The sequence below is a fragment of the Schistosoma haematobium genome, chromosome ZW, assembly GCF_000699445.3.
Source record: "Schistosoma haematobium chromosome ZW, whole genome shotgun sequence".
Taxonomy (NCBI): domain Eukaryota; kingdom Metazoa; phylum Platyhelminthes; class Trematoda; order Strigeidida; family Schistosomatidae; genus Schistosoma; species Schistosoma haematobium.
Window position 1 is genome coordinate 66,406,184 of NC_067195.1, and position 60,948 is coordinate 66,467,131.

General features: G+C 31.2%; 1 protein-coding gene across 1 annotated transcript; it reads right to left on the bottom strand.

Moving 5' to 3' along the window:
• Nucleotides 1-14,278: 14,278 nt before the first annotated feature.
• Nucleotides 14,279-60,447, bottom strand: MS3_00004193 (uncharacterized protein). Its single transcript, XM_012942217.2, has 2 exons — nucleotides 59,505-60,447; nucleotides 14,279-15,306 (listed from the first exon to the last, which is right to left on the bottom strand). The coding sequence occupies exons 1-2, from the start codon at nucleotides 60,209-60,211 to the stop codon at nucleotides 14,706-14,708; spliced, it is 1,308 nt and encodes a 435-aa protein (XP_012797671.2). The 5' UTR covers nucleotides 60,212-60,447; the 3' UTR covers nucleotides 14,279-14,705.
• Nucleotides 60,448-60,948: the final 501 nt, after the last annotated feature.

The following is a 60,948-nucleotide window of genomic DNA, read 5'->3' on the forward strand; positions in this document are numbered from 1 at the left end:
TAAATTAGATAGATGTGTTTCTACAGGTAAGGTTATTAATTTATATTTATGAAGTGGATAGGGTTATCTTGAATTCTCGCGTCAACTTGTAAGTAATATGAAGTTATGAGATTATATAACTCTATGATGGATGTCGAAATTCTATTGATACGTTTATGAACCATGTGGAACAATATTCCTTGACACTTTTTCTTTCACGAAATTAGTCATCAATGGATATAATTTCGAAACAAGATCACTTATAAACTAGATTCACAGTCGATTTCTAAATAAACTGAACTTGTGTTCAGTTCTAATTTTATTAGGCAATTATTTTAAACTTTTTCTGAACCAATAGAATCTATTCTTCTATCGGTTTTTTCATATTTCAAACATTTATCACTAATTATAAAAGATCCAAGAAACACGAATGTCTCCTCATTATAGTAATTCTATAAGCATTTTCCCTATAATTTACCGAAGAAAAAATTTTTCACTTCAAAAATTCTCCATTGTATGGTTGTTGATAGTCTAAATTTCATAAAAAGGTTACACTAGAAGTGATAATTGAGAATAAGAACTTTTGGCGAGACTCTAATTTATGGACGAGCCAATCAGATGCGTTTGAAGGATTTCAAGGTTACGGCGCCAATTTCAATGCTCAATGCTAACGTACGAAGGGTTCACAAGGAATTTTGTGCAAAACGCGATAATTGAGCGGCTATAACGAATAAAACGGCGAGACTTATTTATAGACGAATCAATCAGGTATAAGATAACAGATCTCGGATTTGAGCCCGAAAGCCTTTCATCCATGTGACTAGATTTCTGGCATTATAGCTGATGTCAGTTCGTGATGAAAACCCCATATATAATTCCTGAGACAAATTATGACAATTATCGAGAACTGGATTGGTTATGTGCATCGTGTCGTTATCCACAAGTAGCATTTTGTGTACTCAACAACCGAAGTGCACATAAACAATATTGAAACTATGTGGTCGAGGCTGAAAGAGTTTTTGGGACTTTACCATGGCTCCGGAGGCCGACTATTCTGTATTCGTATGGGTGATTTCCCCTACTCCATGCATCATGATTTTAGAGCCTCTGAACCTCTTTCTAACCTTGATAAGCTTTTGAACCACTTATAAGAAGTGTATCCACTATATTTCCTTGGTTTTGTATAATATATTTTTACTCTATGCTTACTGTTCACTGATTGGCTAATATTCTCAAGGGCATTTGAGATTCGTTCAAAGGTCGTCCATAAATTAGAGTCTCGCCGAACATTTTTGTGTAATAATTGGGATTTAAATGTCTGCAGTTTTAGCTAGGTGAAATTCACTTCAAATTTGTTAATGCACATCGATCAAGTCTATGACTTTGTTTAGATGTATATGACTACATAAATAATAACATCAATGTTGTTCAAAAAACTACTGGCTATTTGTCATAATATAATGTATTTTAGGTTGAAAGGGTTTAAGATCATAAAGTAAAACTTTAGAAATATCATCTCATTCACCAGTGTTTAAGAACAATTTTTATGGCTTACTGATATCTAACAGAGATTTATTTATATTATTTATTTCAACACATAAATATTAGTACAAGAGGGCACCGAATATATATGCGCCACACCATATTTGTGTGTGTGGGCTGTGATACTGCCCAGGTGCCCAGACCGAAGCAGGTGGTTATCTTAGGGGGCCACACCCGGAGCCTTTGACCTAAAGGTCTGATCCACAAGGCAGTGGGGCATCGTGAGGAGATGCAGTCCCATGGTAGCCGGTGATCAACAATTGGTTCATACGCTATTTGTTCCCACAGGATATTGGAGCCCATGTACACCATTGGTTTGGAATCCAATTAAAGCACCGGACATTCGCTTTTCGTTCTCTCATTTTCGTAAACAACAGTAGTGCCACGAGAATGCAGTGAGTAGGACTTCCCTGGCAGAGGCTGTATACGCGTGGCCATGTGAGAGAATTTCGAGAGGGAGGGCGGACCCACCACACTCTCGACCATACCAAGGCATTTGGGGGCATTTAACAGAGAACTCGAAGAGGACTAGGTGGATATTTTGTCTTGATTTCAAATTCTTCAGCAATTTACATACCTGAAGTTAAATGGTGTTGGAGTTAATACAGATCCGTAGATAAAGATAAATATGAAAATACTTCACATTTATCAATTTCATTACCATTATTATCATGTACTATTGGAAGAAAAAGACTACTTCTTTAGTCAGCAATTCATATAGGGTAATCCTAAAGCAGCTGGCTAAGATAACTAGCACAATCAAATAAGTAATGGGTACTGTAGGCTAATGAGTAATGAATCACCGGTAATTATTTGAATGTGAGTGTTACGTGTGACTTCAGAAAAATATTCACAGAAGATATACTTGGAACTTAGCATTTGATTACTGTTAAGTCTATTTAGAATTCTCAGAATACTTATAGACAGCGTCGGCTGTATTGCCATCGTGATAATCATTTATTGAAATCTGTACTGAATAATTTCGTAACTGAAAGTTCAACTATTTTAATTGTGGATATTAAAAACTATCTCTCAAATTCTTAGTCACTTATTATTACTTAAGATACACGTATAAGAAAAATATAACTTCAGCATTTCACTGTTGGAAGTAGTGGTTTGTTATGTGATTATAATAGGGATAAATGTACAAAAACAAGCAAATAGCTAAGATTTAACCCACTTATTACTTAACTTCATTCTTCATGAAATGATCACAGTACTTTTTATAATAGAAAAACGAATAGAAAATTCCTCATTGAAACCAAATATTATGGTGTGCATGGATTTGACAGGAGGAATATTTTTTTTTAAAAAGAATACCGGATGGAATTTTCTTAGAGATCTTTTTGATACTTAAATTTATCTCATGACAATTACATAACTGAACTCAGTAAAACTATAAAAATGGAAAGAAAATGTGGCGAGAAAAATTGATAACGCTATCAAATATCAAAATGATTTATTTTCATCAATATAAAGATGTTAAAACATTATCCGTTCAAATAATTAGATGTTTACACTATACAGGATGAATTATCATATACGAAAGATAATATCATGCTTTAGTCATATTACTGTTCCATAAAACATTTGAATTCTAACACAGATTAAAGAAACTAACTGATCACTAACTGATATCACCACAACCAAGACGAATGATAAGCATTTTGGTGTTCAAAGTAGAAGAAAGACGTTTGGGAAAAATTGATTAAAATGGTTAAGTGAACACACAGAGAATTTATATAATTATCAACATTATATAATCTCAGATGGGTTTTGTGGAGATTGTAGTAAGTTCAGTGGTTAAGATCATGAGTCAGTTGAGGATGTGCACTGCTGAGGAGTCTCACAATAGGACGAAACGGCCATCCAGTGCTTCCAGGTTTTCCTTGGTGGTCTAGCTTCAAATGACTCATTATCTTAACCACTGAAATTATATAATCTGTATAGTTGATTAGTAATTTGATATTTAGAATCATCGATGTAGCTAAAAATAAGTTTTTCACTTTAAAGACAACTAAGGTCACAGATTTAGTTTGTAGTCATTTGTAACTATGTAAGGTCATTCATCCAAAACATACTACAAGGATTAAATTGTCTATAAAATATAAAACAAATATCTAACTTAAAATTTAAGATATTAATACTTCTAAAAACTGACGTTATGTTTGTTTTGTAACCATTTGTTTGTTATTTATTAGTCTGAATTTTATTCAAATGAGCTTAAAACGTTACCTACCGACTCTCATTGATTTATAATCGGAATTCAATGTTTAGCTAAGATTTGAAAATCAAATAATAATAGAAATGCAATGTTATTTACTAACAGAGATTAATCAGTAAAAATTTTAAAACTAGGCGGTACTTGTCGAGTAAATTTCTAGACATTTTCGACTCATATACAGTGAGCACGCATAACCTTTTATAAATCCCTGAAATTAAGCCATATAAAGATGAGTGCATATAAGGAAGTTTAATTACTAGATGTTAAAACGACTTGTGTTTTCAGTGCGAATTCGGTTAGAAATTAGTACGGTTTAGTGTGGGGTTTTGGAGATTTTTTAAATAAAATCATGAATCGATCATTGTTACACCACCATTAGAAACCTGGAAACACTGGACGACCATTTCATCTTAGTCTGCGACTCCTCATTAGCGCGCACACACGCTATCTTCCACAACCCTGTACTGAAAGTCATCACGTGCTCACTGGTGACTAGCTTTGAGAAGTAATTCTCAGAAATTTAGTGAGAAATAGTTACCAGTGGAGTTTAGCTGTGTCGGATGTGAGGCAGTTACTCTCCGTAGACAGTGGAAAATGGTCGCTGAAAATCGTAGATTGGATGAAGCTAAGCATTAACGTCGTCGGATACTGGCTCAGTGGTCTAGATATTAAGGTTTCGAGCGAGACCGAGGGTCCTGGGTTCGAGTCCTATGTGCAGGGTCGTGGATAATCATTACTGAGGAGTCACAGACTAAGACGAAATGGTCGTCTAGTGCTTACAATTTTTCAACGGTAAGGTAACATTTGTTGGTTCAGGCTTTCAATAAAAGTTAACAATGTCATATTGAAAATTACTATGGTTATTTTAAGATCTTATTTTGCTCAGCTGAAGATTTCTAAACCTACGTCCTATAAAAACTAGAATTCTTGTCTAATAATTTTAAGCGCTTAGAAATCTTCGAAAACTTCCTACTCATTGATACTTGATAAACCTGAATGAGGATGAACGATTAGACGACATGAGTTTAATTGCTACTTAGTGATAACTATATTAAGTACTCACCAAACTATATCACTGAATATGCCTCCATACTATGGTCATTATTTATTACTGTACAGTGAAACGTTATCAACTATCAGACGAGTATTATGACTGAATTTATCTTAACTGACTGGTCATCTAACATCAGAAATAAAATGATTTGATAAAACATTAAGAAATAATACACCATCACGTTATTCATATTCATGTACATGATATATCAGAAGAAAACTGGACTTTTCTTCTTAAAAAATAATGTACTTTACTGAAAAAAATTTTACCTTTACATAATCCTATAGTTTTAATTCATTTTTGAGAACATATGGTAAAAAATTCAAGCATTTCACTTGCACTAATTTCCTCATGAAATTGTGCATTGCAATTTTAGTAAAGCAGTTTTTATAGCGATAGGTTATTTATATTAACGTCTATCTGTATTAATTATTATAACATATCAAACTAGTGAGTAATATGTTTGAATATACCCCTTTGTACCTGTGCTTTCTGAAAGACAACTTCCGAAATTGTCATGGGAACAGTTTGTCTACTTATATTGTGATGAATGAGAACATAAGCGGAGACAATAAAATGTATTTGAATACAAAATTACATAATCTCTTAATAAAATCTGGGAGTTATACAGTAAACACTTCATTTGCGAGATGCCAATCATTTGTCTCAGACTTGTTTGCTCCTTAATTTCCACACCAATCACTATCTGTTCTCGTTCTCTTTTCTTCGATCTTCTTAACCTTCTAACTCCAGGCAATTCCCTTTCTACTGATGATACATACTACTTGTATCTGTAGATATCAGTAGCACATACCACAGTATTTGTAAAAACGTTTAGAAATGGTATGTGGACAAAACAGTAGAACTAAGTGAAGATACTGAGATTTTATTCAGATTAAGAAATATTCATTCAGAAAGCTAAACAGAATAATCAAATCTATACAGAATAAAGCAATATACATCTTGTTTACCATATCATTTTTTGACTTAAACGATGTCAACTATGAGAAAAATACATATATCCATTTAAAACTTAAAATGTCACCTATTGTTTATGTAGGTCTACTGAACGTGAAGATTGTTTCGTGTTTACACTATATCTTACATCGCACAGTATTTATAGTGTAGTGTAAAAGTTAAATTTCCAATTGAACTGACTTATTTAATTAATTGAACGACCAAGATATATTTGTTATGTAAAACAACTACTCTGAATTTATTCGTACTTGGAATATTCAGTCAGTTTTTTAATGAGGAATAATAGAACTCGGTAAATTACTTACTTACTTACGCCTGTTATCCCTTATGGAGGGCATAGGCCGACACCAGCATTTTCCAAAGAACACTATCCTGAGAACGCGGTAAATTACTAAAAATATGTTTCATTCTGTTAAGAGGTTATGAATTATTGCAAATATTCAATGTTTTTTAATTTCTTCAGGTTCTGAAACCAATTTTATAGCTACTAATTTTCATGACATTTCTATAGTTGAAGATACTATCCTGAATACGAACGAGCTTACTATTTGAGTGTCAATTTATAACTAATAGCTTATATATGTGACACATTGAGAACTCATCATTGAGTGAAATGAATTTGATCTCGAAACCACATGCAGATATTTGAACAAAATCATTACTAAAATGTTATTCACAACAGGTCAGTTTTTAATTAGTAAGTTTCTATTGGCATTTTGCTTTGAATGATTAGAATACAAATGTGGATGATTGAAAATCTTTGTAGATAGTGTTATTTTGAGGACATATTTTTGCATATACTTTCTTCAGACTATCTCTTAACTATGAGGAAAGATCATTCAAGTTTTTGTAAAATTCTAAACGTTGGTCATTATCTTTTGCATTCTGCAGTATTGCCATAAACCAACTCTATACTGGTTACTTCAAAATCAGATTTCTCACTTTTTAATTTTCAGTTGTAAACGTTTAGTCGCTTGAATGGGTCACTACTGACTAGTAATACTAATTTAAAACCATATTACCTATATTTGAGTATAGTCAGACGGATTTTTCCGTTATGTAAAATTTAAGCTGAATGAAATCTACGAATTTCTCATGCAGTGAGCAATCGAAACAGCTCAAAGTGAAACATTATGATATATGCATGAATTATAAATCTGATTGTTTTAAGCTAGGTTAACGTGTATTATATGTACGTTTATTGACTAAATGGAGTTAGCTTAAAAGCACAGTCCAAATGCACGCCAGTTGGGCAATCGTTTACTACCTGAAACGGGTTTCCTTCAAGTTTCGTTTTGTGCAAATGTGAACAATAGGACAACAGGAACTTGAAACATCTTGTTTAGTTAGCTTGTAAGCTAAAGAATGCAGATTAAGACCTAAAAGATGAAAAAACGAAGGCGAAAAATTCAACGTTTAACAACAACTTCTCTAACAAAATAGCTACCTTAATGTAGTCTTTCATAAATTCTTAAGCCTTTGCCAGTTAATTAGGTATACATTAGATTAGATTTAAACCAATATTTTCATCTCTTTGATGTGTTTCTTTAAAGAAGTTCATGTGGTTTCCCACAAAGAATTATTATGAATAGAATTTGGTTTGGATAATACGTTTGTTTTCCAATCTTTATCTTATTTTCCAGAAAGATCAACCAAATAGTGTTTCTATTCTCAAGGATCAGACAAATGTGAATCGATGACACTGTTGTTTTAAAATCTAGCATATAACTGTCAGAAATAGATGCCATTCAAAGTTCACCAACAAAAGCTTTAAATATGAACTTCCTCTTAGAGGATTTCTGCAGTACCAAGAGAAACATCTCATCATAAACATTGGATCTAAAAGAAAAAATTCAAATAGAAATTTTGGGAGATTAACTTTTGAAATTTTTGAAAAAATGTTTGTCGACTTCATTATATCTTTTTCAATCTACCTTTAATTTATGGTTATGTTAAAAATAAATGTACATGTTGGGTCAAGTGGTTATGTAACTATAAGGCTAATCATTCTTTTGAACCAAGTTAGATCGGTCGCAAAATGTAACGGTTCTCTGAAGTCATTTGGAACCATTATTTAGAAGAGATCTCTGTGAATGTAGAACAACCAACAGCATAATATTGGAATATCTCGTCATTTTTGGTCATTCTACTTAATCAGGTTACATATAGATATTTAAATTGAAATGAACATAAATTGTAACATTGTAGGCTGTAGAGAGTTTAGTATTTCAGCGATTCAAGACTGAACTATGCGTGCCAAAGCCCAACAACCAATTACTCACATTTTTTTAATTTTCTCGGTCCTTTATCACAATCATACTCATCAAGTGAACATATAATGGATAAATTATTTTCATTTTGCTATTTACCTTTAATATTTAGATCATAATGTGATGCTTGAAATTTTCGAGCACAATGACGTAATCAACTCCTGTTTTTCATTAGGCTACTATATCAGTTAAACTATAATGATTATGAATGATGTGCTTCAGTAAACAAAACAAATTTTAAGAAAATGTTTGTGCTCGATTATTTTTTTTAAATTCTTCTCCTATGACAAGAAAGGTTTCTTTCACTATTTCAGTCCAAATTATTTCGCATATTTTCCGGACCACCGCATTGTCAATACTTTTGTTTGATGAGAACACGTTTTCTACTTAGTTTGATTTTTTATGTTCAGTGTGATTAGCTTCTCAAAACTCAGATTGTCCTATCTTGAAACCATGTAATTATTTATGTTTATTCTTGTTTTATTATCCTGTAAAACAGTCGTTTTCTATAAGATGAAATAGTATTAACTGAAGATTAGTTTTAAGCATACTGAGTAGGATTTCGGGAAATTTCAAAATAAACCATAACTACTTAGTGGTTTGAATTGAAGTATAGCTTCAGTATCATATTGATCTATATTGTTTGTTAGTAGTAGATGAAACATTTAAACTATTATGTAAACGTTTTCATAAAGTAAATATTGTTTTTCACAAGGAGATCACTAGTTTCAATAGTGTTCTATTTTACAGCTATAGTAAAATTAACATAAAAATTTCTTTATTATGAATTAAACGTTTGGAAGAATCGGAAAGGAAGAATTAACAAATCATTTATACAAGTCGTACTTTAGTGGCTCGAGATCTTGCTCCGGGTAGATCGTATGAATGATTGTTATCGAAATATATATGTCTTCTATCTTCGTATATAATTATCAACTTAACTCGCGTTAATTAATAACGAAATTAAATAGGCCAAATACGAGAATCCTTTTTGAATATGTATATTTCATTTACTCATTATTGATTTGAACAGGCAATCAAGGAGGCTAAACAAAGAGGGAAAAGCGTAGCAGACTAGAAAAGGCGAGTGAACCAACTCCATTTAATCAAGCTTTTATCGATATTTATAGTCAGATAAAAATAAGCTACAGACATGTGATCAGTAAGATGAGACGTGCACATGCTCATATAAAAGTCAAAATTGATGAGCGAATAAATGAAAAGGTCAAAATGTAGCTTGATAAGAATGTACGAGTTAGCATGTCTATAATCTAGAATAACCTATGTAAACTTGCAGAGCGCTACAGTATTCATTTTTTAAACTGTCTTGATAATGAGCTTACCTATATTAAGTTAATAGAAAAGTTATGAATTATACATGTTCTTGATAGCTCAGATTGTTTCCTTCACTTTCTAAAGTAAATCAGAATTGCTTATTTTTCGGTGTAAGCTAATCATCATCGTTTCTGTAAATAATGATCTGAGTATTTTATTTTGGAATACTTAAGGTTTTCTAGTATGATGACCAATAATTCATCTTTTAAACTCTAATTTTAATGAAGATCACCTTAACTTTCTGAAAATCTTCCACTAATAACTATCAATTATTTAATAATGATGTACAAAATATTTCCTTCAAATTCCAACTTTTTACATCTAATTATTGATCCGTAACCTTCAATCTTATTCTGTGATATTTTCCATATTTTATGCTTAATCTATCTAATTTAACTTCTTATTTTAAACAAAATTACTTCATGATTTACACACATCTAATAAAATAATTTAACTGAGTCCAAAATCTAACGGAACATTAAATCGAATTACTAAGTTTGATTATGATTAAAAATTTATATTAAATGTCTATGACTGTAAATTAGATTTGATTTAGATATTGTTAGTTTTATATTTCTTATATAAATCACGCAAACTTTTGTTTTTAAACATAATTTCTAAATATCATTTTGTTTACAACTTAAATGGACTTTGAATATTTTTAACCAGTAAAATTTGTTATTTAGAAATGCAGGTTGTATGTCTGAAAAAAATATTAGAAAAAAATAATAAAGTACTTTTATCAGTATTAAGGTTGTGGTGATCATTAAGTTTTTGATTGAGATCATGAACCGATTGATGTTAGACCACCGTTGTAAACTTGGAAGCACTGGACGGCCTTTTCGTCCTATTGTGGGACTCCTCAGCAGTGCACTGCTTAATAATCTCCACAAACCTAATACTGATAATTACCATGTGCTCACTAGTGACTAGCTTCATGAGGGAATTCTCGGAGTTCTAGTGAGAAGCTGTGACCAGTGGAGCTAATCCGTGTCGAGTAGAGACAGGTAACTACCTCAGAACAGTGGAAGATGGTCGCACAACTTTGTGGACTGGTTGATGTTAGACACTAACACCATTGGATGCCGGATCAGTGATTCAGTAGGTTAAGCGTTCTCGCGCAAAACTGAAGGCCCTGAGTTCGAATCCGGCTATTGGGATCGTGGATGCACACTGCTGAGAAGTCCCAGAAAATGACGAGTCGGCCGTCCAGTGGTTCCAGGTTTCCAACGGTGGTCTAACATCAATTTGTTCATGATCTCAATCAGAAAGGTACTTTTAATCAGTAGGAATAAGTGGATTAAATGATGAAAGCACTAATAGAATGAATAATTTTTACTTTGATATAGGTAATTATCGTGATAAGTTATACTGAGTGACTTTATTTGAAAATGGCCACTACAACAACTGGGTATTTTTTCTTTATCATGTATAAAAATACTTATTGATGAATTAAAAGAAATTTTAATATAATAATAAGATTTTACAAAAAAAGTTATTTAAAAACAGGTAATTTTGAAGTTTTACATTATGGAATAATTTTAATTAGACAGGAACCAATTAAATTAATAACCAGGATATAATGTATAATTGTTTTGTCCTAGTAAATGACTGCTCAGTAGTGCGCATACATGATCACAACTGGACTATAGTGAAATATCTTCAGGTCGCACTCAACATTTAGACCACTGATTTATCACCGAAATGATTGACACTGCTAATCTTAGTTCACAATTTGATGTGTCCATAAACTGGTGATAAGTGTCTCACGTCCAACATAATAAATAACAATTAACCAGGATAACACTATTAAGTTCGGGTGTAAATTGAATTACAGAATATATTTTTTTGATAAGTTGACCATCTGAGTAATCAACCAAATAAACACTTTCTCCAGTTGCAAAAACATATTGCACTGAAATTAGAGACACTCGCTTTTGAATATGGAGTAAATTTTTCATAAAATAGGTGGACTTTGACTAACAGTAGAATTCAGTACTTGCGTTTCGTTTTATTTAAGGCTCATCAGATAGATGTAACTGCACCCCAGAATTGGTTGTAAGTTATGGGTTTTTCGATAATTTTCTAAATACTGTCTTTTAATGGATAGGGCTAAGTTTTTATTATAACACATTTGTGCTTGATGATGACAGTAGTCTATGGAATAAAACATATTAAAATCAACTCCAGTCCATTTTTGAGATGAAAGATTAAATATATACAACAATATGTATAATCTTTTATAGTAGTCGTATATGTAAATTAAAATGAAGTCACAAGTTTTACTTACGAAGTAGCTAATCCACTTGATATGAATTACCATCATTTCACAAAATATGTGTACGAAGATTTATGACCATTTTATCAGGGAATAGTAAGGTGAGCTTTTCTTTCCGTGGATTCCATGCTGACATTAAATAAAAACTCAATAAATTGTTACAAATAGCTAAATAAATTGTATAACTGACCGTGCTGTTCAAACAAAATATATCCAAGTGAAAATAATACAATAAATTACTCTTGTTGAAAGTAATCTGTATGGTAATTCTTGCTTAGTTTGTGGGGGTTTTTTTAAATCAGAAAATTAACAAAATTTTGAATGACTTAGTTTTTGAAATAACTGATTCTCATTTAGTTATATATTAGTCAATATCATGACATGGTAACATTAGGTTCAGTAGATGTGATTATAAAGTTTATATCATAACATCCATGCATCAGTTTTACTGAAAATAACTGATGTAATTGTGTTCCAAGTTGAAATATCTTAGTACGTCATAGTGCTATAATCCTTTTAAAAGCTAATACAACATCATTTTCACCGTTCTGTTTAATAATATATCGTTTTCTTTTAATTCACACTATGAATATCATGTAAAATATCTTTATATTTAAGTTTATAAACGTTATTATCTTTGAATTAGTGTTTATTAGATGAATATAACAACCTCCTGTAAATTATGTTCAATGTTTACAGTATATGAATAGATTCGAAAGCCATGAAGAATTTTTAAGATGTACGATTCAACCAGTTTTTATTTTGTGTACAAGACAGATTTCTTACATCGAGTTATTTATATTTTCATATCGATTATTTTGAATAATCACCAAGCAAGATTTATGAAAAATACATTTCAATCCATAAAGGAAATGTCTAACATTTAACTGATATTCCGTTTTTATAGTCGAATGTATTTTTTTTTAATCGTTAACGTAAGTTGTTTATGCCAGTTTCCTTTGGACAAGAAATTAATCGTTAGTTTTTTTTTCTAGTTATGAGTCAGTGCTTTCATGTAAGAACAATCCTAAGTGAGCTCTCCTTATAAAACTATAATTGATAAATACACTGGAAGTTAATGTTTATTTAAATATTAAAACAATAAATTTTCAAAAATTTTTCCTATTCGTATATCTAAAAAGAACTTGAATAGTTATTGAGGCAGAATAATATAAATTCAATTATTCTATGGGCTTTTGTTCCGCTGCTTATGACAATCTGCTCATTAGTGTTAATCATCTATCATTGAACTGTGCAAATCTTGCAATAAACGTTACTTTTAGAGATTTATTTAAAGTAAATAATTTTGGATCCTGGTTGTTCGTACTCACGAATTATTATGAAAGATTACAATTTATCATGATGTTATACATTTAAGATCCCCAACAGAGATAATGCACTCGTCAGCATATTTTCTTCCCTATCTACTCTTTAAAAAAAGTGAGAGACGAATATACTAGAATTTACTCATTTAATATTTGATGGAGGTAAATAATATTGTTGAAGCAACTGAAATGATGGTAAATTTTCTCAATGAAAGATGAGTGTAAAATAGGAATTATTGAAAAAATTTCTAAAACATATTTTTACAAATAATTACAATATTAATCTATGTTAAAGAGAAATTTATTTCATTATTGTACAACGATATTGGAAATTTCTAACTGAGGCGATATTTCACATTTGCTTGATCACTGGGTGATGATCAATGCCATGTGTGTCAAGTCCTTCTTGGTGCAGATCGAATGTTATCGACCAAGTTGCCATGGGGCCACTAGTCTAGGTGACTCGACATTGTGTGCACTATGTTGAGATAAGAAGGCGGTTTGAGGTAGTCAACAGGAAACCCTGGACCCGAGTTCAAGAGTCGAATCCGTCAGTGTTAAAACTTGTCGTCTGAATGTTACTTATTATATCTGGTCGTCGCTGATTGTTTTGTCGGAAACGCTTATCACTTGTGCTAGGAACGAGGGACCTCTGCAATTTCTAAAACGCGAAAGTAAGGACAGAAGATTGGTATAAGTAAAGATTTATTAACCCCAAAACACAGCGACGACGACCCTAGTCGTAAATATACTCATTTATATATTGATTGTACACTTATTTTGATTAATAATTAGGATGAAAGCACATATATATATATATATATATATATATATATATATATATATATATATATATATATATATATATATAACAAATCACATACTGAGCATAGCATCAATTCCCTCAAGATAACAGGTACACCTTGCTGACGAGTGCCAGGTAGCACGAAACCCTGGTCCAGGGTTTCCTGTTGACTACCTCCAACCATCATCTTATCTGCAGCGATATTTGTAATAATGATGAGAAGAAATTATTGTTATTATGGAACCCTAAAAAGCAGTGTACATACTTCATAAGCAGTGATGGGTGGTTTTAAGGAAAGAAATCCAAAATAAACGTTTCAGCCTATTCAGGACTCATCAGCAAGGTGTTTCTTCATCCTAAAGTTTATGTACACTCCAGGATTTGAACCCAGTGTCATTCGCTTCGAAAAGGAAAAGGAAAAGATTGATTATGGTCTTAAACGTCAACGAAGCATTCGAACGACCGTTATAAATGAATTAAACTTTACCCTAATGTGTAAGTCAGTGGCTTTCTGGACTCAGTAGCTAAGTAAATAATGCGTAATTTGTAACTTCAGCTTGCTTTGAAAAATTTGGTAATATTGATTTTGTAATTCAACTAGCAAGAGGTGTTCATAATAACAGCAAAACACATTATCCATTGTGAAAATATATGTATTTATTATCTGTTATATATCCATGACGGTATATCAAAAAACGACATCGAATACGACACAAAAGTTCGTTAATGAAAAAAATTGAAAGAATTATTTTAACATAACAATGAATATGCTTTCAGATATATTTTTCACTTCATTGTTTTTTGTTTGTATCACTACCGTTTGTTCACTGACGTCTATAATGACAAAAGCAGACATCTTGATCACAAACAGTAAAAATATTCACAATAAAAAAATTTTGATTTTGCTATCAATGGTTAATTAGAGTCACATTCATTTCCAACCATTTCTAATGTACATGAATCCGCAGTGATTTTTAGTTTCTGTTTGCGCACACGATTATGAATAGTTGGAAATGTTTCGATTGGTAAACCTATTCCAGTTGATGAATGTATAGAATTAGCTGGCATTGAATAACTTGTAGTAGAGTGGCTTGTCATTGATGATCGATAGAAGAAGCGAAATATATAACGATGATAGTTTGAGCATGTGGCAATTAATAATAACGGACCTGTTACAGCATTTGACATAGCTAAACACATTGAATAATCAAGTAAAATTTCAGTTACTGGATAGTTAATATGAAATGTTTTTGTCAACAGATTACATACATGGTTTGGTGACCAAGATAAAACAAACAGTGCTGCCATTAACACACATAGTCTTGTGAGACGCTGACGTCTTCTTGTCCATGCTGTTGTATTACGATATCCAGAAAGCATTAATAGCCTTTGTGACTGTTTCAAATGAACTGTGACGACATGTTGACTTAAACATACAACTATCAGTGGTAAAACATATATTGCTACTATTAAAATAACATCATACGCAAGCTGAGCTTCACGAGACCAGGAATCCCTAAAATTGAATAAAAATTAAAACGTATGACATGCTTGTATTTTAAAAATAAATCCCTAGGTTAACAAAAGTAATAAAACTACAATACAAATAATGTAGGTATATTAGACCGCGATAATTAAGCATGTGATTATTATAAATAATACATAAACGGCTTGAAGCATTTATTGACAAAATGATGAGCAATGTACAATAAACTTTAAGATGACAAAATCACGGGCAAACACAAAAACAAATTTGATTGAGATCATGAACCGATTGATGATTTGTGGATTGGTTGGTGCTAGACACTAACACCATTGGTCCAGTAGGTTAAGCGTGCGCGCAAGACTGAAGGCCCTGAGTTCGAATCATGTGAGTGGGATCGTGGATGCGCACTGCTGATGAGTCCCAAAATAGGACGAATCGGCCGTCCAGTGCCTTCAAGTTTCCAACGGTGGTCTAACATCAATCGGTTTATTATGCTGAACCAACAACCGGAATATTTTAATGCAGATCCCTTTGTTTTTTTTTTTGGGCGAAATCTATACATGAATTTCATACTCTCATTCCTTTTATTTATATCAATTATGTAGATAAAAATTACAGTTTGTTTTCACGAAATACCCGAAAGAAAATTGTTTTCAATGCCAGAGTTCTGAAATAGTTTTCAGGTTAGCTTTTGAAGAATGTTGACAGAGATATTGAACCTATCCGTTAGTAATTTCGTATAGTCAAAGTATAACCTACTTAAATACTGAAATACAAATTTAATCATTAATCCATTCAATTTGGATTTTATGTTTTAAAATAATCTTCCGAATTATGGGTATCAATACCAAGGTTTGATTTGATAATTTCGAATAAATTGAGCATTGGGTAGATTGTTATATTTGTAATATCCCAACGAGTAAAAAAATTGGATTTTCGGAAGTTTCGTGACTCAGTGTAAGTGACTTCTTCAGGGAATAAATAACCAAATTAAATTAGCCCGTTTAAATAATACAAAGGAATAAAGCAAGAATATTAGTTGCGATCGATCAAAAACACGTCTGACCAAGTCAATGTCATGTCATTCCGGTCAAGGTGATTTATATGATTTATAATCCCGAAGATCTGGAAAGACTCCAAATTAAATCGGCAATAGGAGTTCACGCCATTTCCAACAACCATCAAATCAATGCAAAAAAACATCAAAATAATACAAAAAGGCTTTTCCAACTACAAAGAAAGAAGCTTTCCATACAATGCTTATTCCTACTGCCCTCAATAGAAAAGAAGGCCTCACTATCCATCCAACTTGGACTAACTATCCAAGCTACCATGTCTGATTCTATTCACATTTCACGCTATTATTGCACAAACAAATAAAACTCTATCCTCTCTCACCACAAATGTCACATTTATTTCATAACTTAGCACCACACAAATATGCAAATATACACCTTGAGCAGAATGACATGACATTGACTTGGTCAGACGTGTTTTTGATCGATCGCAACTAATATTCTTGCTTTATTCCTTTGTATTATTTAAACGGGCTAATTTAATTTGGTTATTTATTCCCTGAAGAAGTCACTTACACTGAGTCACGAAACTTCCGAAAATCCAATTTTTTTACTCGTTGGGATATTACAAATATATTATTTATTTATAACCTTCCACATTATTTCTAAGTGTGAATAATCTGTTTAAATTCATAATAACCGCTAAGATGTAGAATAAATATTTTTATTTAATCTCATAAACAATTTCAAACAATCAACTCGGTAGTACTCGATCATGTGATAAACCACATTTTCTAGAACATATTATATACTTTGCCATTATCTCTTACTAATATTAACTTGTCTCTAAATAAAGTAATGTACGTACAAATATTTGTATTGTATTAATGAAGATAAACCCAAATCTAGGGCAGAAAAGTAGTTGATTTTTCTTGTTTTTTTATTCAATGATCCTAGTGTCCTTCACAATTATGCATTTTTCTTAATGACTTATTTTATTATTTTTTCCATCTATCATTGCTACTTAATTATTTTACCATTATTATACCATTTTGACTATTTTCTATTCTCATTTATAATGACTTCTACTTATCTACTTGAAAAGATTACATAACAGCTTTTTGTTCTGCAGTCATGTTTTTGACAATCATTCATCTATATATCCTATAGTTTCAGTTAATCTATTGTTTCACCTATTAATCTTCACAGATGCCGCTCAAATTATAAGTGTACATATTAACAAACATAATGCAGATATCTTCGGAAAAAAGTACATTGTATATTAATATGATTATAGTCTTTCGGAAACGAAATTACAGACAAGAACAACTTCTGAATTAAAATGCTATTTGTTTTTACAAAACTTTCTATCCAGAAAATCTATCTTATTACAAAATGCTTTGAGAACACATTTAATATAATCAGAATGGGTTTTGTGGGGGAGTCCCATACTAGGACGAAACGGCCGTCCAGTGCTTCCAGGTTTTCTATGGTGGTCTAGCTTCAATTGGCTCATGATTTCAACTTGTGAAATTTCTAAAAATCTCCACAAAACCCATTCTGATAATAATAATCACCTGCTCACTAGTGACTGACTTCAGGAGACACTCCTGGAGTTCTAGTGAGAAGTAGTGACCAGTGGAGTTCAACCAGGTCTGTTGTGAGATATCAGCTCACTGAAGACAATGGTATACGGTGGCGCAACTTCATGGATTGGTTGAAGTTAGACATTAACACCGTCGGATGCCGGCTCAGTGGTCTAATGGTTAAGTGCTCGCGCGCGAAGCCAGTAGGTCCTGGGTTCGAATCTTGCGGGGTGCGGGTTTGTGGATGCTCACTGCTGAGGAGTCTCATACTAGGACGAAACGGCCGTCCAGTCCTTCCAGGTTTTCCATGGTGGTCTAGCTTCAATTAGCTCATGATTTCAACTTGTGACATTTAATATAGTTTAAGATATAATGATTTCATTTTTGTTTTGGATAAAGTATTCTTTAATTTCTACAAAAATGTATGAAGGAACCGTTTTACAATTTGGTAACAGATCAAGATATGATATCTTTTCATACTGCAAGTAAATTAAGTGATACTGAACACATATTCAGTCGTCATTATGCTATATTTGAAATGTTTAATATCGATCAAAGTAACATGAAAGCATCCTATTAATTTACACCTTATATTTCAATAAAGGTGAATTAGTTATTGATCAATGTAAATTTTATTACGCAACTGTTTAACGTTTGCAATAAACAAAATATTCCCGGTTTTGATTTCCTCTAATTTTCTATTAATCATCATTTTCCTTGACCCTAATTGTTAAAACAAAAAAAATGAATTAGAAATGCTATTCTAGATTGACAAAAGCTATTAATATTATTTACATGGATTCAATATGATATACCAAATAAAAAGCTCTGAAAAATCGCTGAAGTTAATGGTTGTTATTTCTTAAGTAAAATGATAACTTAATTGCCTGAATACACATTCGTAATAAACAAATTGCGTTATGTATTAGTAGTTTGAAAACACCATTAGAGCAGGCAGATAAAGCTTGATTACCATTTAATTTTTAAGATGACGTTTGAAATATATACTTATGAATACCTAACATATTTTATCAAACTCAAAAATGCATTAGGCTCATAAAATTTAGAAAAAAGAACGAATAAAAAACGAAGACATTTAAATACACTAAGTTACTGTAGGTGTTGGTTACTGTGCCCTTAAAAAAGGTTTTCGTGAACTACACATAACTAATTGTATTTAGTACAAAACCAGCCATATTAAGCTTGTCGGTACTGAAGACTCTGGTTAAGTTCATAATTAAAACTGAAAAGTCTGAGTCTTCAATTTTTGATAATATTCCCTTTAAAATTTATCATTTATTCTGTCAGGAAATACAATAAGTATAATGACTCAATTTTATGAGCTTTTTACAAATATGTGTATTTTTAATTGAGGTCATGAATCGATCAATGTTATACCACCATTGAAAACCTCGAAGCACTGGACGACCGTTTCGTCTTAGTATGGGACTCCTAAGTAGTGTACTTTTGATTGAATAAACTAATGCGAACTACCAATAATGTACGTAATACCTATAATTTAAGTGAAGAACTAAAATGAAACATTTTGTTAAATTCTAGTACTTTCAAAATTTGCATTTACTACAACTTCACATATCACAGATAATGTCATATGAAAAATATAATCATAATTTATGCAACATTAAACTGTGTAGGCAATAATTTCAGAAGTAGAATAAATACAGCGAGTATAAAGCGTAAATTAAAAGTTATTAATAAATAAATTTGGAAACAGGTTCTGATTTTTAAATTCACCATATGTAAAGTAATTTTGTTTATAAGAAAATTTAGAATGTAGTCTTGTAGTGTATACTGCTGATCTCAATAGATATAAGCAGTATGTATCATCAATCGAAAGTGAAATGGTTGGAGGTAAAAGGTTAAGAAGATCAAAGAAAAGAGAACGAGAACAAAGAATAATTGGTGTGGAATCGAAAGAACAAAAAAGTTTGAGATGATTGATTGAGATTTTGCAAATGAAGTATTTACTGTATAACTCTCAGATTTTACTAAGATGTTCTATAACACATACGATTGTACCCAATTATGTTATCGTTCACTACAGTCTTACCTGGTTAATTAGCATTTAACCAGGTAGATTATCGACAATAAATGTTATGAAGTACAAAAACTATCATGTTTTTAGCTAGTTAATTTTGTAAATGCGTTATCATTTTTTTCTCTCTATCCTTTTTACAAGTTGAGCTATATGATACTAAAAGAAAACAGTTTAATGTACACATAAATCTACACATTGGAAATAGTCAAAGTCACAAAAACTATTTTCGCTTATTCGTTAATAAAGATTCCCTGATATAAATGAAAGTGATTATTGTTATATTCACTAATAATACATATCCACACATAAGTGACAATAGATGCCAAATCTAATGAACGAGCTAAATGGAAAATCATTTAGAAATCATTAACATCAAGTATAAAACTTGTTAAAGTTTATTTGATTGATTAATATTTTTGATACTGTCATTCTTTTATCCCTGGTTGATCTTACCTGTTCTTTTTAACTGTTAATATAAATTACTGATTTGAAACGATTGCTACCTAAATAAGTATCATGAATTAGCCTAAGGTTATAATTCTGGTATGTAAAACGAACCAATTTCTGTATAAAAATACCTTAAGGTGTTTAATATAGTCTGTTTTAAATAAGTTAAGAAGTCATAAGACAAACAATAGACACTTGATTCTTTTATTCGTGATAATGCCACATCCTGTTTTTAGAACATTAATTATAAATAAGTAGAAATAGTACATCTGACAAACAAGTCTAGAAACAATTTTTACTCACATAATTCGGAGTTGGACGCTGGAAAATATCTAACACTTCTGTTACATAGCAAAGTGTGGTGTTTCTAAATTGATAGATGCATTTCATTGGAAAATACTAAAAAAATATTTTAACATTATACAGTTATTATATCTGTGAGGGGAACAATGCGACTATTTAGTTGTCTCTGTCTTAAAATATCTCTTAATATAAAATAAATTTAATCTCACTGAAATCTTACATTTAAAAGTTCTTAAAAGTAAAAGAATTAGTACCAAACTTTATATAACTTGTACATCGATCATGTAGGTGAGAGTGAAAAAAAGAACGTGAGATTTCAGATCAAACAGAATGTAAGAATTTGCTCTCACCATAGTTTGTTAAAATGAAAAAAGAGTTAATGAAGGTTAATTAATATGAATCATATAGAATAAATGGAATATGGCTTGCAGTGGAATCCAGAAACTGCAATTTGTCCTATATGTGATTCTAACTATCTAATATTCGATGTTCACTCCTGAATTCATTTCAAACGTTCAATGCGTTATTTTGTTAGCTAATTAGTCCAAATAATCACTCAATTGTGTAACGGATATGAATTTTAATTTGATATGTAATTATGTGGTTGATATTTTAACTAGCTTTTGGTCATTCTTAGTTAAGATATGTACGTCATAATGATAATATGAAGACAAACAGCACAAAATACACAAACGTTTATCAAGACAAGTTTAGTGTTAATTATTATTATCAAAAACATGATAATCTAAATAACTATAAATTCAACTAAAATGTTTTATATTTCATATAATACTGATGTTTATGGAAGAAAATAACACTTCCCCCATTTTATTAATACACTAAGTAATATACTGGTCAAATCAAAACTGTAATATTTTGTTAAAAAGACAGAAACTAACAAGTATCATTAGAAAACCAATCGATATTTCATAAACGCATTTTTGTTCATTTCTGAGTCTGAAAAAAAACATCCATATTTGGCATGGTAAGAATGTTGATTTGGTTGTTAACCAAAATTTCTATGAACATAATGTTGCTATCTACTTTTTCTATACAAAAAATAATTTGTATTTATGCATTTGAATGATGCGAATTTCTAAGTAGATTTATAAAAATTCAATTTAAAACAAAGAAACTTCGGGAATGTGTTTTAAAATTTAATTTGAAATCATTTACTAACCTAATATGAAAATTCCTACATGGAAACTGGTTGTACACAAGGAAATAGATACGTTGTATGCAGGAACGCAGATATTTACATGTGTGGATTCTGTCATCTCTGTTGTCACGTAAACAAACATTTCTCCTGTGTTTTTTTTAAAAAATTTTTTGTTCAGTAGACTTTACTGACATAATAAGGAATAGGCGAATCTTTTCTAGTTTACTTATTAGTTCTGATTAAATAAATCAATATCTGTCAGTTATTATAATTAAATGCATTATCTCGTTCAACGTGTTTTTGTTCACGCTAAATCGAACAAATGAATTCACAGTTAACTACAAAATTTACATATTTCATTTATCTTTTTTCTTTACAAATATGCCTTAAAAATACCGATTTTTAGGCGTTTACAATCACAACTAAAGTACCGTTTACTTATTTCGTACAATAATAATTTCAGCTCATGCTCAGAATTGGCAAAAATGTATAGAAGAACAATTTCACTGTAGACTTTTATAGGATGATTTGTTAATTATAGTTTGGTGAATAGTATAAACAGTTTGTTAAATGATTTTGCACTGGGTATTTAAAAAGTTGAACGATCTATCTAATCAGTTGACTATTCTTAATGTAGTGTCTGTTACTATATTAAGCCCACATCAATATTTTAGCTTCCGGACAGGCCAGTTTATTCATTCTTCTTGACTCACATTCCGATTTTGTTAATTATTCGCTTGTTAACCCATCTAACTTTATTTAAGCGTGTGTGCACTTCTTATCTTACTCATCACATGTCTATAACTTATTTTCATCTGACTATAAATATCGATTAACGCTTGAATAAATCGAGTTGGCTCAATTGCCTTCCCGACTGAGTGTCATTTTGTTGTGCTCCACTCTCCGATCAACGATTGTATAAAATATACGTATTCAAACCTCATTCTCGTATTTGGTTTATTTAATTCCGCTATTCACTGACATGAATTAAATCGATGATTATGTGCGAGGTCCGTCAGAATGTATGCTTCGGTAGCAATCAGAAATGGTCTAGCTGGAGTCAGATTTAGGACCATTAAATTAGACACGGGCTCTTTATTTTATGTTGTCCGACTTTTCCACTATTTCTCATTTATACACTCGCTGACTGGAGATTGTGAAAAAATAGAGAGAACGTTTATAATAATTTTTCCCGAATTGCAGATATTTATATTTTTTATACTAAGAAATAAAAACTTCTGATGACGAATGGTAAGATTATCTATGTTGATCATTCATATGAACTATGGATTTGTTTATTTAATGTTATTCATTACGCTAAAACATTATTGCAAACTTGTGGAACCGAATCTTATTTCGTATATGAGCTATTATAATAAGACTTATCTTACTTAAAACTATATTTCTTACATTCATTTGACTTTCCGTATATTAATTTGACAAAATGTCACATACAAAGAATAGGGAAATGAAATATATTAACTGAATGCCCTATTCCACTGTGAATGATACCGAAGATTCTATCTCAATTCATCGCTTATATACAAGGCTATACCAAAGGTGCAACATAAGCAGATTCATGGCATAGCGTTCAATACATTATGTATTCAAACTCTTTGTCAACGATCTTAAGTTTTGTTGTCTTTCACTGAGAAAAATATTCATCATTACGTTATGCAAAATATATCAAATATAAGTAAATGAAAGTAACGAGATATATTTTTTAGTTTAGCAACAAGCTAAAAAATAATTTACATGGCGAATAGTAAACTAATTTTTTGCTAACAATATTTCTTACTTTAAGCTAACCATTTACATGACTAAATTTATAGTTTTCTATTAAACTTCTTATTTACTTTTCGATAATAAACTTTGTTCAGCAACCTGAAACGAATTATTTTCTCAATATGTAAATGTGACACAAGCCACTATTGAGTATACACAATTGTAGAGGGGGGCAGTTATTTGTTTTTAAGTATCTTTCTTTTCTACAGTTAAGAAAAAACAGTACAGTCGATTAAATTCAATAAAATATATCGAAAAGAAATGTCAATTTAAGAAAAGATGGGAACTTGTTTTCCAATACAAATGTTATTTATTTTGACTGACAGATGAAGTAAACGGTGTATTTTTAATAAAAAAAATTAAGAGTTATAATATTTAAAGCAATTAGTCCCTTTGATAAATTTCCATCATGTAATAAGTAGACGAAGATTATCAGAACTGTGTGATATATTAGCGCAATACATTTCGAACAATCTGATCACACATATACTTGTTAAGAGCATTTATATATAAAAATAAAAGGTCAAATAAGCTGGAAATGGAGTAAGATGAGACAAGGTTAATAATAAGAGTAATAATAATAATAATAATAATAATAATAATAATAATGTGAACACAATTCGTAACCTAATCACTCTGGATAATAAGTCAATATTACCAGGGTAGGTTTAATATGAGAACAAACTGTTTTTGAATATACAAAGGGGGTTTAAATTTTCGTTTGGCTAAGGCTTTGATAAACCTTAGTATACGCCCTTTTGCACTTTTATAAAACACCACAAAAGCCGAGTTAAAATCAATCTTATGACCTATTTCAACTGTGTTTAGCAACAGAGGATGATGGATGTTTATCCTCCACTCTTATTGGGTTGTATTCGTTTGTATTTGTTTCTACAACCATTTTGGTACATGTTCACACACCCTAATTTTGAGATCACGATTTCTCCTTCGTATGTATATGTGACCACACACACATTTAATTTGGTAAACACAGTGGGATGTGACACAATCGTTTTCATGTCTTTTAGGTTATATATGTGATCAGATTGCTCGAAATGTATTGCGCTAATATATCACATAGTTCTGATAGTCTTCGTCTTCTTATTATCGAAATTAACTAAAGAATCGAATTTTTTAAATGTAATTTGTGTATGAAAACATTAATTGTAAAATTCCGTACCATTACAAATTGTTTGTTTTATCAGTTACTGAAAAGTTTGTTAAAACTTAATTGCCTACTTATATATGAGGTGTTCAGACGTAGTCAACAGGGAAACTTGAACCTTCTTTTTGTTTAATTTTTCATTTGTTATCAAGTTATTCTTGTACTCATGGGAGAATTGGTGTGCCCTGACAGATTGTATCACCAGTAACCAAAACTATATCGGAGAATTTTATAGTTTTTAGAAAAATCACTTTTCATAAACTTTGAACTTAAAAGAGGTTTGGTGGGAGTATAATTTATGAACGACCTTTGAGTGATTTTTAAAAACCTACTTATTTGCTAGAGTTAAAGTGGATTATAAATTAATGTGAAGAAATAGGATTAAACTTAACTCTTAGAAGTTAGGATCAGGAATCAAAGTAAGGGTTTTCATCACGGGCTGACATCAACTATAATATCCAGATATTATTTGACCATATGAATTTGGTGAAGTTTTGTTCTCTGAGCTGGATGGTTTGACCATATGAATGAATGAACCTTGCTCCAAAATTCAAAACGTGCTTTCCCTAATTTCGTTGGTTCGGCTATATATTATGGTCTCGCCAGAGATTATGTAATGAAATTTCGAAATACTGACTTTTAATATCTCTTAAAAAAACATTTCGATCCTCTAAGAGTGTCTTATATTCTTTAGCTTACCTTGAATTTGCAGATGTGGGGATTTTAATTCCTCTCATTATATTGCATCAATATGTACCTATAACTTTGATTAATCTAACAAGGCATATAGTTTCGATCACACAAAACAGTTTCTTTCTTAGCCAATATCTAAACACTGTCATCGATGGGTTCGAACGAGGAATACAAAACAATATATATCAGCATTTTTAGTCGTAATATCTCACTAAAAATATATAACAATCCAATTACACCATTAAAAGATCTATAACAAGGGAAGAATAACTCAAAACACTATACAGAAAACACTAGTTTACATCAATACCAATAAATAGATATTGGTTCTTTTCAAATGACACAGTAACCATTTAGTTTATTTGTTTAAACCTTTTGGATAAAAATTATATGAAACTGAATAGAACGACTAGCCCGAAGAAAACTATGTGTAAATCTTAAAATTGATGTTTAGATATTATTGTCGTGTTTTTAAACAAAAGAATATCTATCAATATCGACTTTAAGTTGTTATTCATCGTCTTCTGTGGAAGTAGGCAGGTTTCATGGGTAATCAAATGTCTACCAGAGTTATTATTTTCAAACGATTTTAAACTAATGAAATTTCCATTATATAGAGTTTTGGTTTTTTAAAATGTATTTAATTTTCATTATGTTAAACATATAAAAGAGATGATAGTCCAAAATATTGAACGCGTATCTTGATTGTTTTAATATAAGTTGAAGAGAGAACTGAGAACGTTTCACAACCTTTCATTAGTTATTTTTTATACACCTTTATATACGAGAGACAGACTATGTGATTGAGAATATTGATTTTTTTGGATAACTGGCATGAGATTACAAGTCGTCTACCACCACTGTGTTTATTATAGTTGTAACCTATTGAAATAACGAATAGAAGTTCCAGTTTACCTCAATATAACCAATAAATCAGCATCTCTTATGTGTTAAGGCTAAACTTAAAAAAACATTTATATCATAACTATTTTATTCAATTGAATGTGTGTATAGAAATTAACACCTATTATATAAAGCTGACATCAGTATTCATTTAAACCTAAGATTGTCAGCAAAGAAAAATGTAACCATTCACTACAATCGCTTTTCTTTAAAATGAATCCAACCAACAGTTATAAATATCTTCCTCGGAAGGTACATCTCAACATATATGAACTGCTACATAAATGTTCATTGAAAGAAACTAAATGTTACTTTTTAAATATTTTCGCAAATGATTCAAATTATAGTCAGTGTGTAAACGGAAATTTTGTTCAAAAATATCAGTATTATATATTACAATATTTTCATCTCTGGTATGCATTCACTCATGTAACGTTTCTAAAGTTTATAATGTAATTACTAAAGCGTTTGTCGAATCTATTATCTGTGGGCGAACCAATCTGATTTCTGATAGAGAATTTTAGAATTTGGCGCAAAATTCATTGATATATATGATTAAGCAGTATTTTGGGATTATAACTAATGTCGGTTCGTGATGAAAATCTTAACTCTAATTTATAACCCTGACTTCAAACTGTAAATCTCGATTCTGTCTTCGTAAATTAATTTATAACCCTCATTAGACCATTGGAAGTTAGTGAATTTTTTAAAGGTCAATCCAGTCTCATCGAAAGTCTAGAAAAATGTTTGTGATGCATTGATCAATGTAAGAATTAGATTTTCGAAACAATTATAATAAATTATTGTATATGGTAATGTATGTGAATGTTAAAAATAATGCATAGAAAATAACTACAATCAAATAGTTTCTATTACATTACTATTAAAATCATTGACAGAATTCATTTATTTTCAGTGTTTATTTCAATTTTAGTATTTTATCCAAACTAGTTTTGATTTTCATATTTGTATTACTGTTCAATAGTCATTTTCCAGAGATATTTTATTGAACTTTTACTGTACTTAGACACGCAAGTAATCTTTGAATAAAGTACTTGTTGACTTACAAACCCTTTTCAACAATATATTAAACAAATTTTCCACAAAAAAACACTGTGACGTAAGTTAGAAAATTTTATTTATTTATTACTATGTAACGCCATGAAACATCTTCCAACTGGAAAAAATGGTACTCAATATTTATGAATTTAAAGCTTGATGACAAAACTTGTACTAGTTCTATACTAACTGTCAGTTTATTCCTGACAGGTAATTATGAATTAAACTGCTTTTGTATGATCATCATCGCATTACGAATAACTTAAATTTAAGTTAAAATAACTAGAAATAATCTAACTTAATACATAGTCACAAAAATAAAATAAAAAAATTTTTTTTTCATTTCATTGTCTTAAAACAAAGATAGTAAAAACAAAACATACATTATATAAGTAAACAATCCGAAAAAATCCATAAATTTTCTAAGTGGAATCAACAACTAACAATATAAAAAGAATATTGGAAGATAAAAACATAAAAAGCATTTTACGTTAAATATGTTTGTGTCATTTATGTTTAATAATAATAATAATAATAGTATTGATAATAATGGAAACTGGTAAACAGCTGGACCAAGTAAATGTTGTGTCAGTATCCATAGAAAAATATACTGTTTGTGTGTATGAATAAAACCACAGAAGAACAACATGAAGAAGAAGAAGCAATGAATTATATTCTTCTACAATATAGAACGAATTTCTTCTTATACACCGATATATTTTAGGTAGATTGTTTTCTTCTATTTAATTCTACTGCTTTTACCATGGAAGCTTTTGTTTCTCAGTATGAAATAAATGATCAAAATTGATACTACGTCATCAAATCCAAAAATAAAATAAAATAAAGATTATCATTAGATGTAACTTAATTTATACATTCAGTTGACTATAAGCTGTAATTTATTATAGAACAGAAAAGAAATGAAAAAACATGAAGAATAGTGTTATTAATTTTATCATTAAGATTGTTAATAGCTTTAATGATACAAACTGAACTCATTTTCATAACCTATTACATAATCATAACCAATGCTTAAGTTCAAAATATATTTAAATAGAGCAAGAACAAACATTGATGCAGAATAGTATGAATTCATATTATTTCGAGGTTTCTCGTCAGCTGTTTACAAACCAAAATTGTGATAGAATTTTTACATGGAGATAGTGTGAAACAATTGACATAAATGAGTGTAAATAACGTGATTACAATAATAACTATATATATATGCTAGAAACAGGTCAGAGGTCAAAAGAGGGGGGTTAATCCAGGGTGGGTGGTGTAATAATTTAGTGAAGTTCATAAATTGTGTGATAATTGTAGGGATTAATGGAATTAAATAATGATAAGGTAGATTACGTAATAATAATTAAATAGGGTTTGGAAAGTTAAGATGATTTAAGAGGATCAGGTGACGGAAATGTGTGAATAAAATTTATTTTAAGAATTGCTCTATTTAAATTCATAAAGGGAACCAATTGCATGAAATTTCTGAAAAGCCGTCTCCCTGTCCACATTTTCAAGTCACTCAACAAGTTGGTGACAATTCGTTGCAGGATATCGAGAGAAACAACAAGATTAAAGTTTTTGTCACGTTGCCTTAACGATGGCTGCTCCCCTCGCCACATTTTTAAAGCTGTCCGCGCCTGTAAAATACCTCCTTCGTTAAAAAATCTTCGACGTGTCACCAAATCCCAAATTGAATGCACTAAGGATCTTATCTCTAAACTTAAAATAGAATCCTTTGGTTATGACAAAATCGTTATGGATTTAAATATTGTATGTCGTATTAAACTTATTAACTTCATTCGTGATGTTCAGTCGAAAACCAGTCACAAATTCATGAAGACATTAACCAAAACACTTGTTAAAGAACAAAATCACGTGGCATTTCCTACCAATCCACGAAAATACATACAGAACTTATCTAATAAAAAACTAAATCGAATTGAAACTGAAGCACTCTGCCTTGGATTCAAATTTCATATCCCAAGGAAATGCAACAGAATAGACACTGAGACCCAGTTTGAATACTTATATCAACAACTGTCGGACTTTAAACCCATGAACGACGAAAAGCACAGTTGGTTTAAATCTAAATTAGTGGATATCACAAACCAGTATGTTACGACACCAATCCCACACTCAAGGGTGTTCACCGAAGACCACCATCAAGCATTGGAAAAACTTATTAAAGACGAAACAGTAATGCTACTTCGTCCAGATAAGGGTTCCAGTGTAGTCATTCTTAACAGAGATGAATATATCAATAAGGTAATGACCATTTTAAATGACTCCACCAGATTTATCATTGACAATACCCAGAAAGACCTAACAGATGCGACAGAGAAACGTGTCTTAAGAAAGTTGAGAGAACTTGTTAAGAAAAATCTAATAGATAATCATACGTATAACGAACTTAAACCAAAAGGGTCACAATTGCCATACTTATATGGGCTACCCAAAACACATAAACCCGACGTCCCTATAAGACCAATATTATCGATGGCCAAATCACCTTTCCATAAACTTGCCCGCTGGCTTACTAGATGCTTGGAACCAATCCGCAAAAAACTAGCAGCCTACAGTTTGAAAGACAGCTTTGAATTTGTACAAAAACTTGACAACCTTAATGTCTCTGACAAATTCATGGTTTCATTTGATGTCTCTTCGCTTTTCACAAATATCCCCTTGGAAGAAACGGCAGAGATCATATGTGAATATCCAGAACTCCTGCCTTTACCACCCCAGGAATTTAAACAGCTCCTGTTTTTGTGTACAAAAAGCATACAATTTAAATTTAACAAAGTTCTGTACCGACAGATTGATGGAATAGCAATGGGCAGCCCTCTAGGCCCAATTCTTGCCGACATATTTATGGGACATCTGGAACAAAAGAAACTGAAGCACGCAATCGACAGTACCACACTCTACTGCAGATATATGGATGACACGTTCCTTGTCTGCAAAAATCACCAACACTCCATGTACCTACTTAGTCTGTTCAATAAAGTACACAAAGATATAGAATTTACCATGGAACATGAAGTTGATGATAAATTCCATTTCCTAGATATTGGAATTAGGCGAACATCAGACGGCACACTACAAAGACACATTCACCGCAAAAATACCTGGAGCGGAGTTTATCTCAACTTTAACAGCTTCTGTCCAATGAGTTATAAAAAGGGTATTGTGCGAAACCTTTTTGACCGCGCACGAAAAATCTGCTCAAAAGAATGCCTCGAAGAAGAAATTACTACAATCACCAAATGCCTACGTGAAAATGCATATCCGGATAAATTCATCCACAAATATGCTAATACAAACCCTCCGATTAGGCATGATACAGTTGAAAAGAAAACCTGCTTCCTATCCTTACGCTTCAAAGGAGATGAAGTCGCCGGAATTATCAATCACATAATTAGTTCCGCTTTAAAAGTGACCTACCCGGCAGCCAAACTGACTACGTTATGGAAAACATACTGCTCACTGAAACAAACGAAAATCGACAAGTCCTCTCCCTCAGTTGCTCCAACTGCATTTACCAATTCACATGTACGTGCCGTAGCACATACATTGGAAGAACTGAGAGAAGAGTACAGGTTCGCATTTCTGAGCATATTCCGAAGAACTTGACGCTGCGAGGGACTAAAGCTTTTAACAGTGCAATAGCTCGGCATCTACTTGACACCGGGCATACCGTCGATATTATGCGCGCGTTTAAAATAATCAATAGACAAAGAACTACTACCACTCTCCGCCTTGCTGAAGCCATTGCAATTAAGAAACTGAAACCGGACTTATGCATCCAAAAAGAGACTTTAATAAACTTATCACTACCCTGGTAATCTTTTTGTTTCTGTTTGTTTTGTGTTTTGGTTATTTTATTCATTTACTTATTCTAAGATAATTTATATCCCCCCCTATTACCGAATTCTTAAAATAAATTTTATTCACACATTTCCGTCACCTGATCCTCTTAAATCATCTTAACTTTCCAAACCCTATTTAATTATTATTACGTAATCTACCTTATCATTATTTAATTCCATTAATCCCTACAATTATCACACAATTTATGAACTTCACTAAATTATTACACCACCCACCCTGGATTAACCCCCCTCTTTTGACCTCTGACCTGTTTCTAGCATATATATATAGTTATTATTGTAATCACGTTATTTACACTCATTTATGTCAATTGTTTCACACTATCTCCATGTAAAAATTCTATCACAATTTTGGTTTGTAAACAGCTGACGAGAAACCTCGAAATAATATGAATTCATACTATTCTGCATCAATGTTTGTTCTTGCTCTATTTAAATTCATAAAGGGAACCAATTGCATGAAATTTCAAAATATATTCCTGATATTTTCGTGGTAATTTGTAGTAAAATGATCTAATCGAAAGGAAATCCACTATAGATCCAAACCATTAAACAATAATTGAAAATGTAACTTGCTTATTAATAGTAAAGTTACATATGATTTATTTATATTGGTTATTTGAATGTTTCCATTATTATTATTATTATCAGAATGGGTTTTATGGAGATTTTTTAGAAGTTTCACTGGTTGAAATCACGAGTCAATTGAAGCTAGACCACCATGGAAAACCTGGAAGCACTGGACTGCCGTTTCCTCCTAGCATGGGACTCCTCAGCAGCGCGCATCCATGATCCCGCTCCCCACGAGATTCGAACTCAGGACCTACCAGTCTCGCGCCAGGCGCTTAGCCAACCAGACCACTGAGCCGGCATAGAAAGGTGTTAATTTTTAACTGTGATCGTGGATGAGCACCACTGAGGAGTCCCATACTAGGACGAAACGGTCGTCTAGTGCTTCCAGGTTTACCATGGTTGTCTAGCTTCAGTCGACTCATGTTATCAACCAGTGAAGTTTCCATTATTGTTTAGAATTAAAATTGATCAATCTATTTTTGAGATATATGAGAATTGCTTCATATGATCATTACGTCACAAACATTAGCAACAAATTTTGATAGTAGTTAGTAGTGTAATCTAGTCTAAAAAACTCAGTGAAATGAATATTATATTTATTAGATTTATAATTCTCGTTGTAAAAAGTGATTTTATAATGTCTACTCTAGACACTGAATAAGATAAGTTTAATTATTATAGGTTTGCTTGATTTATATTGGGTGGAGTAGTATTTTATTAATAAATAATTCCAATTATCACTTCTATTGTTATATCATTGTTGGAAGATTAACAACAATAGAACTAAAAAAATTAGTTGTTATGGTTTTAATAAATTGACTATATTAAATATCAATGATATTGTTTATCCTCATTATATTCTATGCAGAATGTTCATTTATTTTATTGTAAATTATTTAAATATATGCTTATCATTATTATTATCTTGTAGTTAATGAATGTAACTTAGTATGCTGAAGCATACATCTACAATTTTACTTATTACTTTACCAATATATCATGAAATTATACCAGGTATGCTAATCAGAGATAATTTAAACTGAAAAATCGCAAAGTTTGGTTTTCATAAAACCGAGAACAAGTTTGGATAAGTACACAAATGCAAACATAGTATTGAATAGGTGAAAAAATATGAGAAAGTCATTAAAGAAACTGAACCACATGTGTTCAAAGTGCTTACTTGTATAATTATGCCCGTTACCCCTCGTGGAGGAACATAGGCCGCTCACCAACATTCTCCATCCAACTATGTCCTCGACAATCCTTAACAGTTGATATTCATCCTTTACATGTCTGCTTCCGATTCTCAATGCAGTGTGTTCTTTGGCTTCCCTCTTTTCCATTTCCATTTAGGATTCCAAGGGCTTGCCCCGTGATTCAGTCTGATGACTTCCTCAGTGTATATTCTACCTACCTCTGGTGTCTTATCCAGATCTTCAGATAGGAGTTTGTCTATTCCCTTCCACAGTAAGCAGTTCCTGATGGTATCAGACAAACGGACATTTAGTATCTTGCGCAGACAACTATTTATAATTACTTATACCTTTTTGATGACGAGTGTGGTAGTTCTCCAAGTTTCAGCTCCGTACAGTACGACTGTCTCGACGTTCGTACTGAAGAATGTGAATTTGATATTGGTTGACAGTTGTTTTGAGTTTCATACGTTCTTCAATTGTAGGAATATGGCTCTTGCTTTGCCAATTATTGTCTTTACATCTGCACCTGATCCTTCTCGTTCATCGACGATGCTTCCCAGGTACGTGAACGGTTCCACACCTTCCAGAGTTTCTCTATCAAATGTGATTGTGCTGGTGTTCTCCGTGTTGTGTTTGAGGATCTTGCTGCTTCCTTTGACGGTTACTACACTAGTTTTCTTCATCTGCATTCGTTCGTAAGTATGAAGTAGAAGAGCCAACCATCTGCAAAGTTCAAATCTTCTAGTTGATTCAGAAATGTCCATTGCATCCCGTTCTTCCCCTCAAATGTCGAAGTCTTCACAATTCAGTCAACCACCAGAAGAAAGAGGACGGGGGAGAGTAGGCATCTTTATCTTACTTCGGTCTTTACTTGGAGTGCATCCGTCGGCTGTTCTCCATGCACCATTTTTCAGTGTAGTCTGTCGTATGAATTCAAGAGGATGTTGACGATTTTCTCAGGTGCTCCATAGTGTCGAAGAAGTTTCCATAATGTTCTCCTGTCCACATTGTCAAACGCCTTCTGGTATTCAATGAAGCTGATGCATAATGAAAATTTTCACTCAACTGATTGTTCAGTGGTGATGCATAGCGTCGCGATTTGGTCTATGCACGACCGATTCTTACGGAATCCGGTCTGCTGATCTCTAAGCTGAGCGTCTACTGAATGTTTCACCCAGTTCAGTAACACTCTGTTGAAAAACTTTTTCCGGTACTAACGGTAGTGTGATGCTTCTGTAGTCCTCACATTTGTTCAGATCCTGTTCTTTGGTATTTTGAAGAGGTGTCCTTCTTTCTAGTAAATCGGCATTTGTTCTTCCTCTCAAATCTTCCATGAATAGAACGTGGAGCATATCTGCAGTTACTTTTATTTCTGACTTCAGAGCTTCAGCTGGTATGTTGTCTGGTCCTTCTGCTTTCCCACCCTTGATTTGTCTGATGACCATCCTGATTTCTTCGTTTGTTGGCAGAGTTACATCTATAGGAAGATCTATGTATCCTGCTTCGATGTCCGGTGGATTCAACAGAGCTGGTTTATTTAAGAGTTCCTCCAAGTGTCCTACCCATCTGTTCCTCTGTGCTTAAATCTCAGTGATTGGCCTGCTTTCTTTGTCCTTGACTGGTCTCTCTGGTTTACTATATTTCCCTGCTAGTTTCTTCATTATGTCATATAGCTATTTCGTATTTCTTTCTCTTGCAGCTTTTTTCACTCTTACTGCTAGTTCTTCCACCTATTTCTGTTTGTCGGCTCTAATCCTCCTCTTTACCTGCTTGTTTGCCTCTATGTATTCAGCTTGTGCTTTGACTTTCTCTGCACTTGTTCGTCTGTCGTTAATTGCTTTCTTCTTGTTTTCGTCTTCTTGAATCTTGTCCGGGCTTTCTATAGAGATCCATTCCTTGTGATGATGCTTGTTGAGGCTCAGCACTTCCTGACACGTTGAAGTGTGTACTTCTTTGATCCATTTCCAATTGTCCTCCATTGTAGTTTCTTCTTCTTTAGGTAGATCTTGTAAGGCTTAGAACCTGCTGTTGAATGTTCAAAGTAGCTAATTGTTTTTAATATCTATTTCTTTGATTTAATTTACTGAAATTTCAATAACTAATTTATGTAATACCGCTTATGCTTATGTTTATTCCGAAGTAATAACAGATGAATATTTCTAAGGTAACTAAAAACTTTTATCGATTTGTTTTTCTTAGTAATATTTATTTAATCATTTTGTCCACAAAACGTTCCAAAACTTCGAGAGACTGATGTTATTTATTAAATATTAGTCATTAGGAGAGTTACTCAGTAAGTTAAACGATTGATAATTCAAGTTGAGGGTGAAGTGTTTAAGATTGAGGAGTAATTTTTACAGTTTCCCCTGTCCAAGGAAAATAAATTGATTACTATTTATGAAACTGTTTTGTTGTTATAACTTTAATGTTAAAGAATATTATAGTGAAAAACAACATCAAATTATTGATTCATTAAATGACAGTGTAAATTATTGATAATCAATTACGGCAAAAGATATGAGAATATACTTTTCGTGACTATTAATTTTATTCGAAGGTTTTTCTTATTTCATATGGAGAAAATGAAATAATCTGTTCTAACTAAAAACTGCATGAATTTTAATAAATTCAAAATGAAGCAAAATAATAGAAACCCATTAGTAAATGTACGAATGGAATGATAAAATACATTTGTAAGTAGAGAGGTTTGAAGTGAACATCAACTCTGGGATTAAGATACGTTCGGCTGACGAATCCCAAATAGGACGAAACGCGCGTCGTGGTGTTATAAAGCTCGGTTTTACTTCATCTAATGTTACAACGGTTGGGTTTCCACTTTTACATGTATGGAACGTTAATTTACCTTAGACGAATATCTACACAAGATTCCCTTCCAGTGTCTATTCTACAGGACTTCAACATAACTCAGATCAGGAACACATGATTAACCTGACCAAAACGTAAATGTATTTCCACACCAAAAACCCGACACAATCCAACAACAATGAACAACAATGAAATAAGTGAGTAATAATAATAATAAAGGTAGGGGAATATATATCTTATCTGACACCCGTCAGACTATCTACATGTCTGACCAAGCAGACAAGCAATTATTATCGTTCTCGCCCACACATTACCTGGATTTAACTGCTAGCCACCATCCGTCTTTGCTTACAATGCTTATTTCAGTAACAATCATTCATGCGATCTACTTAGAGTCAGATCCCGGGCCAATAAAGTGGAGAGCCCGTCAACAAACATCTTCCGACCTAAATGACGACAAAATAAAGGGCTCCACTAAATGACTAACACTTTAATAAATAGATCCCTGTACAAAAATGCCTTAAACTAAAAATTGAAAAACTAGTCACGAACCCCAAGACACAATTTGTGACAAAAGTTAGGTTTCATCACTCACTGTAGTTAATAGTTAATTTTAATAAATAAGAATTTATTGGGTCACAATAGTAATAAAAATTATCACTGTCATTTTAAAAGCTGTTCATGCTTGGCAGAGTGCATTCCTGTTACACAAAAATCTTCGGTGAACTGCTTTGTATGTTTTATCCCACAATAAATGTTCTTACAGTCATCTAAGTGGTAAAATGTAGTTTCATTTAACTAAATAACGTTTCGTTAGTTCTAATTTCTGTACATGAAAACTATAGGTCGAAAAAAAGACTTTTGGATATTTCTAATGATAAGTAACAATAATCATAATTGGTAAAGTTATATTTAAGTTTTGAATTGTTAATTAATATTCTCTGCCCTTTATCATGAATGCGATAATGATCTAACCTAAGTCACACTATGTAATGCATTATTCTTTTAATACTTTTTCACATGGACTGGAATTTTTGAATGTTACACTGAAATTGAAATGAAAACTCATTCAGAGTGAAAATAATTAACATTCCACAAATTCATAGTACATATCAGCCATTATTATTTTTATTAACATTTCAAGCAAGCGTGGAATTTACTAAAGAAGTTTAAAAAAGACAATAAAATAAGCTCATAGTATAAATTTATCAAAGCCAACTCAACATATTTATCTCTACGGATGAATTAAAATTACTTTTATTTAAGTCTAATAAGTTCACCTCTTCGTCATAAATCTTGGTTGTCATATGAACTATAAATCATTAAACGATGTATAAAAGATTTTGTATCTTTTCTGTCATTTCTATGATAAAATAAACTGTTGTTTTATGTCGATATTTTCTCTGGTAATTTAAAGTTATAGAGAACCCTTAAGCAATATAACTTTTTTTCACTGATAAATTTAATGTTTTTTAAAGGGTTTATTGAAAACACCATTACTGTCTGATATGTATTATTTATTTATTTATTTTAACACATAGATATTGGTACAAGGAGGCATCAAATACGTATGCGCCACACAAATCTCATTCGATATGTGTGAGGGCTGTGATACTGCCCGGGTGCCCAAACCGAAGCAGGTGGTGTTCTCAGAGGGCCACACCCCGAGCCTTCGACCTGAAGGTCTGATCCACAAGGCAATGGAGCATCGTAAGGAGATGCAGTCCCATGGAAGCCGGTGACCAACAATTGGTTCATACGCCATTTGTTCCCACAGGATACTGGAGCCCATGTGTACCATTGGTTTGGAATCCGGTGAAAGCGCCGGATGTGTATGAAACTAATCAATTGAATATGTAATCAAAAATATAATACAGTCTTAAAGTTATATCTAAAAATAAAGTTTTTGCTTAATCAGTAAATAAAAAACTCACTTCACTTAATTTAGACATATCAACTAACGTAGATAGACCACCTTTCAAATTCCAGCCTAATATAAGATAGATCAGCAAAATCTATGGTGAATAAAACAGACTAATTTTATACCTAAACTAAGCTACACTAATTAAAATGAATCAAACTGAGATCGTTTTTTTTATAAAAAAACATATTCATTAGAACTATTAACATGATCCATATGATTTTGCATAAATCTGTTTCATGATTATACATAGTTTAATGAGCAATGAATCTGGTTTGATGATTAAAGTAGGTTACTATCAGCAAATTATTTTTTTAAAGTTCTAAACTGATTACTAATAAATGATGAAATGTCTCTAAGAAACTGCATTTATTCCAATTTATCATGATATTACTCATAAATAGGTATTAAGACAGTAAACCAGTAAATGAACCGTATCATTGCATATAATTTCAATACGATATGGTTCGAAAGAAATTAGTGATCTCCAATCCAATAATTTTAAAACGTGTAAAATAACAGACTTATTAAGATGGAACACTGAAACAAATACGGATGATGTAAGCATTTTAAGGAGAATACTATCAGTAAGCTATTCCATGACATCTAATCAGCGGGACATTGAGACAATACAACATCCATGTTCTTCTAATAAGAGTTTCTTAAAATACATTATATTCATACTTGTTAAAAAATTCTAAATATGGCAACAAAGGTTACGTAATAACATGTTTTGTATTTATATATGGAACTAAATCTAATTCTCCGACAAGCTAAAATACATAAACAACTGAGAGATTTATCAAAAATAGAATTTTCTCTATCCGTCAGTCATAAACTATTTCATCAATTCATTATCTCTCTCTCAAAAAAAAATAATGTTTTATCCATAAGGCTAGTATAACTCACTCTCAATTTGATGAATTATACTATAAAAACAAATTTCATTTAACTGATTCTACTCAATTTCGACCAGCTGTAAATACAGTTTTTAAGCGCCTAAAGGCACATTTACTCCCCACTCCTATGTAAACAGATCATTTGGAGAAATTGATGAAAAAGATGGGTTTTTTAGAAAAATAATCATTTACGTACATTATATACTTCATTTTCGTGCCTTCATTGCTGAATAGCTTCACAGTTAATTTATGCTTATATCTTTACCAAGTAGTAGAAAAACCTAAGACTTGAAAAAATCTTTAAAATTAAAATCATAAACATAGATAGATGATTAGAACGACAAACAGGCGAACAATATTATTTTCAACTAGATCTTCATCAGGCTTTACTATAATATGCAGTAATATTTATATAGATATATTTCTAATCGTCCAGTGACGTCTACTCAAACAAGCGATCAACCACCCTAGTTTTCCTCTTCATTGTGCATGAAAAAATTTAGTCTTTCCTGTGGAGATATCTATATTCGGCTGACAACCGGGCAGCTTCAACAACGAATGGGTGAACCTCTTCCGCGTGATTTGAAAAAGACCAGACATAGACAGCACAAAGCTCATTTTAGATTGGTTGAGATTGGACATTAGCACCATTGGGTGCCGGCTCACTGGTCTAGAGTTTAGGCGTTCGCGTGCCAGACCGAAGGTCCGGGGTTCGGATCCCTCGAGCAGGATCGTGGTTGCGCACTGCTGAGGAGTCCCATAATACGAAGAAACTGCCATTCAATGCTTCCGGTTTTTCAATGGTGGCCTAACATCAGTAGATTCATGATCTCAATCAAAAACTTAATAATCTCCACAACCCCATATCGTTCACTACACTTGGTCGACAGTGAACATATGATTCATAAATCTAAATCGTCTTGAGTAATGAATCTTACTTTTATCGTTTTCCAACGGAGTTCTTTCTTCAACACAATGCAGAAGTTATAGGTATTCGAATTTATAAATCTGATCTGTGTATTCCAAATGGCTTAGCAACAATCATATCTCTTTGTTGGTCAAATAATGTGAAAAAGTGATTATAACAATCATTACTACGATTGCTATTAGCACTATTATTACTGTTTTCCATATCCTTTCTTAGTTTGTATTTACTCACTTTCTTTCAGTATACTCTTCACTATCTAATCGCTTGAATACTTATTATCTAATTTGACATTTTTTAACAATGATCATTCTAATGTGTATTTTTCCAAGTTTTTTTTGAAACGTTGATTTAATCATTTATTATTCTTATTTCTTTTACATTAAGTGTCATCACACCATTATTCCATACATTTTACTGGTAATGTTTAGTTATGTAATCTATCCCGTCATAATTATTGACTCCAAAGCTACCTTGATTGGTTTATTAGTTTCCAATGTTTGAATATAAATATTACTGTATATTAAGGTGAAGCCTGATGATTTAATAGAAAACAATGCTATTTACTTGTATTTGTTGTTCTAAATTTCGAAATAAGAATATATAATTAATAGATAGATAAAACCAGGCTTAAACAAAATAGGCCCATTGAGATATAAAATAAAATAAGTTTAGTGACGAGTTCACTTCTTGACAAGTTCATTTTCAAAGCTGTACAATGACAGGTATACAATTGTAGTGAAAATTCCCATTTTGGCATTAGATAAGGCGAAAAGGAACGAATCAAGCGAAGAAATTGTTTTACAATGAGTTGTACATCATGGCTCGACATATATATATATATATATATATATATATATATATATATATATATATATGGTTTAAAACGAAGAAAGAATACTCACGAGTAGTTACGTCATGCAATAATTATATAGTGACATATTGATTATAAAATAACCTCGAGTTATTGGATGAAAGAGGATTATAATAATCAAAGTAATTATTAAAAAATTAAACAGTTCCTACGTTGAATAATATATAAAAACGGAAGAAACTAACAAAATATTTTGATGAAAGGTCAGTATTGTAGTAGTGATGCAAGAATCAAGGAACAACTGTTGAGAATAAGTAACATACAAAAATGGAAGAAATTCAAAAATAGTTTAAATATTTTTGAAGGGGAGGTTTTCATCAAAGTTCTACGACAAACTGATTCCTATACCGATGGCCAAGATAGCGAATATGGGTGTACAAACTTCGTTTGGATGGAAAAGTTTGGTTTGTGAACATGGATTGCAATGGCTTCAGCAAGGTGGAAAAGACTCGCTCGTCAACCATGTAGCAAATTTGATCGAATATGGTGGATAACCGTTAAAGCTTTATTCAATTTAATTTGATAACCTATGCCCACTAAGTGATCGAGAATAGAACTTTTAATCGCTCTTACCTATCTTTTGCTCAATCACGACGGATGGTGTTCTGTTATGCGATGACAGACTTGCCGAATTGTACGCCCTATATAATTGGCTTCAAAGCAGCAGTTGAATCGATGTAGTGAAATCAAGCAGTCTGTCTTTATTAACGGTTCTTATTATGGGCCAGTTGTAGAAAACGGCATTCAGTCTGGCTGCATTGAATTTATTCTGTATCGCCTTTCTTAACGTCTGAGTCACAATTTCTTCGGTAGTGTTATTTAGGGATTCTAATTTCGAGAACACAACTTTCATCCAAACGGTAGGTACCTTTGTTCTTCTTTTCATCTCTTTCATGTTTTTGTCGATGAATTTCGTTAGGTATACATTCCTACTAAGCAGCTACTAAGAAGCTTACGAATATCAAATAATTCATCTACGATAGTGTCATTCAAGCATATCATTCTAGCACGATGAATCAAGATCTTTATCAAGTTTCTTTTATATCTGGTTGGTACAGCACTAATGAAATGAGTATATTTTCCAATTGTGTAGTTTGTATGTTTCCCTTTTTAATTTTCCATCTTCTCTTCTAGTTCGTTGAATATATGCGGAAACGACATGCTATTATTCCCCTCTTCCTCTAGCGTAAAAGTAATCGATAGATGAATTTTATTAAATATATTAGGCAAAGTTCTCCTTTTCATGTTCTTTTTCTAATACTATGACACTATCATGAACACAGCGACAGTAAGATGTTAGATGACTAATTGTGTTCTTAATTGGTCCATTTTCTAGCTTTACAAGAAAAATGTCTGCCAGTAGAGTTCACAATGGAGATAATGCTATTTAATAATCAATGTATCATTGCATAAATATTGCGTAACGTAACTACTAGATGAGTATTATTCCATTGATGTAAACCATGTATATATATTTACATTAATGGTGATAATAGAATTCCTTTAAACAGTGTGAGGTAAAATAAATGAAAGTATAAAAACTTTATTTTTATCATGGGAAGTAATAATTATGTTGTTAGAACTTGAATATTCATTATGGAAATACATAGAGAATTATAACTGGGAAGGAAAGTCCCTGCGTGATAAGGTAGTGTTCAAATTGAAGTGAACTGTAGTCAGGAGAATCCCAGAAACAGGAACAAATCATTTGACAGTCAAATCTATGTAAAGAAGAATATGGAAGGGCAGGAGATGAGTGTGAGTTAGGAAAAGAAAGCGGGAAAATTAATCACGCAAGACTAAGACCATAGTAGGAAGAGAGTCTATACATGTTTCGTATGTACACATAATTCTGTTTTTTTCCTGATATATAACCAATGCTTTGGAAAAGCTAAGAAAATGGAATTTAACATCATTTGTTATCCAGAGTTGCTTATATATAAATTACTTCAAAAATAATACTAATATATTTTCTAGTTTACATAATAATTTTTGTAAATTGTCTAAGATTTTTAACCTCTGATGTTTGGCAACCACATGTAACTTTAAATACTCTGTACGTCTTGAATTTTGTCGCTTAATTCTGTTGATTTTGGCTTTCCTAACAAGTTAATTAGTTAAATCTGCCAAACAAACTTAGAAAGCCGACTAGCTTTTCGGGAAGAGAAAAGATTTGCGATTTCGCAGAGCTCGAGAAGACAAAGCGGACGGACACATCAGCAGCTTATTTCGGTACAATCCATGTTATCATTCAGGGGATTTAAGACAACTAGATTTTATGAAACAATCGGAGACGTCACTAGTTTACTTCTGTGCATCTACACTCAGTACTTGCCTTTCCGCATACTTTGTAACAAAATAAGAGCGCGGAGAGCAATAATGTGTTCACCAGTAATAGATCTGGATAAATAACATCTCATGTTATATCCGCATACAGAATATCCAGAGTAAGGCCTATACACTCTGTAGTACATATATAGGTATGGATGCAACTTGATTTTGTTGCACCATGTCGGAGCTCAATGGCAGTAGAAAATGCAAAAAACAATTGTATTCAAATCATTGACTTAAAGGTCATCTACTAATAGCCTAATGCTTCATAGTCATAACACATGCAATTTTAGTGTTGACCCCTGCGCACTGTTTGTGACACAGGTAATATATATATATATATATATATATATATATATATATATATATATATATATATATATATATATATATATATATATATATATATATATATATATATAAAACTTCCTTTTAAACGCAGGTAGGCGATTGGACTTGAGTATAGGAAGCTTAAGTATCAATACTAGAATCGGACATTGCTTAACACAGCAATATTGCTTCATTTTTATTATATCCACGCCTACTGTTCATATCTTTATACAGTTAAGTAATGTAATGTCCATGAAATCAAATTTTAATAAATTAGTTTAATATTGAATAAGTAAATTCCAACTATCTCATTAGAACTATTTACTCAAGTGTTTTACTAAAAATAGGGTAAATAATTCCTATTTTTTTCTTTCTTTCCATAAATGGTTTCTTTGTGATAAATCAATACTTTTCAAGTACTCATTAACTCATAAAAATTATTAGTAATGATGATTATTATTATTTTTTCTTTTTGTTATTTAACTTTTAGTTTCTAATCACTTGAAGAATTGAAAACATGTAAGATCACGTGTTAGATACTTTCATTCTTAGTTGTTTATTAAAACAACATAAATTTCTATTAGAGTATTGTTGCTTATCATTTCTGTTTATGTTAAATGGATGAATATTTTTTTATATGGTTGAAAAATGATTTGAATAAACAAGGATTGTTTTACATTTATTGTAGTTGCTTTATATATATAGTTTTGAATATTAAAGATTCCCATTGTGAAAATTCGAACAACACATATAGACGAACAATTGTTTTCAATTAGATCGTCATCAGGCTTTACTCTAATATACATGAATATTTATACGAAAATGTTAAACCAATCAAGGTAATATGGGTCAATAACCACAGTGAAATAGAATAGGTCATCACGCATAATAAGTAAAAATACAAGTTGATAGTAGGAAGACAGGTGCACTGATAAAATACGAGTCTCATCAATAGTTAAACGTTGGAAATAAAATGTCGAACATGGGTAAATAGACTTGGAATAATTTCACTGATTAAGATCATGAGTCAGTTGAAGCTAGACCACCAAGGAAAACCTGGAAGCACTGGACGGCCGTTTCGTCCCATTGTGGGACTCCTCAGCAGCGCGCATCCACGACCTCTTCCCCTGCGAGATTCGAACCCAGGACCTACTGGCTTCGCGCGCGAGCACTTAACCATTAGACCACTGAGCCGGCATCCAACGGTGTTAATGTCTAACTTCAACTAGTCCACCAGATTGCATCACCGTTCACGATTGTCTTCAGTGAGTTACTATCTCACAACAGATCTGGTTGAACGCCACTGGTCACGGCTTCTCACTAGAACTCCAGGATATACCTCGTGAAGCCAGTCACTAGTGGGCATATGTTGATTAATATCAGATGGGTTTTTGTGGAGATTGTAGTAATTTCAATGGTTAAGATCATGAGTCAGTTGAAGCTTGGAATAGTCATCACAAAACATTAAAATCATTACGTAATAAGAGGTGTGTAAATAATTAGATGATAAAGAGTACAAACGGCAAGAGGCGGAAAATTACAAACAAATAATGGATGTGAAAATAAGGTTAATGATAACAAAAATAGAATAAAACAAGTATTCATGTATATTAGAGTAAAGCCTGATGACGATCTAATTGAAAACAATAGTTCGCTTATATGTGTTGTTCTAATATATATTTTTTGTTAGAGTGGAAATTACATACATTATTGATTAAACTATTGATAAACAATTTATTTTTGGTTACCTTTTGATATCTTTGATAAATAATGATATTAGAATCAATATTAATTCATTAATTGTTTCGGTTAGTAAAGTTCTTGTAAAATAACTGTATTTCAATATTTGGTGACTAAATTACTTTTATCCTACTGGATTATTTACTCATTAAGTAAAAAAATTTATGTTTTGATTTGCGCATAGAATTTCTTGAATAAATGAAATCTTAACTTTTGTTAATATATCTCTATTTAATATACACTGAAATAATTAATTTCTGGTCTTTCTTTCGGGAAGACGCTTAAAAGAGACATCAGTTCCGCTTAGTGTGTTACTCACATTTGAATGTTTAGCAGTAACGAATGATGTCATTTCTTGTAAACGATATCATTTTATTAAATTCACATATTTGGAGATAATAAGTGTTGCCTTCCCATATTCTATACGGATATGCATTCTTGTGTCACTTACTAGCAGGTTTCCATTTGTAGATATTGATAATGAAGTGTCATAAATACTAAGAGCATATGATCTTATGTGTATTAAATATAGTACCATTTTCTACTAATTCTTGTCAGTCATCATTAGTAGCTATCATATTTTACACTTTGAAAGTAGTAAGTGTTTGGTCTTAGGTCTTATTTGTTTATTGTCGAAACTATCAGCTAAATATGCATGCAAAATATCCTTTGTATTCCGAAAAAGTAATTACATGAAATCCCAAACAATAATCTTGAGTCAACATAACATTATTACTTAATATAGATTCTCGAGTATGAAGATGGGTTTAACAATAGGTTTTATTATTCATTCTGTCGGACCATCAAAATAAAATAAATTGAATTCTTGAGAACTAATTTCGAATAGCCTGTCATTGAGAATGATGAATGTTCATTACTGTGAGAAAGTAATTTTACCATTTATTTATAGTTTTAACTCGTTCAAATTACATGAAATCTTACCTACATCTTTGAGGTTATTAAGTTTAGTGACAGAAATATGTGGGTAAACTTATTGTATTTATTCATTGTCAAGAAACAAAGCATTTGAATACATCATACAATTTTTTAAAATCGAAAAGAGACACCGTCTCACATCATCGAAAAAATTATATTCGGTCTAACAAAGTGATTATATAAGAGTGGTTGTTTTGTGACAGATAACTAATCCAATGTTTAGCTTACTTACTTTGTAAACAGAAAGCGTTTAATCAACAACCTAGCTAGGTGGAAAATTATGATAAGTCGTAGATTAACAAACACCTTGTTTAATAAAGTTGGAACAATCGGAAACGAATAAAACAGAAATATCTGACATTGATACTACCATAATTTTAGACTTTAGGCTATATGTCTTGCTAATTTCACTATATAGTACTGATGTGGATAGCAGCTGAGGCTGACATACATTCGTACTGGACTTTTTATCGACTATTATGACAAACTGACTAACAACAGTTGATGTGATGAATCTTCAAGAGATCTCTCACTCTATGTAAGACATCATTTTCATTTTTACAAGGAAGCAACCTTGTTGTCTAAAAAATGTTAATTAATTACAGTATCAGGTACATTTTCTGTTGATTACGTTTGAATTTCCTCTGGCTTCAATATCAATCTTTTCTTGATAGCGGACATGAAGTGAATGTAATTAATCCATTCGAAATAATCAACAGACAAAAAACACCAATCTTCATTTTGCTGAGGCAATCTCCTTCCTGACTTATGTATACAGAAGGAAAGTTTGATCGACCTTTCCGTGCGATGGTGACTGCATATTTGTCTTATAACATGTCTCCAACCTTTTTATTATTCTTCCGTGTTCTGATATTCATCTCTTACATAATCTGATTGACGTTCATACATTTATTTTATCATATTGAGCGATTACCCAACCATTTACTAACTTTATTACCCTTACACAATCTCTGAATAATTACTTCCCAACACATAAATACACATCAATTCTAACTTTGTTTATTCGTACACTTTATATCCCTATTCTTCTGATAACTATGATTTTGGTTACATTTCGAACATTTGTGTAAACTTCGTAAACTAAAGTATGGTAAACATATGTTATTAATTATATTAATAATTGTAATTTTAGGTTGCATGCAGCCGATAAGAAACCGTGAAATAGAATGATGAATTCATTTTATTCTACAAACCTTGTTGTTCTTGGTCTGTTCTTTTTTTATTTTCTTTAGAAACTTGACCTCTCGTGTGTATTACTAAAAAAGACGTGTTCTATACGTAGGGCTAAATTAAATCAATGGAACCACAGATTTATAACGATATCGAAATAACGAATTATTAAAACGCTTTGAAAATTGTTCATTCTGAATAAGTTTCTTACTCAAAGTACTACTGACAATTATTATTATTTTTATTATTATTCCCAAAGTTCAACAATCCATACGGAGTTTAGAATGAAACGACGTGTAACTAACATTTTAGCAAATTTAAAAGAATAAAATGTTAATTTGTTTTAAATATAAAAGGTGATTACTCAAATGTATGAATGTATGAATAATGGACAAGGAATGAAGTGATTCAGCATCACGTCTTTATATTCTTCGATATAACTTTTTATAGTTGAATTTATGAGTCGATCTAAGCTAGACAAACCTGAAATGCCTGAAAGCACCGAAAGGCCTTTTCGTCCCAGTATGGGATTCCTCAGCAGTGCGTATCCACGACATTAACACCATTGGATGCCGGATCAGTTTTCCAGCAGTTAAGCGTTCGCGTGCGAGACCTAAGGTCCTGGGTTTAAGTCCCGCGAGCAGGATCGTGGATGCGCACTGCTGAGGAGTCTCATACTAGGGCGAAGCAACCGTTCAATGCTTCCAGGTTTTCACTGGTAGTCCAGCTTAGATCAACCCATGGATTTAACTAATAAAATTACTACAGTCTTCACAATCCCCCAATTTTAATATATGTTTTAATAAATTTAGCAATAATTCTACAGAATGACGTCATAAATTAGGGATGCTAATAAAAGGTTTTATCATATTACTCCAATAGGTCTCATAAAGCATGATCAAAGATTTTTGAAAAATTGTAAGAAATCTATTTTACCCAATTTTGTCTCCTACCTATGTTATTGACAGGTATATATCTAAAACTTTGATGAATAGTTTTTATGAGTCAGGATTTAAGATGATTTGCAGGATAAGTAGATTTTATTAAAGTTTTGTGACCACAAGAGTTACCTTTAACTATCAAGTGCTGATTTTATGATATCAGGTCATTCTAATACATGAGCATAATAGATTCTCTTAATCAAATGACTGTAGAATGAGAGTAAGGGAAATACTACTGGTTAAAATCATATCACAGCGTATGCCGACTGTTCACAGAATGTGATTAAATGTATCAAAGTAAATTAATCAGCTTCAATTTAAAAATATTAAACAGGCTTTATTATATCAAATGAAATTTCGTATATGAATATGGACTTTGGGGGGGGGCTTGAATAAACTAAATAATGGCTTTGCATAATGTCATTGGTAATTTTATGTTGAATGGTTGGAGTGTGACTAACAAAAGAATCCAGGAAAAGAGATTCTTTCTATTTAAAACTCACTGACTAGATGTCCATAGATCTCAAAGTTGGTTTTCACTCCGAAATTCCAGCCTCATGACTTTTGTTTAGAATGGCAAACACATTATTTACTTAGCTACAAAGTCCAGATAACCACTCAATATGAAATGGATACAATTTTTGATTTGATTTGTATTGAACTGGACTATCCCGTTGTTGACATTTTAACTGTATACTATGTAGGTAACCTCAATATAAACATTATGATGTACATATTTCGACCAAGACAGGTAAAATCTCTTTCAAAATATTAGTAGCGAGATAATCCGAATCATTACAACATCATTACTACATTTCACCAATTTACTATACTGGGTTAAAACAAAGTATTAATTTAATTGATCAACTGATCTAGAATTGTACTTTAATGCTTTAGTCATATATATAACGCTTTTAGCATTTATTTCATTACAAATATTTTAAATTATTTAAAGCTTGTGTAAATACCTCCTGAATTATGCTTTTACTATTATTATTAATTGTAAACTCTTATGTTTTTTTTAATTTTCAAAACAGATGATGGAAGTGGAAACCACACTAGGATGAATCAACCGTCCAGTGTTTCCAGGTTTTCCATGTTGGCCTAGCTTCAATTAACTCGTGAATTCAACTATTAAAATTACTATAACGACCACAAAACTCCTCTCTGATTATAATCATCATATGCTCAGTAGTGATGGGCTGCAAGGGGTATTTCCTGGAGTCCTAGTGAGAAGCCGTGACCAGTAGAGTTCAACCGGGTTTGTTGTGATATAGTAACTCACTGATGACAATGGTGAATAATGGCGCAACTTCGTAGATTGGTTGAAGTTAGACATTAAAACCGTTGGATGCTGGCCAGCTCAGTAGTTTGGAGATTGAGCGTTTGCGTGCGAGACTGATAGGTCCTGGGTTCGAGTCTCACGAAGAGGGATGCGCACAGCTGAGGAGTCCCATACTAGGATGAAATGGACGTCCAAAGCTTCCAGGTTTTCCATGGTGGTCTACCTTCAATTAACTCATGAGTTCAACTATTCAATTTATTTAGTTTAATTTAAAACAATTTTTACTTCCCTAAAATATTATGGTAAATTAGATTCAATGAAAAACACAAGGGTTTGGAATTTGTATAAAAACCAAATAAACATTATTTCTCTATTTGTATTCAAAGTATTTTTGTTAATTTTAACCATTAAAATGCATAATTTTTTGAGTTGTAAGAAGTAATAAATTATTCTACAAATGAGCACTTTTTTGTTTTACAGCATTTAACAGAAACTTGTACTTGGAAAACCTGAAATGAAAATGTACCTTCCATATCTTAAATCTACGCAAATACTAGTGTTACATTCGCTATAAAATGAAGTAATTCTTCGCTGTTAAGTATGAAGATTTAAAATTATATTGCAATATGTCATCTTCATGTATTCATTGATGCTAGGTTTATTAATTGCAGTAAAATGGGGTATTAACTTGTTAAAACAACAGGATTTATTAAGACTGTATAATATTTAAGTAACTATGCAATGTTTCCCCATCGAACAGTAACTTATAGCTTAGCTCACTATATTTTAAGATTATTTCATTGAAACTGTAACTGCTGCTGTTCTTTCGTTCCAGTATTTATGTCTGTTAAAAATAACATATGATTCTGATAGCGTAGCATATTTTGGGCTGAATGGCTTAACTGATAGGCTTTTACTGTTGTCTCAGACAACAGTATCAGAGCCTACTATAAGTGGGAATAAAGATTCGGACTAAGCAAATGATCGTTAGCATAATGCATTTGCTTATTTATAATTATCAAATCATGTTTAGTATGAAGCAATTGACAGGATCAAGTAATCATTGAAATAAATGAATACACAGTCTTCTACTACTTAGTCTTAACCAATATTTTATTTTAACCTTGTCTGCAAAGTGAGTTATCTGACACAAAACAATTGTCATATACAAATTAAACTAGCAGATTTCCGTTACAGTTAGCCTTGGTTGATAATTTATTAACAGTTAATAAAAACAAATCAAGTGTACATCTTAAATGTAGATGGTTTCAAGTGTATCATTTCCACATATATTAAAATCCAAGTGAACAACATAAAATTATTTTCATTTTCTTGGACCTGGTTTGTTTTCCTAGATATATTTCCATTTTAACAGTAATAATAATAAACCACATATAAATAAGGTCAAATCACTTGAGCCAATATTTTCGAGTGTCAAAAGCATTGGTTATATATTTATTTTAAAATATTTTAGCGCGATACTGTGATGTGTGCTACTTATATAGATATAATTAGTATATAACGATAGTCAGGAAAAAATGTATTTCAGCAGAAGATCGAGAAGGAAAAAACGGGAACGAAAAGCAATTGGTATGAAAATGCAGGAACAGTGAAATCTGAAACGATGGGCTGATGTTTGTTTGTCTCTCTGCTGCCAGACTTTCTGTTCACGACTAACATCATATACTAATTATGTCAATATAAGTAGCACACACCACAAGATTTTAATGAGAAATTCTGTAATTTCATGTTAAAATACATTAAATGGTCCCCACTCGTGTCCTTGTTCACTACAGATACTATTTATCGGCTTCTATTTAATTTTTACACAGGAAAAACTGTTGTTACTAAAGACAACTTAAGATATCAATGAAATTAATAGCATTCCTTTTTATTTAAGGAAATGATATTGATAAATAAGTTTTCTATAAAATTTATTATCATTCAACTTAAGTAAAGCATTTTAAATGTTGTAGAATATTGTTTTGTTCTTTTTAACTGACTAAAACAATCGGTAAATTTAATAAACAATTTACTTTAGTCAAAAAGTAATAATTTAAATTTCAGATTTCATTTAATGTTAGAAAATATGAACCGTGATATTTTTTCAGTATCAGAAGGGGTTTTGTGGAGGTTGTAGTAATTTCAACAGTTGAGATCATGAGTCAATTGAAGCTAGACCACCATGGAAGACCTGGAAGTACTGTACGTCCGTTTCGTCCTATTGTGGGACTCCTCGGCAGTGCGCATCCACGACCCCACCTCGCGGGATTCGAACCCGGGACCTATCAGTCTCGCGCCAGGCGCTTAACCACTAGACCACTGAGCCGGCCGGCATCCAACGGTGTCAACGTCTAACTTCAACTAACCTCTTCTGATACTGATCAACATGTGCTCACTAGTGACTGGATTCAAGAGATATATTTTTTTAGTTGCATCGGTTTAAATAAACAAGATTGTAACTTACAAATTAGATCAAATATGAAACTTATGATAATTTGTTTAGCTTTGATCGACTGGTTAGATTATTGAATTATAAACGAAAAAAATGTTAACGGTTTATTTATGATAATTGTTTATAGTGTTATAAACAAAGCTAATTTATTGAAAGTTAACTTCTCACAACAGGTTATTTTACTTACTCAACTTGGTTATAGTTGTTTTTCAGTTCTTGTAATATTAAACCTGTGAAAGTTCACCACGTGAAAATAATGACTGAGTATTTTCCACTTATATCATGAATTAAATTCGACTCTATGGTCAATTCTAATTGACATAATTTAAAATGTTAAACAGTCTGTTCCAATTTGATTAACTAAAGGTAATACATTTATTGGAAAACTTTTAAGTTTTTATTTTATTCTTTTTGTGATCAAGTTTGGAAATTTCATACTAATACGAAAAAAAATATCTAGTCTTACCTAGTTTTCAGCAGCTATCTACCTAAAGTCAAATGGTTATTTAACCTTCTGTTTAAACAGATCAATTTCAACAACTTTCTCATTATCAGCATGGGGTTGCGGAGATTATTAAGTTTATGATTGAGATCATGAACCGATTGATGTTAGACCACTATGGAGAACCTGAAAGCACTGAATGACCATTTCGTTCTATTATAGAACTCCTCAGTAGTGTGCATCAACGATTCCGCTCGCGGGACTCGAACCCAGGGCCTTTAGTCGCGCGCTCAGTACAATGAAAGATGGTAGCGCAATTTCATGGATTAATTGAGATTAGGCACTAATACTGTTGGATGTCGGCTCAGTCGGTCTAGAGGTTAAGTGTTCACGCGCGAGACTAAAGGCCCTGGATTCGGATCCCGCGAGCGGAATCGTTGATGAACACTACTGAGGAGTTCTATAATAGAACGAAATGGTCATTCAGTGCTTTCAGGTTCTCCATAGTGGTCTAACATCAATCGGTTCATGACCTGAAGTCATTGTAAAATACTGTAAATGAAACAAGGGAAAATCTAGTAAATTAAAGTTTATTAAACATAATAGAATTCATGAAACATAATCTTTTAGTGAATATAACTGTAATCAATTTAATAAGTGTCTACGTAGTGATGTAGTAATGTAAACTATTTATTTTAACTCAGTAAAATCAAAGTTACTATCATTACCGAAATATAAATTTGAAGCCATCCTTTATTCGTCAAAGTTTGAATTTCTTCAAAAGCAACTTCTTTTAAAGACATAAATAATTCATTTAAATCTGAAGCAACCCTTATATAGGAACTTTTGTCTAAATTTGATTGAATAGTTTCACAGTATTTTGGCTCCAAGTTGGTGTGAGACATTAAGGAGAAAGAATCGCTCGTTCAAATATTCTTCGTTTTTGAATAACAGATTGTATGTATTTGTAGGTGTGAGAAATATTTCACTCACTATTTGTCGCCTCTGATCGGTGAAATTTCAAGAAAACACAAATTTTATATATAATATGAATGAAATGTCACAGGATGCATAAAATGAAGATAAACAAACAAAATAAAAATGAAGGAATGAATGTTTGTGTTACTTCTATTGTCCCCGTTAATTGTTTAACTGATTTGAACAATTGAATTTAATTGATGTTATTCAGATAATAAGTGATAGATTAAATGGAATAAGGAGTTCAGGTTTACTTAATAATTATTAGTCACCATGTGACAGCTAACTGTATCCCATATCTTCTATTAATAATTTTTGGATTTACCCGTATATGTAGGGCTTATTCTGTTAGTCTTTCTTTGTAAGAATTAAAACTTTATTGAAGGATTCTCGTGCAATTGAAATCAATTGTATCACCTGATTCTATTGAATGTAATACTACCACTGATTTGTTTTCAAGTTTTTTTATACCATGCGAAGATTTAGGAATATGCTTTAAGCATAGTTTGTGTTCCTTCAACCCCACATTCAGTTATCTTGACATATGTAGCACCACAATTACTATATTTGATTTTATAAACACAACTTTGTTATTCCTCCTTGTGTAATGAGTCTTTAATCCTTACCGATTTTTAGTCTTGAAGTATTGTTTGTTTAAAAGAATACTCTTATATTTTGAAGAGTTAGGACCCTTCTGAAATTTCTTTACGATAAGGGATTACTACTGTGTTCTTTGAATCCATTCTTTATGTTGATCACTTTTTCTATTATCTTTTTGGTGTTCATTCTTAATTATTCTTTTTATGAAATACCTCGGATAATTATTTATCAGAGTGGATATAATTAAATTCATTTCAGTTTCTATATCACTTGTTTCAGTGACGAGTTTTTGAACTATGGTTATCCAATTCCTGGTCACTATCACTTTGGGGGAGTGGAGGAGTGCCGACTTATAATCTAGATATTTCCTTAAATATGTTAGCTCCCTGAATATATTAATTTTTAAACACTCACTAAATTTCCTTTCAAGCAAACAGTTCTGAAAAGGTCATTTGTGTTCAGTGGATTTCAACCCCTTAGTTAACTTAATTTTGTCAGAAATACTGTTGATGTGTTTAAACAATTTATCTAATCCATCTCGCTTTATATGACAAAAGTGTCATCAATGTATCTTAAACAAACTTTAAATGGAAGGGGGCACTTTAAGATTGTACTTATTTCTAATGAATGAATGAATAAGTTGGCAAGAATTGGAGAAACCGGTGTTTTATGAAAAAATTTGTTAACTTGTTAGTCTTCATCAATGAATTTGTTGTAGCGTTTATGATATTATAAATATGTATACCATAAATACTGTTTACAAAAACATAAGAAGACTTGTAGAGTGATTGTTTCAGAAACATACTCTATTTCTAGCACTACTGATAAGCTTATAATAATATCTATATCAATTATTTGACTGAATACTTGAGTTTAGCGTAGTTATTGATGGTCATCTTAGGTATAAAATTAATTCGCTTTAATTGAACTGTTTAGAGCTGCTTTGCATTTATATACATGGATTTATAGATGATGAAGATTTGTAGCTCAGATGGGTGATTTCGATAGAATTTTTTCGCTGATCTGGATGGTTTAATCGTGGAGCTTTCATCTTTCTTCTGAACGACATCATCAGCACAAACTTCAGGTAGAAGTGTAGTGTTCGAATTTCTCCACATGTGGTACACATGAGATACAACCAAAACAATGAAGTAAACAATGACAGGTTTAAGGTCAACAACAACCAATCAACATCGAGGTGTACACGACAAACTGTAAACCATATGTCGAAAAATTCGAAAAAATCAGTTCTACCTGAAGTTTGTGACTCTCTAGTTTTTATACTGAACGAACAAGTTGATCAATTTGTTAAAAGTGTTTATTAAAATTGGTGCTTATATACACTCACCTAATCAACCTTAAAAATCTCCTTTTGGATAATATGATTGAATCACAAACAAAATAGCACATTTTAGTTAATATTTGTCTTTTATCATTGTACCAATTATCTTTTTTTCTTTCTCTCTTATTATTCAATTATCTTGTCATAATATTTGGCTCATTTCTACTAGGTTGATTATATTTTTGTGACACTTATAATGATGGTTATCATTATTATTTTCTATAGTGAAATCAATTTTTTCCGGTTAGCGGTTTTTTAGCGGGTTACTCTTCTACGGGGTGGGGTCGCTAACCCCATCCCCAACCCTCCTCATTTATCGTGACATGAGACCGGCAGTGGCCCCAGAGGGGGTCCAGGTGGAGTTGCTTATTAAATAAAAGAAAACTTTTTTTCATATGATTAATTGACCATTTAAACAACGTTTTATTATTCTGATGTCATTATTACTTAAGTAAGCAATTTATATTACTATATGGATTGTAGATAAGTTTCGAATTACATTTGAGTTTTAATTGGTCTCAAATCATTGCTTCTAAGTAAAATTGAGTCAACCAGATGATACATTGATTACATTTCTTTTTTCAATTACACTAATTTAATATAAGATTCTTGTTAATTAATAACATTTTGTTGAGTCTATTTTTAACTTATTCATATTTACATAAAGTAATAATTTAATCAAATGTATTGGCAATAGCTATTGTTAATAAATAGGCCAAACAGAATAGTGGGATTATCTTCATCTGTTATTTTCATCAGGACAATTATAGAATGAAACAAAAACAACAAAAAAAATAATGATATCTTGATTAAATATGATTGTACAATCTCTAACTATTTGATTATAATAATTCTAATGCAATGTGACTGACTTTTGCAACTTGTTCCATACAAATTATTTTTTTCTATATTATCTTTGACAGAGCTGTTCAGATAAAATTTGTTAGAATTCATAGACTCTTTAGATAATTATCATGTTGAATTATGTTACCTCTTTTCTGATCTATTACCGACATTAAGAAAGAAATAATTGTCTTTATATTGATCTTTAATGCTAAAATGAAGATTTCTTTGCATCTTGTTGAAAAGCTTCAGTAAGTTAGCTGTATATTGTTATTAATGAAATATGATAGAAGTATCATCAGTATACATGAAATTAAATGTAAATTTATCAGTGCTTTGTCTAAACATGGTCGTTTCAGAATCAGTCATGAAAAATATGAACTCTTTATTGTTACTTGACCAGTCTGACACAATATGGTGTCATTCAAATTGGATTGAACTTCCTGCAGACCTTCTAAGATGTTAGAGTGGAATTTAAAATACCTTCACTCAGAAGGCATAAAGGTGTCCATCGATAACATCGAGTGGGGACCTTTTTAAATATATCATAATAATCACGACTTAGCTAACCTTTAGTGTACTTACATGTTCAAACGTAGACTGTTTTCTAAAAGACAAATACATCAATATTTGACCTAATAAAGCAGGAATTATTTAATTATATCAATTTCCACCTCTTTTTCAGTTCACATACTTACTTTTAGCTATTCGATCCTAAATAGTATTATTTATAACCATCATCAACATGTAGGAGCTATTCATTCAAGCTTTTTTATTATAATATAAAACTTAACAGAAATCCTCACCACGAATCCTTCTAATGATCAAATGTCGGACCTCCACTTCATTGGAAAAACACTTAACTATCTAAGTGTTTGGATTGAAATCCATTGGTATACGTTCCCAAATATATCAGGTTGCATTATAGCACAACAAGTGTTTCACTACAGACACATCTTATATCTCTGAGTTCAATTCCTGATAGGCCTTTAAGACCACATTTTTAAAAAGTTCAATTCTAGGCAGAAATAGCTGTTCAGTCTTTAGTTTTCAATGGTCTCCAAACTAAAATTAGTTCGTGACCAATACCAGCTACACAATAAAAAAATCTTGACAGAACTAATACACTTAAAGTAATACTAATAGGTATTTAGTCATTTCACTGCGTCACCACTCAGATTATGTTCTTTTAATTTAGTAGTAATTGATGCACTGGAACTTGGTATTAAATAATCTACGATGTTTTTTTAAAAATAATAACTCTATCAATACTTTCCACTTCAGAATCTAAAGTGTTGGGAAAGTTTTCATTAGTATATGCAAGCATACATATACTCTGTTACCCTAGATTTTACTGTAGAACTTCAGAATATGTTAAGTAAGATAGTGTAATTATTTAAATCCAGATCAGAAACTTCTAGCTGTCATGTTGCTCAAACTAACTGATAAATTTATCAAGGAAGTATGTGTATCTCCTCAATTTCCAACACGAATTGAATAATTGTACGGTTAGATACCGATGAAGAATTGGTGATTCACCTGATTATTACGGTTTATTTTGTAAAGTTCAACCCATAGTCATTAAACAATGACTTTTTTATATGTTACCGATTGCAAATCTACAATTTGTCATCTTTAAAAAATAACCAATCACTAGTTTTATAAGTACATTTTACAGGTTAATTTATCCGTTTAAACACATAGTTAAATGCAATTACCATACCTTTTTAATGTATTTACTACTTTGCCAAGCGTACGTCCCTAAACAATTTTACCAGAAAAGAATTTTATTTCAGAAATAATCATACTTTCTTATTTTTAACTTTTTCCCATTTCTTAATCCCAATAGCTTTCTTACTTCTGTATTATAAAATAGACATACATTACACGAATCGATAAACTGGGTATGAGAATTACCCGTCAATGTCATAAACTGTAAACACATATGGTAATAAAGTTTGCTAATTTCCTTATTTAAAAATAATTTATAACATCTAGAAAATGCCCATAATTTTTTTACAAAATACTAGATGTTATAACATATTTAGTCATCTAAACAAGGTATCATAGTCATTATTGTTTTTCAAAGAGGTTTCCCATCAAGGTAAGTCAGAGTTTTTTGGCCGACAATCCGAATTAATATTTTAGACTAAATATAACAAAATCTTAAAGATATCTGTGAAGTCACGTCAGATGATCATGTTGTTCTTAAAAATTTATTGATGTCCATAATATAGAATGCATGATTATCTCTATGTATATTTATAAATGAGGGAAAGAGCATCAATTTAATTAAAGTAAATAAATTGACTACATAGTTCGGAGGGTGAAATGTATATTTTGATGTAGAAAAAGCAATAAACTATATAAAATTTATATCATAAATATAAATATGATTCTTTACATATTGATAAACTTAGTTCTTATGTTACATTAATAGAACACTTACGGAAAATCTAATGGTACTGAGTGTAAAAATACCAATAAAATTGGAATTTTTGAATAATTCCATTTCCACTAAATCCTCTTATATATAAGGCCACAATAATTTTATTAATTCGAACCTTATGAGCTATAAGAATCCTACCTAACTCACTTCCATAAAGATCGTCAACAAGCTTGAAACCTAAGTTCAGAACCACATACTAATTGTCTTTTCTCAATTAACCACATGAGTAAGAATACATAATTTTCACTTTATCAAAGGACATCAAAAAACAGTAATTAGTAATAGAAAATCATTTGTCTGTTCTATAGAAAACTAGTACACTAACACACTTAATTATTTCAAGAAAAAGTAAAAGAACGACGTATAAACCAAACAACTGCCTTGGCAACCAATCCACCAATAGAGTAGGTAAGGAATCTTGATATTTAAAATCAAGAAGGACTGTTAAATAATATGATTAATATTTATACATTATATACCGGAATTTTCGGATTTTATCATTCGTACTAACGATGAGTCAAACTTCTAATGGTTATGTTACGCATCGATTACATAAGTACAAAACGCCTGTAATTTATTTAATAAAGCTAGGAAGTTACGAAAGTAGTTATTCGATTCTAGCTAATTATGTGAACCCATCATGAGTTTCTAATGTCAAGCATAGATTTTACGAATACAGAAAAACAATATTAATCACTGTTATAAATTCTCAAAGAATAATTTTATACGGGATTTATCAAAGCTTATTTCAAGAACTTCAGAAAAACAAAGTTACGATTATCCTGATATCATTGTCCTAAATAAACGTTCTCCAAATTTTTAATTTAAGAAAGTAATGAAATATTAAATTGACCAGTGTCTTATAAGAGACTGATCAATTTCAGTCCTAAAACATCAATGGGAAGATTCAAGTAAAATAATATCAAGTGAATTAAATTATAAGTTTTTATGTAATTCCTAGAGAATACAAATCATTCACTAAAGATTGTATTATTGATTCAGGCTATGAAATTATACTATAAAATAGTTCTTATTCTTAGATAATATGAATGCATATTAAATATTATATAAATGATAACTTACATGCATATCATAGGTATCATTTCTGATATATCTGTATTTAAATCAAAATATATTTTCATTGTTTCAGGTAATTTAATTTGTACTTGTTCACTAACAATTCCACCAGGAAATGCAATAATTAATGCTAATAATCCAGCTGCAACTAATAAACATTTTACTCGACATGGTACACTAACTGTTGGATCAGTTAAATGTTTACCATTTTGACTTATTCCTACACTACGATTTAAACATATAGCAACAAGTAAAAAATTATTTAATGCAACAATAAAATAAATAAGAAATGCAGAAATTTTACACATTATATTGCCTAATAACCAATTTTTATATACAGCTGTATAAGCTGTATATGGTACACCAAACCATGCTAATGCTAAATCACATAATACACGTATTAATAACATTCGTCTATTAGCTAAAGATTTTGGATTACGTAATTTTTTAATTGTATATATTAATAATAAATTAATGAATGTACCAAATATTAATATGATTATATACAATGATAATAATACTCGTTTATATGGATTTTTTAATAAAGTATTCACATAATGATTGAAAAAATAATAAATTTGTTGTGATGTATTCTTTGTGGAAAGATTAGTTAAACTCCATTCTAAAATAAATTGATTATCATTGGATATATTAATATTTTGATTAGAAATTGAATAGATTGATTGATTATTTTGTATAAATGATTCATTCATATTGTTTATTATTATTATTAAAAATGTTAATCTCAAATTTAAAAGTTGTATCCAACCGGGACTTGGTGATTAAACAAATTATGCATTACATTTAAAGTCATATTATTATTATTCTGAGTTTTACTATGATTAGTTACTATGCTACATTGAATAATGTTATACAATGATATCAATGTATAAATCTATTAAATTAAATGATACATTAATTTATAATGAATGAATAAACGAAAACTGATAAAATGAAATGGAATGATAACCAGTTAAATTATAAATGATCATTTGAAAGTTTGTAATAAATATTCAATTGTAATTGGTTAGTAGTAGAATTTATCCTAAACTTTTCTACCAATAATTTCTCTTCAATTTATAATTCATTTGGGAATAAGAATATTATGGATTGTTATTTAATAAATAAGAGTAATCATATAGCTTTTATTGTTTCATTTTAGTTGATTGTATTAGTCTCCTTTAATTTACACAGTTTTATCCATAATTCTTTGAGAAACTGTTCAACATAAATACAATCTTGTCAGAAAATAATCACTGAATATTTTGAAGAATGAATAAAGTTTAGTAATATTAGGGTTGATAATAAAATAGCTAGAAGACATTTTGTAAAACTGAATTTATTAGTTTATTTCTCCATATTTCTAGACTGACTGGAAATATATTTAGACTTCAATGTGTTATTAGTTGTTTATAACATACTGTAAATAACTGGTAACTTATTCAAATGT

What these genes read in the sequence shown, in the direction of transcription:
- MS3_00004193 (XM_012942217.2), bottom strand. Translation starts at nt 60,211, where the DNA reads ATGAATGAATCATTTATACAAAATAATCAATCAATCTATTCAATTTCT. An exon ending in ATGATACCTATGATATGCAT is followed by an intron (nt 15,307 to 59,504) that starts GTAAGTTATCAT and finishes ATTCAATTTTAG; the next exon opens with GGATTCCTGGTCTCGTGAAG.